We start from the raw sequence: 72,089 nt of genomic DNA on the forward strand, positions 1-72,089 counted from the left end.
CAAAAGCGGTCCTCCAGAGGGTCCAACATGAGGTCCGTGGGCCAAAAGCGGTCCTCCAGAGGGTCCAACATGAGGCCCGTTGGCTACAAGCGGTCCTCCAGAGGGTCCAACATGAGGCCCGTGGTCCACAAGCGGTCCTCCAGAGAGTCCAACATGAGGCCCGTGGACCAAAAGCGGTCCTCCAGAGGGTCCAACATGAGGCCCGTGGTCCACAAGTGGTCCTCCAGAGGGTCCACCATGAGACCCGAGGGGCCAAAAGCGGTCCTCCAGAGGGTCCAACATGAGGCCCGTGGACCAAAAGCGGTCCTCCAGAGGGTCCAACATGAGGCCCGTGGTCCAAAAGCGGTCCTCCAGAGGGTCCACCATGAGACCCGAGGGCCAAAAGCGGTCCTCCAGAGGGTCCACCATGAGACCCGAGGGCCAAAAGCGGTCCTCCAGAGGGTCCAACATGAGGCCCGTTGACCAAAAGCGGTCCTCCAGAGGGTCCAACATGAGGCCCGTGGTCCAAAAGCGGTCCTCCAGAGGGTCCAACATGAGGCCCGTGGTCCAAAAGCGGTCCTCCAGAGGGTCCAACATGAGGCCCGTGGACCAAAAGCGGTCCTCCAGAGGGTCCAACATGAGGCCCGTGGTCCAAAAGCGGTCCTCCAGAGGGTCCAACATGAGGCCCGTGGACCAAAAGCGGTCCTCCAGAGGGTCCAACATGAGGCCCGTGGACCAAAAGCGGTCCTCCAGAGGGTCCACCATGAGACCCGAGGGCCAAAAGCGGTCCTCCAGAGGGTCCAACATGAGGCCCGTGGACCAAAAGCGGTCCTCCAGAGGGTCCAACATGAGGCCCGTGGTCCAAAGGCGGTCCTCCAGAGGGTCCAACATGAGCCCCGTGGACCAAAAGCGGTCCTCCAGAGGGTCCAACATGAGGCCCGTGGACCATAAGCGGTCCTCCAGAGGGTCCAACATGAGGCCCGTGGGCCCAAAGCGGTCCCCCAGAGGGTCCACCATGAGACCCGTGGACCAAAAGCGGTCCTCCAGAGGGTCCAACATGAGGCCCGTGGGCCAAAAGCGGTCCTCCAGAGGGTCCACCATGAGACCCGTGGACCAAAAGCGGTCCTCCAGAGGGTCCAACATGAGGTCCGTGGGCCAAAAGCGGTCCTCCAGAGGGTCCAACATGAGGCCCGTTGGCTACAAGCGGTCCTCCAGAGGGTCCAACATGAGGCCCGTGGTCCACAAGCGGTCCTCCAGAGAGTCCAACATGAGGCCCGTGGACCAAAAGCGGTCCTCCAGAGGGTCCAACATGAGGCCCGTGGTCCACAAGTGGTCCTCCAGAGGGTCCACCATGAGACCCGAGGGGCCAAAAGCGGTCCTCCAGAGGGTCCAACATGAGGCCCGTGGACCAAAAGCGGTCCTCCAGAGGGTCCAACATGAGGCCCGTGGTCCAAAAGCGGTCCTCCAGAGCGTCCAACATGAGGCCCGTGGGCCAAAAGCGGTCCTCCAGAGGGTCCAACATGAGGCCCGTGGTCCACAAGCGGTCCTCCAGAGGGTCCAACATGAGGTCCGTGGGCCAAAAGCGGTCCTCCACAGGGTCCAACATGAGGCCCGTGGTCCAAAAGCGGTCCTCCAGAGGGTCCAACATGAGGCCCGTGGTCCAAAAGCGGTCCTCCAGAGGGTCCAACATGAGGCCCGTGGACCAAAAGCGGTCCTCCAGAGGGTCCAACATGAGGCCCGTGGACCAAAAGTGGTCCCCCAGAGGGTCCAACATGAGGCCCGTGGACCAAAAGTGGTCCCCCAGAGGGTCCAACATGAGGCCCGTGGGCCTTTTGTTGTTTGTTTACTTTTCTGTTGTTTTTTTATTGCTTTTGTTATTTTTGTCTCATTTCTGTAATTTCTTGACTTTTTTCATTTGTCAATTTTTTTGTCGCTGTGTAACTTTTCTGTCAAATTTTTTGTCTCTTTTTGTTTTGTTTCGTGTTGCTTGTCTCATTTTTTTGTCATTTTAATTCTTGCTTTTATCGTTTTGTGTCTCAGTTTTGTAATATTTGTCTTGTTTTTGTTGTTTTTTGTCTTCTTTTGTCTGACTTTTGTCATTTTGATCATAAACTAACACTGCAATGTTCAGTTCGAGATAGCTGTGACTAAATGTTGTGTTCCTTTGTAGACACTCTGTGATTTGGAAGTTGTAATGAGGAAATGATAAACTGAGGATGAATGTGGATGAAACTGAAATCATTTTTCTCAATACCATTCAGGCTGTTCATAATGTTTTGTAAAAAGATAATTCCTTCAATGTGTACATTTACTGAATGTACATTTTTGCACAAAAACAAAGGAAACATTAAGAATTGTGGTTATTTATAGGTCATTATGCTGTGGTTTTACTGGTCCGACCCATGCTGAATGTGGAACCTGAACTAAATGAGTTTGACATCCCTGGCCGAGAGAACCAGAGCCTAGAGGAAGTGCATGAGTCTAGATTCCTCTCAGATCAATGGATTGTCAGTATACTGGAAGGTTAGTGTGGGTATGTTTGAGCAGTGGTGTCATAAAAGCTGCTACCCCGGATTCGGTGCTCTTTTTGGGCAGTTAGGTTAGAACTTGTAGTTTAGATGCAGTCTTTCAGCTCCTCATAACTACTGAGAATGTAAAAGTTTGGACTTGATATTGATAGTTGAGACTTTAGACCGAAAACCGTCAGCCCTCGTGACCCTTTGTTGTCGTGAGAAAAGGTTTTCTTCAACGCTGGAGTTGTGATTCAGCCATCAAGAAGAAAAATGGAGTTTCGGGTGTTAATTGGATGGATTCTCTGTGTCTGCTTTTTCATCTGAATGATCTCTGATGTGACATTTAACTGGCCACAAAGGTAGGACATGTCAGAGTGGGGCTCAGAGCAGGATTCTGACTGCAGCAGAAGGTTCTCTGTGGACTCATAGAGCTGAGCATCTGCTTACTGAGACTCATATCAGTGCGGGGAACAACATTAATCTCCAAATAGATTTGTGGGAAAAATGATCCAGCTGTCTCAAAGCCGTGTGCTGTACGGCAGCTCTGTTTGTCTTCCTTAGCATCTTCTAAGTGTTCCTGCGCATGTCGGAGTTCTTGCCAAAGGGCAACAGAACTCCGGTCTGTGCACAGCACGCTTAATATCCTCATTGTCCTGATGTGCCGCCTTCACCTGACTGTGTGACAGCTGGGGGGCTTTGCAAGATGGAGCTGAGGTTCTGAACTGGCTCAGAGAGCGACTCAATCAAGATTAAGCTGAAAAGAAAGCCAGAGAATGCTTTGTAGAGCCTGCTTCCCTCCCAGCATCGGGTCATGTAGCGGCTGTAGTGCTGCTGTAGAGGAACGTCCTGCCCACCAGCTGTGTTCTGCTTGGTTCTCCCATCTCAGTGGAGGAAGCTTCTTTAATCCTAAGACATGAACTCCCGCTGAGCCTGAGTCACTGGATCCTCTCCTTACACTGGTGCTGTCATAAATCCACGTTCTTCCATTGTGCTCTCGGTGGCATCCACAGCAGCAGACACACCACACAGGCTGCACGTTAATGCTACATCTGAACCGTGTGTCATATTCATAAATGAGAATTGTTGGCTAAAACAGAATGAAAGCATCCTTCACACACTCATCCCTAAAACGTGCCAGTTTACTGTGGGGGTTTTTTAGGTGGAAAAACGATCCCATTTATCATAGAAAGAAACTGTAAAAACAAGAAGAATCAGAGGAGTTTCAAACTTTTTGAACTAATCACGTAACTTTCTGGTTTCATCAGAAAAACAACCAAGTCGTGAAATTGGGATGTTTCATCAGAATCACTTTATTCTCCGTCTCATTTGAAAAAAGCATTTGCAGGAACCAGTTTGTGTTAAAACCAAAAGAAAATGTGCATCCTTTGATGTAAACAGAAGCCATGAGTGACTGGGAAACAAATTCAACTGTAGTGTTAAAATACTTCTAGAAGCACATGCTGATTTTCAAGTTGTTGTTTTTTTTAATTTTGTGAGATTAATCAACAAGGAATTTCACTTTGGCTTCCTTTTGTTTAAATTTATGACATTAAGAGAGCTGGTTCAGTGGTCGGGAGAGGTCTGGACGATGTGGGGCAGTAGCTGAGGGACGCATGAGGAGCAAGGTGCAGAGCATCCTGACAAATCCCCCCATCCTCTGTACAGTACTGTCACAGGACAAAAGAGCAGCCGCAGCGACCGTTTGCTTTCAGTGCGCTGCAGGACGGAGCGCTTCAGGCGATCCTTCATCCCCTCAGCCATCAGACCATATAACTTCTCATAGCTCCCCCACTTTCAACTCGGTTGCCCCTTTTAGGTTTCTTATGTTTTTTACATGTTTTTATGTTTTTACATGTGATGATGTTTTTATGTGTTTTTTGTAGGTGTTTTATATGAGCTGCTGGATACAACAATTTCTCTGTGGGGATAAATAAAGTATCTATCTATCTATCTATCTATCTATTGTAATTGTGTTGTACTGAATAAAAGTCATTCTGGAGCATTTCTGACTTCCCTCTCCTTCTAGCCATGCTAATGCAGTTTCCACAGAGATGCAGGACTTAATATTGCATTTAAAAAATGAGCCTACAGCGAGGAGAAATTCGACAGGAATGAAAAAAACACCCAGAAACTGCTCAGGGTTCAAAGGCTTAACGGTTGGTCCAGCGCTCTGCCTATTCAAATATATTCCTCATCCAGGCAAAGTCCACGAGTATGCACAGAAACGGGAAGAAACATGCCCGAACATGATCCATTAGATGAGAAACTGAACATCTGTAGCACTTAAGGATGTTCTCTGGGGCAGGAATCATTGGTTATATCTGATCCATGATTTTCTATTTCAGTGTTTATTAACCACCAAAGGTTCCTGTGACACAGCTGTTTATCAGAATGCTTTTTGTTATTGCCTTGGCAACGACTGCTCTTCCTGGGATCTATAATCAAAGAAAATCCACATGACCTGTCAGAGCCCCCTCCTCTGCTCCAGCCTCAGCCCACCTGACCCCTCCCCTCATCCTCCCTGCTGAAGCTCGGCAGTATTGCTTGGCCCAGCTGTGGTTCATCACCAATCACTCCTCCACTGAAGTCTGGGCAGCTGTGGTGCGGCACACCTGTTTCTCATCCACTGCTTAAAAGCCGGTCCCACACTCCACACACCGCCGGATAGTAAACTCTGCTGATGCAGTCAGTTGGTCTTGCCCTTAAGCACTTTGCTATATTCCGTGTATTCGCCTGTCTAATAGATCCTGTTTCTCTCCTGTCTAGTTCTCTGCTGACCCAGCTGCCTGGTCCCACAGACTGGGCCCCCACCTGGATTCCTGCCCCCCTCTGTCCTGTCCCAGTGCCAACACCCCCCGCCCTCCCCTGTTAGTAAGTTAGTTTTAGTTACCCTGGATCCTTGGTTTCCTTCACCTGTCCCCTTCTAATTCTGCCTTTTATAACTAAATCCGCCTTTGTTCTTGCCTCAGTTCCTCCTCTGTGTGCTCTCTGCTCGGGTTCTCCCCCTCGCCTTGACATGATCAGCACAACCTTTTGCTACAGATATCTGTCAATGTCACTCCTTCATTTCATTTCCCATGGTTATCCACAATTCCTTTATCTTTCACTATTTGGACAGTCACCTTCTGTTCTGTGTTGTCTTGACCTCTGTTGCTGATTAGCAACTGTAATTCTATTATGATGATTCCATTCATCGTGAAACTGTCCTCGAACATCTAAAGTATCTGTCGGTGAACTAAAACCAGCACAGATTCAGCTGCTGCAGATTATTTCTCAAATCAAACGCTTTCAGAAATACTTTTCGCTGAAGTGTTTTTGAAATGAAAGAGAAAGTTTACAGCCGAGCCGTTGTGTTTATCAGACTCATCTGCCGGACCATCAAGCTGAACCTTCGGAAAGCCCGTTGTTGCTCCAGCGCTGTCATGTGACAATGTTGTGGTCCGCTAGTGACAGTCCACCGTCCGTGTGATTTTCAGATGTGGTGCGGGAAAATTACATGAAGTGGACATGCACCTTTAGAGTGACATTTCTTCGACACCATCCATACAGATAATGCAGATACATTGCCCTTCTTCTTCCTCTTCCTCTTCTTAGATGTCTTGCTTAATCGTGTTGATGACCATACCTTTCCATGTTTCTCTGTCATATGTTGCATGTAGTACAGTGTTGACCTTCCATGTATGTGTCTAGTCCTTGTCAATATGTCATTCTCTGGCGTCCTCTTGCTTTCTTTCCTTCTATTTTGCCTGTTATTGCAAGATTCTCTATGCTATTCCTCCTCATCATGTCCTAGGAATTTAATTTTTCTCTCTTTGATGGTTGCCAGCGTTGTTCTTTTTGTATTTGCTCTCATAAGCACCTCTTCATTGGTTCTTCTTTCTACCCATGATATCGTTAGTGTTCTTCGTAGGAACCACACTTCTGTTGTCTGGAGTCTCTTCTGCATATTGTTTGATATTGTTCATGTTTCGCATCCATATAGCAAGACTGACCAGATGTAGCATCTGAGGATTGTTTGTTTAGTCTGCATACTGATGTGTGTATTCATAAAGATGGTCATTTTCTTGTTTAAAGCATCTTTAGCTATACATTACGTCTCCTGATGTCCTGGTCTGATCTCCATCTGATGCTAGCTTGCTGCTGAGGTGCATTACCATTACAGTGAACAATAGTTACATCAAAACCACCACATACTAAATATCTAACTATTTTTAAATGGTTTGGGTGGCAGACAGGTGGCAATAGAATTAGAAAACCAGTGTTCTCTCACATCTACCACCAAACCACAGAGGCCTACTACTGATCCACAAAATGGACATTATTCTCATGTTCTGGAGTGTGTAAACAGACGTGCTCACCTGAAGAGGTGATCCGTAGCAGCTTGAAGTACAGAGGAATGGCCTCCTCCATATGGCGGCCAGCAGTCTCCTGCATACTAATGCAGCCTACTGATTGCACCACCTGCTGGGCAAATACTCCCGTGTCCTTCTATTATTATTGTCTCTGTACTCAGAGGGTTTCAGCAGATCCAGTAACCTGCTACATATGGAACCCAACGTGGTGCGACACACTTTTAGGTTTAATCAGCCAGTCCTGTGCTGACAGGCCTGCAGACGGCAGCAGCAGAGTATTATGGTCTGCCTAATCATGTGCTTCTTCCAGCTCTAGAAAATAGTGTACACCAGTGGTGTCAAACATGCGGTAGCCGGGCCAGAACCAGCCCTCCAGAGGGTCCAATCCGGCCCGCGGGATGACTTTGTAAAGAGTAAATATTACAGAGTAAAAACATTAACTGCAGTAAATTTAACAATAAATTTCAAATAACTTCTAGACCAAGACAAGTTGTTTGGATCACAAAATAAATGAGTGGATTGTTCATTTTGTGTCTCATTGTTGTAGTATTTCTTGTTTTTAGTCTTTTTTTGTCTGACTTCTGTTGTTTATCATTTTTTTTGTTTTTTTCGTTCTGTTTCCTTTTTGTCTCGCTTGTGTTTTTTGTCTTAGTTTTCTCATTTTGTTTCTTATTTGTTGTTTTGTGTGTCATTTCTGTCATTTTGTGTTTTTTTAATCTCACTTGTGTTTGTCTATTTTTCTTAATTTTGTTTCTCACTTTTGACATTTTTGAGTCATTTGTACCTTTGTCTAATTTTTTGTCTTTTTGTTTTTTTATGTCATTTGTGTCATTTTTTTGTCATTTTGTCTCATTTTTGTAATATTTTGTCTTGTTTTTGTAGTTTTTTTGTCTCTTTTTGCCTGACTTTTGTCGTTTAAAGTCATAAAGTATAATACTATATCATTCGGTTCCAGATGACTAAATATTTTATGACTTTGTAGATAAACTCTGACTTGTAAATTATAATATGTCAGTGATAAACTGAGGCATAATGTTGAAACTTAACACATTTTTCTGAAGAAATTTCAGCTTGTTCATGATGTTTTGTAAAAGGATAATTCCTTAAATGTGAACATTTTCAGTATGTACTTTTTGCACTAAAACAAAGGAAAAATGTGGAGTTGTGGTCATTTTTAGGTTATTAAGCTGTAATTTAAATGGTTTGTCCTACTGAAAGTGGAACCTGAACTGAAATGTCTTTGACCCTCCTGGTGTAGACAATTACAGTCTGAAAAGTAAAGGAACACACACTGCTTCACTAAACTGATAATGCAAGAAGGATTCCACTGGCTTATATAAAGTAAATATAACATGGGATGTCTGATATTATATTAGAATAAAAATGTTAATCGGTCAATATTGTTGTTGATTTTTTTGCCTTTCATGAAAACCAATAAAACAATGCCTGAATTTCGCTGACAGTTTTCAGAATTGTACAGTAGAGTTGCCACATTGTGATTGGCTCATAGAGGGAGGGAGAGAGGGAACTGCTGTTTGAGACAATAAAAAAGTACGGCATTTTTCTGTAAAGTAAACTGAAGTAGCTTTCTTATTTTGCACAGACAATGTTTACGTTTAAAAGCCCTGTTGGATCTGAGAATGCGTCCAATGGGGCATTAGAATAAAGTGAGGCATGCTGTGTTAATTCCACCACAGGAGATACATAATGTTACCTGAAATTAGCTACATATCCCACATATGTTAGTATCCGTTGATATCAGAATGGGAAATTGAGAGTTGGACAAAATCAGCATGTCAGTTTTTGGCAAAAAGGTCAATATCAGACATCTAATACAACCAAATACACAAACTGTCCACACTCACCTTTTAGAGCCTAAAGTTCAGGACAATGTGTTTCTCCTTCACCTCCCGGACACACCAGCGGTGCAGAGCTGACCTGCAGGCCTCCATCCTGTCACTGGCAGCACCCTGAGGTTCAGAGAATATTCAGCTCCTTTCAGACGTGCACCTCTTCCCATTAATGTGATGCCTTCTGAGCACAAAAGGACACAGATAGCGCAAAAGAACAGTCGACGTGCCAACATAACACACTCTTCTTGTTCATTTTGCTCTAAAGTTTCACAAAAAAATTAAAGATTACTGTGATGAAGACAGAGACTGTGGTGGGTCAGATTAATGAGATTCACTAGTGACCAGTGGAATCCAGGTTTTGACAAAAAAGTAGAGCTGAAGTTAAGCTTGAAGGAGTCTTTCCTCTGCATTTATTATAATCCTACAGCATCAGGATCCAGATGAATGTCTCCAAAGTGGAAGAGTTAGTGCAGGTATGCATCTGGAGCAACAACGTCATTAGTTATTCATGATTACATGTGATCATGAAAATGGCTCACACCGTTTACTTTTCTTTACCTCTGAGTTTTCACACAGAGTCACCGTCTATCAGCTGCAGGTAAATCCTCAGTTACCATGAGTGCTACTGTTTTTGTTTTCCAGGTTTACTGTTGCTAAAAGTCTAAACTGTTGGATAAATCCATCACATTTTCATCTACACCACCGCTCAAAAGTTTGGGGACACTCAGAAATGTCCCTATTTTTGAAAGAAAAGCTTTTTTTCCAGTGAAGATGACAAATGAGTGATAAATCCAGTGTAGACATTGTTAATGTGGTACATGACTATTGTAGCTGTAAACGTCTGATTTTTAATGGAATATCTCCATAGGGGTACAGAGGAACATTTCCAGCAACCATCACTCCTGTGTTCTAATGCTACATTGTGTTAGCTAATGGTGCTGAAAGGCTCATTGATGGTTAGAAAACCCTTGTGCAGTTATGTTAGCACATGGATAAAAGTGAAGATTTCATGGAAAACATGGGATTTTCTGGATTAACCCCAGACTTTTGAATGGTAGGGTATATTTTTTTTAGTTTCAGTTTCACAGGCAGATATTTGTAGTCCAGTTATTATGTCCATGAATGCCTCCCACAGCTGCATTTAGGACATTATCTAACTATTTATATAACTTAATCAATTTAGCAACAGGTAGCACTGTCATGATTGAACACAGCTGAAGTTTCTGGAGTTTAAATTAGAAAATCAGAATTTGTTAGGGCTGCACATTGACTCTGTGGTTAGCAGCGTCGCCTTGCAGCTAGAAGATCCCTGGTCTGTGTCCCGGCCTGGAGGATTCAGCGGTGTGTAGGTAATGGAAGGAAGGAAGAATAATTTGTTTGACTTTTTGACAGACACTGGCTGTTAGTTTAGACACACTCATTGTTTATTCACGCATTTATATGGTATTATACATCGCGTCACATAGATGACAAACATCACACACCTGCTGCAGCTCTCTCCATCACTGTGGTGGGTTCGTCTGAGCGAAGCTGTGAGGAACATTAACATGAAGCTGAATGACAGAACGTTGTTTTAGGCCTTAGTTAGTTAAATTCCTCTGGAGCTGCTGTCTCGTCACCATCATGGAGACGTCCTACCTCTTCACTCTGATGAGGTGACATCAGCACAGGGTTGCTGTGGAGCTTAATAATTCCAGATCTCATCACAGCTCCATGGTAACCACTTCAGCTTCTGTTTGTCTGAGCTTCTGCTGTGTCTCTTTTATCTTTTTCAGGTTCCTGTCATGTGGAGTCTGACCTTAATGTGTGCTTTTTATTCTGCTGCATCCCTGAAAATGATGCAAGAGTCTAAAAATTAAAATTCCCAAAACTGGTCTCGACTTAAACTGAAGATACGTTTTTCTTTCAACTATATGGTTATATATTTTAACCAGCTTCATGGAGGAGAGTCTGTGGTGGTCCAAGATGACATGGTCAGTCAACAGAACCTACAACTCCAGTCATGGATAACATGAATCAGAATGGTGGTCATCAGCTGTCTTTTTAATCCAGGCTTACAGCTTCAAACTCTGTTGTAAGGTTTCAGATGTTGGGAACCTCACAAGCCGGATGGAAATGCCAAGTGGTATGGAGGGGTGGAGTGTGATGGTAAAAAGAGCCACAGCAGACAGGAGTTTTTTTTTTTCCAGAGCTCTGATATTTTTTCTGGGTTTTTAATTAATCCAAAAACTTACAATAAAAGATTCTGAAGAGGCAACAAACGGTACATGAAGAACATGTGGCAGCATTCCTGTTCAGCAGAGCACACGGCCTGACCCCTCTCACACGCACACTCCTCACACCTGCCACCTAATCATTCCAGATCATACCATTATCACCATCTCCTCACACCAAACTCATCTCCCCCACCAGATTTACCTGGCTAATACACTCAAGACTACACACAACATACACAGAACTATACAGGAAAATGAAACCCATAATAAACCAAAGAATTAACTAAACAAAAATGGAAACAAAATCAAACACTAACAACTCCCCCCTCTCTATCTCGACTGCCTGGTATGATCTAATCACTGATCAAATCCAGGTGCGCCACCCCTGGGTGCATCTCCAAGTGTGCACTTCATGAACACGCCCCCTGGAAACAGAACTCAGAGGGAGAAGTTAGAGGGATATCAAATAAACATAACAAAACCAAAATAACTTCCTGTATCAGTCTGTCAGTTCATGCAGCTTTACAGTAGTGAGGAGGATGCTTCATCAGCTCCCTCACACTGTGTTAACTCAAAACAAAACGTTTGACATTTAGCTCCAAGGATATAAAATGTATGATGGCAAAAAACAGACTAATGCATTTGGGTGAAATTTTCTTAGGGAAACTCAGAAATGACACAGGGACCAAGTGATCAGATTCTGGCAGTGATGCAGCTTAAAGTCTGGATCCATAGATTTGTTAAAGATTTCTGTATCATTGCCAGACAATAGCATGGCATCACTGTTACCATGACAAGTGAACACTACATCAGCTGATCCTACTACAAATCCAAAAAATCCCAAACTGTGACTCATCGTAGGCTGAGATTCAGCTGCGTTTCATCGTTAATCTGCACAGAGCAAGCTTCACATTGTGCCCAAAGACTATTAGATTCATGCTGTACAGTATAGCAAGCTGGGAACTTAGAAGATTGCTAGAAGTTCACATATAAGTTCACTTATAACATTGCTCATGAAGGCAGGGGACACCTGGACAGGTCACCAGTCTGTCACAGGGCTACACATAGAGATAAACAATCACACTCACACCTACAGAGTAACCAATATAATTTAGAGTAACCAATTAACCTCAGCATGTTTCTGGACTGTGGGAGGAAGCTGGAGAACCTAGAGAAAAGCCACACATGCACAGGGAGAACATGCAAAGTCCATGTAAAGGAAAGGTGGGGACATAAACCGTGAATCTTCTAGCTGTGAGGTAAAAGTGCTAACCACCATCCACTGTGCAGCCCTAACATAACTGTAGTTTTTCTTAAAGTAGGCAGTTATACTGAATCAGGCTTCAGGGCCGATCTTGCTGTGGAAATTTTGACTAAAAATTAAAGTAAGGTGTAAAAAGTTTCCTGAGTTAAGATAGAGTGAATGATAAAGGTAGTGTCTACAGATACGGACCCGCACCCGTAGCCTGTGGCCTACGGGTACGGCACTTTCTGTCACGCGACGGAGCTGGTTGGACCCGAGCAGAGAGCCACGCTTCCTCGACCAGAGGATGATTTAGAATGCTTTATTGTATGGGGTGGATTATGGCCAGGATGGAGAAACCAGAGTGCATGAGCAGGGGGTTCCAGGCAGGGAAGAACCGGTGATAACTGACTGGGGGAGAGCCGGAGGGGAAGGATGACAGCAGGGATCCCGGACAGCTGGCTGTGTGGAGGCAGGAAAAAACAATGTCAAAAACAAGGCAGGAACTCAAAACAAAAAATGCAAAAGGCTAGAGAGCGAACTAACTGCGTGGTTTTGGTTCAACACTCTGGCAGGGAGTGGAAGGCTGAGCCGGTACTTATTGTAGAGGTGAGTCGTTAGTGAGATGATCGTCAGCTGTCCGGGAGTCGTGGAGGTGGTTGATTGCCTGAGTGGAGTCAGCTGAGAAGCTAGACTCCACTCAGGCACCGAGCTGTGGGAGGAGAGACAGGGCAGAGGAGCGGATGGGAGACAACCAGACAGGGTAGAGAAGCAGATGGGAGACAACTGGACAGACAGGGCAGAGGAACGGAACTGTGACAGTACCCCCCCCCCTCAACGGGCGCCTCCCGGCGCCCCATGGACCCAACCAAAGAGGGGCCCACTGGGGCAACCAGGGACTAGACAGAGCGGAAGGAACCAAAAGGACAGGAAGGGCAGAAAAAATGAGGGGAACAGACAGGAAGGGAGAACGGGAGGGACCGAAACGACAGGAGGGATGGGAGGGAGGGAAGGACGGGAGGGACCGAAACGACGGGAGGAACAGGAAGGAAAGAAACGGGAGAGGGAATGAACTAAGACTGGGCTGACCTGAACGGAACTGAGCTGAACTGAACGGAACTGAGGACAGGACAGGAGTGAAGGGAAGGACAGGACAGGACAGGAGTGAAGGGAAGGGAAGGACAGGACAGGACAGGAGTGAAGGGAAGGGAAGGACAGGCCAGGACTGGAGTGAAGGGAAGGACAGGCCAGGACTGGAGTGAAGGGAAGGACAGGCCAGGACTGGAGTGAAGGGAAGGACAGGCCAGGACTGGAGTGAAGGGAAGGACAGGCCAGGACTGGAGTGAAGGGAAGGACAGGCCAGGACAGGACAGGAGGAAAGGAAGGGACTGAAGGAAAGGACAGGACAGGACTGAAGGAAAGGACAGGACAGGACTGAAGGAAAGGACAGGACAGGACTGAAGGAAAGGACAGGACAGGACTGAAGGAAAGGACAGGACAGGACTGAAGGAAAGGACAGGACAGGACTGAAGGAAAGGACAGGACAGGACTGAAGGAAAGGACAGGACAGGACTGAAGGAAAGGACAGGACTGGACTGAAGGAAAGGACAGGACTGGACTGAAGGAAAGGACAGGACTGGACAGGAGGAAAGGACAGGACTGGACAGGAGGAAAGGACAGGACAGGACAGGACAGGACAGGACAGGACAGGACAGGACTGAAAGGAAAGGACAGGACAGGACAGAAAGGAAAGGAAAGGACAGGACAGGACAGGACAGGACAGGACAGGACAGGACAGGACTGAAAGGAAAGGACAGGACAGGACAGGACTGAAAGGAAAGGACAGGACTGAAGGAAAGGACAGGACAGGACAGGACTGAAAGGAAAGGACAGGACAGGACAGGACTGAAGGAAAGGACAGGACAGGACAGGACTGAAGGAAAGGACAGGACTGGACAGGACTGAAGGAAAGGACAGGACTGGACAGGACTGAAGGAAAGGACAGGACGGGGCCGGGCTGGACTGAGCCGAGCTAGGGACAGGACGGGGCCGGGCTGGACTGAGCCGAGCTAGGGACAGGACGGGGCCGGGCTGGACTGAGCCGAGCTAGGGACAGGACGGGGCCGGGCTGGACTGAGCCGAGCTAGGGACAGGACGGGGCCGGGCTGGACTGAGCCGAGCTAGGGACAGGACGGGGCCGGGCTGGACTGGACAGGACTGAACTGGACTGAACTGAGAGCAGGGCTGGACTGGACTGAACTGAGAGCAGGGCTGGACTGGACAGGACTGAACTGAACTGAACTGAGAGCAGGGCTGGACTGGACAGGACTGAACTGAACTGAACTGAGAGCAGGGCTGGACTGGACAGGACTGAACTGAACTGAGAGCAGGGCTGGACTGGACAGGACTGAACTGAACTGAGAGCAGGGCTGGACTGGACAGGACTGAACTGAACTGAGAGCAGGGCAGGACTGGACAGGACTGAACTGAACTGAGAGCAGGGCAGGACGGGGACTGGAGTGGCCAGGCAGTAGCTCCGGGGGTCGGCCCGAAGGCAGAACTGGCTGGGGATGAGTGGGCCGGAGGATCTGTTCCGGTGGGCGGAGGTTCCGTTCCGGCGGGCGGACCGTAGGTCGGACTGGCTGGGGATGAGTGGGCCTGAGGGTCCGTTCCGGTGGGCGGAGGTTCCGTTCCGGCGGGTGGACCGTAGGTCGGACTGGCTGGGGATGAGTGGGCCTGAGGGTCCGTTCCGGTGGGCGGAGGATCCGTTCCGGCGGGCGGACCGTAGGTCGGACTGGCTGGGGATGAGTGGGCCTGAGGGTCCGTTCCGGTGGGCGGAGGGTTCGTTCCGGCGGGCGGCCCGTAGGTCGGACTGGCTGGGGATGAGTGGGCCTGAGGGTCCGTTCCGGTGGGCGGCCCGGTCGGGGCCGGGCGAGCCGTAGGGTCTGATCAAGGGAACGGCCCGAAGGCGGGACAGGTCGGGGCCGAACTGGCCTGAGAGTCCGCTTCAGAGGGTGACCTGGAGGCGGGACCGGCCGAAGCTGGACTCGCCAGAGGGTCCACCTCCGAGGACAGCCTGGGGGCCGGACAGACAGAGGCAGGTAGGACAGGGACCGGATGGACCGGGTCTTGACAGACTGGGACCGGACAGACAGACAGGGCCGCTCCGGCGGACGGCCCGGGGGCCGGACAGGACAGAGGGGCCGCTCCGGCGGACGGCCCGGGGGCCGGACAGACAACTGGGTTGGGAGCCGGGTCCGGTGGGTCCTCCGGGGGCGGAGCCGGGTCCGGTGGGTCCTCCGGGGGCGGATCTGGAGGGAAGGCACAGAGCCTCTCGAAGGCCGAGGTCCTGGGGGCAGGAGGCGGTGCATCGACCTCCGCGGGGACTGGAGGCGGTGCGTCGACCTCCGCGGGGACTGGAGGCGGAGCCGGGAACTTCTTCGGGGCCAGAACGGGAGCCGGGGGGCCATGGCGCCTCCTGGCCTTGCGTCTTTGACGGCCAAGCCGCTTGACAGGCGGCTCCATAGGCGGCGGAGAGCCAGCAGGCGGGTCAGACAGAGGAGTGTTCAAGAATGTAATCGGGAAGAAGGTCGGCTAACCCGGGTCGCTGTCCTGCTAGCTTGCGACCCAGGGTTATGCTCGAGTCCTTTGGGTCTTCCCTCCATTCCTCCCACAAATCGTACAGCGCGTTAAAATAAACACTGTACTCATCGCAGGAGGAGAAGACCCAGGGTGTGTCTTGGACGTGGGTCGGGGTGTGGACTGAGTCCGGGGCTGGTGGCACTGATGGGAGGGAAGAGGGTGCTGGCTGGGCTGGCGGCGAGGAAACTTGGGTGAGCAGGGCGATGAAGTGGTCCAATTGTGCCTTTGTGGCGGCAACATCCTGTAATGCTTGGTTGTATTGAGCTGTCAGGGACGGGACGGAAACTTCCTGTGATTTCAGGCTGGTTAAAACGGTGAGTTGACTGTGCATCCTTTGGTAATTGGCTGAAAGCTGACAGAAGGTTTGATGGACTTGCCTGATGTTGGGTGGAATGGGCAGATCCGGCCTTGGCGGCGAGTTCTCCGGGTCCATGCTTGGCCAGAGTGTTCTGTCACGCAACGGAGCTGGTTGGACCGGAGCAGAGAGCCACGCTTCCTCGACCAGAGGATGATTTAGAATGCTTTATTGTATGGGGTGGATTATGGCCAGGATGGAGAAACCAGAGTGCATGAGCAGGGGGTTCCAGGCAGGAGTGGGGGTTCCAGGCAGGAGTGGGGGTCCAGGCAAGGAAGAACCGGTGATAACTGACTGGGGGAGAGCCGGAGGGGAAGGATGACAGCGGGGATCCCGGACAGCTGGCTGTGTGGAGGCAGGAAAAAACAATGTCAAAAACAAGGCAGGAACTCAAAACAGAAAATGCAAAAGGCTAGAGAGCGAACTAACTTCGTGGTTTTGGTTCAACACTCTGGCAGGGAGTGGAAGGCTGAGCCGGTACTTATTGTAGAGGTGAGTCGTTAGTGAGATGATCGTCAGCTGTCCGGGAGCCGTGGAGGTAGTTGATTGCCTGAGTGGAGTCAGCTGAGAAGCTAGACTCCACTCAGGCACCGAGCTGTGGGAGGAGAGACAGGGCAGAGGAGCGGATGGGAGACAACCAGACAGGGTAGAGAAGCAGATGGGAGACAACTGGACAGACAGACAGGGCAGAGGAACGGAACTGTGACACTTTCCATTTGCCAGACAGATACGGACCCGTACGCGAGTCTCGTGAGTCAAGAAGCTGCTAACCACTGCAAACTGTTGAAAGGTAAGCAAAGGTTAAGGTTAGTGTTAGGGTCAGGTTTAGGGTCCGTACCTGTAGTACCGATGCCACGGGTCCATACTGCTAGCGTCTACCGGGAGTCACGTGACCAGATCTCGCATATCTGATTGGCAAATGGCAAGTGCTGTATCCGTAGTCCACAGGCTATGGGTATGGGTCCGTACCTCTAGCAACTACCAATGATAAAACAGTGAGCCTATAAAGTTTCACAGGTCGGTACCCTAAAGCCTGTCAACATGGCCTTAAATCTCAACCAGCTATGTGAAGGCTGCACAGACTTACCTTACCGTCAGCCTCTTTCTTTTCTGAGCTGCAACATCGGTTTTCAGTTTCACAGGTCCTTAAATGAGAGGATGTTCTTCAGTGCTGTTATTGGACAACAGATAACCACCTGCAGCAGGTGGTAGATAGCTGTGATTTTTAAATAAACTAATAGTAATAATAATAGACAGAAACATGGCTTCACAGTAAAACTGCCTGTATTACAGCAGGCAGGACAATGCTAACCAAAATGTGTAAGTTCATAAGTGAATGATTAACATGTTAACCCGTTGCGCTTCAGTGTCCCGCCCACGGGACGCTTTGAGATCTGTATATATATATATATATATATATATATGTATGTGTATATATATATATATATATATATATATATATATATATATAGATCTGTATATAGTATAGCATTCAGGTACAAAATCATTAAGATCATCTGTCTGTGTTTCATTTTAGGTCAGGTTAATGGTAAAGTGAAGGTTTTCTTGCTGATGTGCAGCTGAAACATTAAACAAACAGGACTGCTTTAATAATTTCTGCTGTTGGATTACTCGTTGCTCACAATTATTTTTACATATTTATCAAGCCTATAGTTGTGTAGTTGTCAGGGCTCCCTCCTCACCCCCTTTCCTCCCCCACCTGACATCCCAAAACCCTTTTTCCCCATCTGTCTCTCCCCTTTCTTCTCCTCTCTCTCTCTCTCCCTCCAGTGCTGCTCTGAGTGGAGTGTAGTCTCACGGCTGCTTCCACTCGGACAATCGGCCGTTTCCCTGGAGTCTGGACAGCTGGAGCTCATCCTCGTAATTACACCTGTGACAATAAAAGACCGGTTCACCCCTCCACTCTTTGCCGGATTGTTGAATACAACTTCATCGTCAGTTTGCTCTCCAGCCGTAGTTTGTGCCCTGTATCTTAATCGTTTGACTAACTTGCTTTTCTACTCTCCTCTGTGCAGAGGATCCAGCTGTCCAGACCTCTGCCTGTCCTGTTTGATTCCCCACCTGAGCGCTGCCGACTCTTCGCCCCCTCGGTCCCCTTCGTGATCCCCCTTCCTGGTTCCCCCCTTCTGCTTCACCGGAGGTGTCGGCCGCTTCCCCGTTCCCACCTGGTTCCCCCCGCCTTTCTCCCAGATTGTTCTGCATACGGCGCCCTTGGTTCGCCCCCCCACGACCTTCTGAGAAATAAACCTTGTTGCACTAAAGAGATTGTTGTGCTCTCTGCTCAGATTCTCCCAGTAAACTGTGACAGTAGTCAGTGTTGTTTGTGCGTTTGTAGTGTTTTTCTGTTCATACAAGTCTGGGAAACATAGTTTAACTGGGAGGGAAACGGGCTTCACATCTACAGCTGATTATGACGTTTTGCAAACAATCATCCATTCTATCAGTTTGACAGAAACCGTTCTGTTACTGCTGAGAAAATCTGCAACAAGTTTCACTAAACTCCAGGCTGCAGAATAAAAGCTGAACAGCCTCATGGTTGACTGTAACTCTGGAAAATGACTGAATCCAGAACACAGCAGCCCTGCAGTGGATGTTTCAGGACTGTCATCTGCAGGTCAGCGTGTACTGAGAGTGTAAAGGGCAGTGAGTTCATACGAGCCGTCAGGAAGAGAAGCATCATGTTTACAGGTTTGTATGCAGTTGTACCATTGAAATGTGGATTCAGCATCAAGAACATACAGCCACAGTCATCCCAGAGGGGAAACATGTCCTAAAGTCAAATGGACGGGAAAGGCAAGAGCTTCAGTCATGTCTCACTTAGAATAAGGCTGAATGTGCATTCCTGTTGGAAACCATGTCTGTCAATATATAGAGATATACGTATTTCTGTGAGTGTTGTTTAGCTAATGACTGAGTGGTTAGCACAATGTTACTATGGAAAGTAAACCATAATCTGGGAACGGATGAGGCGATGACTGCCTCTCATGTCTGTATAGAAAGACAGCCAGGAGATGTTTAGTCTGGCTAGTTGGGCTTTTACATTGCAAACTACTCAGGAGTGGCCCAGAGAACTCAACAGAGCTAAGATGTTGCACTCCCCAGATCCACATCTTACTGAGCCTCTGTGGGATGGTCCAGGATCAGCCTGATCTAGGTAGGTCTCACTCTGAAACCCACAGGACCCACAGAATCCACTGCTACCATCCTGGTACCACAGGACATCCATAGAGGTCCTGAGTCCATGAACCACTGGGTCAGAGGAGTTTCAGCAGCATAAAGGAGACCAACACAGTATTAGACAGGTGGTCATTATGTTGTCCCTGATCGGTGTACATGCATAAATATTTTCTCTGGAAATTATGTTAATTTATGGACTTTTGAAATGATTTATCACAGCAGAAGTAGTCATAAACCAGTGAGAATTGTCAGATTTTCAGCTTCTTCACAGAATGCACATAGACTGTGTGTGATTCCATCAAGAGAAACAATTTAATTTAAAATTGTGATATTTAATCAAACTTTATCTATTTAACATCTCAGTTTTCCAATTTTCAGCAGTTACCAACAGCTATGTGACAAAAATTCAAAGATTTTCATGTGAACTGCATTCTGTTTGTACTGGAGAGGAGATGACAAAAGATACTGAGCAAGTTGATGGGAGATGAGTTTAACATTGTAAAATATCCTGCTATAGTCAAAATAATTTAAGATAAGATAATCGTTTATTGCTCCCCACGTTAGGGGAAATTTTACAGCAGCAACATCTTTCTAAGCAGCACTAACCATGTGTACAGTAAACATAATAATTATTATAAAAACAATAACTATAATATGCACTATTTTTAAGAATGAAGAATGAATAAATACGGTACTACTACACTATAAATCGCATCAGCATAAAGTGGCTTGTGGAATAAATGTAACTGTAAAAGTACAGAAAATGTCAGCAGTGCAAGGAATTGTGCAGATTTGACCATGATTTAAGATGATATGATATGAGTCCAGTTTATGTTAACATCAGCCAGTGATGCTGATGTTGTACAGTCTTGTACAATGTTATCACCATCAACAGATGGAATGAAGGACCTGCGATAGCTCCTTCTTCAGGGTGGGTGTCTCAGTCTGCTCCTGAAGGAGCTGCTTAAAGACTCCACAGTGTCATGCAGTGGGTGAGAGGGGTTGTCCCTGATGGATGTGAGCTTTGCCAACATCCTCCTCTCACCCACCTCCTCTATGGAGTCCAGGGAACAGTCCAGCACAGAACCGGCCCTCCTCACCAGTCTGTTCAGTCTCTTTCTCTGTGTTTATACAGTTTGTTAAAAAAAATGTACATACTTAAATATCTAGAGCATGACAAACCTGTATTTTTTTCATGTAGTGAGCAAAGATGTGGCAAAGCAGAACCATTTAAAGGAAGCCCCAAACCTGAGAGAGTTCAAAGTTGGAACCTCAAATGCAGCTCATAAATGTAAAGCTTCATTTATTATATGTCCGCCATGTGATGTTAAAACAATTTCAAACAAGAAAAGCTCTCAGAGAGCACAGTACTCCACCAAGACCTTGCTCTGAGCACAAGCGTGTGTTCTGCATGTGTACATTATGTACGGATACCGGACCACGTGACCTAAATATGTAGCGGGCATCGGGAAGTGATGGGACTCAGAAACACCCCCACAATGTAATCAGTTGTTCCTTGGATCATTTCTTTCATCTATCATAAGTCCTGATAAGTCCTCAGAGGTGGATCTGTAGTAGAATCACAATCAGCTGATGTAGGGTTCACTTGTTGTCATGGTTACAGTGACGCTGTGCCGCTATCTGGCAATGATACAGAAATCTTTTTTTTGTTAATTTTTTGGGTCATTTGTTGGCCAAAAAAAGTCATTTAGACAGGTTAGTAGAGAGACACAGGAAAGAAGGGAGAAGAATAGGACCAAGAACTGGAATCAAACCCAGGCTGCTGCATTGGGGGATATTGCTCCTGTTCATAGGTCATAGGTACAGTTGCTGTTCATGGGTCTACAGCTCCTGTTCATGGATCTACAGCTCCTGTTCATGGGTCTACAGCTCCTGTTCATGGGTCTACAGCTCCTGTTCATCGGTTTACAGTCCTGTTCATGGATCTACAGCTCCTGTTCATAGGTCTACAGCTCCTGTTTATGGGTCTTCAGCTCCTGTTCATAGGTCTTCAGCTCCTGTTCATGGGTCTGCAGCTCCTGTTTATGGGTCTACAGCTCCTGTTCATGGGTCTATAGTCCTGTTCATGGGTCTACAGCTCCTGTTCATGGGTCTACAGCTCCTGTTCATGGGTCTACAGCTCCTGTTCATCGGTTTACAGTCCTGTTCATGGATCTACAGCTCCTGTTCATAGGTCTACAGCTCCTGTTTATGGGTCTTCAGCTCCTGTTCATAGGTCTTCAGCTCCTGTTCATGGGTCTGCAGCTCCTGTTCATGGGTCTACAGCTCCTGTTCATGGGTCTACAGCTCCTGTTCATAGGTCTGCAGCTCCTGTTCATGGGTCTGCAGCTCCTGTTCATGGGTCTGCAGCTCCTGTTCATAGGTCTACAGCTCCTGTTCATGGGTCTACAGCTCCTGTTCATGGGTCTGCAGCTCCTGTTCATGGATCTACAGCTCCTGTTCATGGGTCTGCAGCTCCTGTTCATGGGTCTACAGCTCCTGTTCATGGGTCTACAGCTCCTGTTCATGGGTCTACAGCTCCTGTTTATGGGTCTTCAGCTCCTGTTCATGGGTCTGCAGCTCCTGTTCATGGGTCTGCAGCTCCTGTTCATGGGTCTGCAGCTCCTGTTCATGGGTCTTCAGCGCCTGTTCATGGGTCTACAGCTCCTGTTCATGGATCTACAGCTCCTGTTCATGGGTCTACAGCTCCTGTTCATGGGTGTATAGCTCCTGTTCATGGGTCTACAGCTCCTGTTCATGGGTCTACAGTCCTGTTCATGGGTCTACAGCTCCTGTTCATGGGTCTATAGTCCTGTTCATGGGTCTATAGTCCTGTTCATAGGTCTACAGCTCCTGTTCATAGGTCTACCGCTCCTATTCATAGGTCTACAGCTCCTGTTCATGGGTCTACAGCTCCTGTTCATGGGTCTACAGCTCCTGTTCATGGGTCTACAGTCCTGTTCATGGGTTTACAGCTCCTGTTCATGGGTCTATAGTCCTGTTCATGGATCTACAGCTCCTGTTCATGGGTCTACAGCTCCTGTTCATGGGTCTACAGCTCCTGTTCATGGGTCTACAGCTCCTGTTCATGGGTCTATAGTCCTGTTCATGGGTCTACAGTCCTGTTCATGGGTCTACAGTCCTGTTCATGGGTCTACAGCTCCTGTTCATGGGTCTATAGTCCTGTTCATGGGTCTATAGTCCTGTTCATAGGTCTACAGCTCCTGTTCATAGATCTACAGTCCTGTTCATGGATCTACAGCTCCTGTTCATAGGTCTACAGTCCTGTTCATAGGTCTACAGTCCTGTTCATGGGTCTACAGTCCTGTTCATAGGTCTACAGTCCTGTTCATGGGTCTACAGCTCCTGTTCATGGGTCTGCAGCTCCTGTTCATGGGTCTGCAGCTCCTGTTCATGGGTCTGCAGCTCCTGTTCATGGGTCTACAGCTCCTGTTTATGGGTCTTCAGCTCCTGTTCATGGGTCTGCAGCTCCTGTTCATGGGTCTGCAGCTCCTGTTCATGGGTCTTCAGCGCCTGTTCATGGGTCTACAGCTCCTGTTCATGGGTCTTCAGCGCCTGTTCATGGGTCTACAGCTCCTGTTCATGGGTCTACAGCTCCTGTTCATGGGTCTACAGTCCTGTTCATGGGTCTACAGCTCCTGTTCATGGGTCTATAGTCCTGTTCATGGGTCTATAGTCCTGTTCATAGGTCTACAGCTCCTGTTCATAGGTCTACAGCTCCTGTTCATAGGTCTACAGCTCCTGTTCATGGGTCTACAGCTCCTGTTCATGGGTCTACAGCTCCTGTTCATGGGTCTACAGTCCTGTTCATGGGTTTACAGCTCCTGTTCATGGGTCTATAGTCCTGTTCATGGATCTACAGCTCCTGTTCATGGGTCTACAGCTCCTGTTCATGGGTCTACAGTCCTGTTCATGGGTCTACAGCTCCTGTTCATGGGTCTACAGCTCCTGTTCATGGGTCTATAGTCCTGTTCATGGGTCTACAGCTCCTGTTCATGGGTCTACAGCTCCTGTTCATGGGTCTACAGTCCTGTTCATGGGTCTACAGTCCTGTTCATGGGTCTACAGCTCCTGTTCATGGGTCTACAGTCCTGTTCATGGGTTTACAGCTCCTGTTCATGGGTCTACAGCTCCTGTTCATGGGTCTTCAGCTCCTGTTCATGGGTTTACAGCTCCTGTTCATGGGTCTACAGTCCTGTTCATGGATCTACAGCTCCTGTTCATGGGTCTACAGCTCCTGTTCATGGGTCTACAGTCCTGTTCATGGGTCTACAGCTCCTGTTCATGGGTCTGCAGTCCTGTTCATGGGTCTACAGCTCCTGTTCATGGGTCTACAGCTCCTGTTCATGGGTCTACAGCTCCTGTTCATGGGTCTATAGTCCTGTTCATGGGTCTACAGCTCCTGTTCATGGGTCTATAGTCCTGTTCATGGGTCTACAGCTCCTGTTCATGGGTCTACAGTCCTGTTCATGGGTCTACAGTCCTGTTCATGGGTCTACAGCTCCTGTTCATGGGTCTACAGCTCCTGTTCATGGGTCTACAGCTCCTGTTCATGGGTCTATAGTCCTGTTCATGGGTCTACAGCTCCTGTTCATGGGTCTATAGTCCTGTTCATGGGTCTACAGCTCCTGTTCATGGGTCTACAGTCCTGTTCATGGGTCTACAGTCCTGTTCATGGGTCTACAGTCCTGTTCATGGGTCTACAGCTCCTGTTCATAGGTCTGCAGCTCCTGTTCATGGGTCTGCAGCTCCTGTTCATGGGTCTGCAGCTCCTGTTCATAGGTCTACAGCTCCTGTTCATGGGTCTACAGCTCCTGTTCATGGGTCTGCAGCTCCTGTTCATGGATCTACAGCTCCTGTTCATGGGTCTGCAGCTCCTGTTCATGGGTCTACAGCTCCTGTTCATGGGTCTACAGCTCCTGTTTATGGGTCTACAGCTCCTGTTTATGGGTCTTCAGCTCCTGTTCATGGGTCTGCAGCTCCTGTTCATGGGTCTGCAGCTCCTGTTCATGGGTCTGCAGCTCCTGTTCATGGGTCTTCAGCGCCTGTTCATGGGTCTACAGCTCCTGTTCATGGATCTACAGCTCCTGTTCATGGGTCTACAGCTCCTGTTCATGGGTCTATAGCTCCTGTTCATGGGTCTACAGCTCCTGTTCATGGGTCTACAGTCCTGTTCATGGGTCTACAGCTCCTGTTCATGGGTCTATAGTCCTGTTCATGGGTCTATAGTCCTGTTCATAGGTCTACAGCTCCTGTTCATAGGTCTACCGCTCCTATTCATAGGTCTACAGCTCCTGTTCATGGGTCTACAGCTCCTGTTCATGGGTCTACAGCTCCTGTTCATGGGTCTACAGTCCTGTTCATGGGTTTACAGCTCCTGTTCATGGGTCTATAGTCCTGTTCATGGATCTACAGCTCCTGTTCATGGGTCTACAGCTCCTGTTCATGGGTCTACAGCTCCTGTTCATGGGTCTACAGCTCCTGTTCATGGGTCTATAGTCCTGTTCATGGGTCTACAGTCCTGTTCATGGGTCTACAGCTCCTGTTCATGGGTCTATAGTCCTGTTCATGGGTCTATAGTCCTGTTCATAGGTCTACAGCTCCTGTTCATAGGTCTACAGTCCTGTTCATGGATCTACAGCTCCTGTTCATAGGTCTACAGTCCTGTTCATAGGTCTACAGTCCTGTTCATAGGTCTACAGTCCTGTTCATAGGTCTACAGTCCTGTTCATGGGTCTACAGTCCTGTTCATAGGTCTACAGTCCTGTTCATGGGTCTACAGCTCCTGTTCATGGGTCTACAGCTCCTGTTCATGGGTCTGCAGCTCCTGTTCATGGGTCTGCAGCTCCTGTTCATGGGTCTACAGCTCCTGTTTATGGGTCTTCAGCTCCTGTTCATGGGTCTGCAGCTCCTGTTCATGGGTCTGCAGCTCCTGTTCATGGGTCTTCAGCGCCTGTTCATGGGTCTACAGCTCCTGTTCATGGGTCTTCAGCGCCTGTTCATGGGTCTACAGCTCCTGTTCATGGGTCTACAGCTCCTGTTCATGGGTCTACAGTCCTGTTCATGGGTCTACAGCTCCTGTTCATGGGTCTATAGTCCTGTTCATGGGTCTATAGTCCTGTTCATAGGTCTACAGCTCCTGTTCATAGGTCTACAGCTCCTGTTCATAGGTCTACAGCTCCTGTTCATGGGTCTACAGCTCCTGTTCATGGGTCTACAGCTCCTGTTCATGGGTCTACAGTCCTGTTCATGGGTTTACAGCTCCTGTTCATGGGTCTATAGTCCTGTTCATGGATCTACAGCTCCTGTTCATGGGTCTACAGCTCCTGTTCATGGGTCTACAGCTCCTGTTTATGGGTCTTCAGCTCCTGTTCATGGGTCTGCAGCTCCTGTTCATGGGTCTGCAGCTCCTGTTCATGGGTCTGCAGCTCCTGTTCATGGGTCTTCAGCGCCTGTTCATGGGTCTACAGCTCCTGTTCATGGATCTACAGCTCCTGTTCATGGGTCTACAGCTCCTGTTCATGGGTCTATCGCTCCTGTTCATGGGTCTACAGCTCCTGTTCATGGGTCTACAGTCCTGTTCATGGGTCTACAGCTCCTGTTCATGGGTCTATAGTCCTGTTCATGGGTCTATAGTCCTGTTCATAGGTCTACAGCTCCTGTTCATAGGTCTACCGCTCCTATTCATAGGTCTACAGCTCCTGTTCATGGGTCTACAGCTCCTGTTCATGGGTCTACAGCTCCTGTTCATGGGTCTACAGTCCTGTTCATGGGTTTACAGCTCCTGTTCATGGGTCTATAGTCCTGTTCATGGATCTACAGCTCCTGTTCATGGGTCTACAGCTCCTGTTCATGGGTCTACAGCTCCTGTTCATGGGTCTACAGCTCCTGTTCATGGGTCTATAGTCCTGTTCATGGGTCTACAGTCCTGTTCATGGGTCTACAGTCCTGTTCATGGGTCTACAGCTCCTGTTCATGGGTCTATAGTCCTGTTCATGGGTCTATAGTCCTGTTCATAGGTCTACAGCTCCTGTTCATAGATCTACAGTCCTGTTCATGGATCTACAGCTCCTGTTCATAGGTCTACAGTCCTGTTCATAGGTCTACAGTCCTGTTCATGGGTCTACAGTCCTGTTCATAGGTCTACAGTCCTGTTCATGGGTCTACAGCTCCTGTTCATGGGTCTGCAGCTCCTGTTCATGGGTCTGCAGCTCCTGTTCATGGGTCTGCAGCTCCTGTTCATGGGTCTACAGCTCCTGTTTATGGGTCTTCAGCTCCTGTTCATGGGTCTGCAGCTCCTGTTCATGGGTCTGCAGCTCCTGTTCATGGGTCTTCAGCGCCTGTTCATGGGTCTACAGCTCCTGTTCATGGGTCTTCAGCGCCTGTTCATGGGTCTACAGCTCCTGTTCATGGGTCTACAGCTCCTGTTCATGGGTCTACAGTCCTGTTCATGGGTCTACAGCTCCTGTTCATGGGTCTATAGTCCTGTTCATGGGTCTATAGTCCTGTTCATAGGTCTACAGCTCCTGTTCATAGGTCTACAGCTCCTGTTCATAGGTCTACAGCTCCTGTTCATGGGTCTACAGCTCCTGTTCATGGGTCTACAGCTCCTGTTCATGGGTCTACAGTCCTGTTCATGGGTTTACAGCTCCTGTTCATGGGTCTATAGTCCTGTTCATGGATCTACAGCTCCTGTTCATGGGTCTACAGCTCCTGTTCATGGGTCTACAGTCCTGTTCATGGGTCTACAGCTCCTGTTCATGGGTCTACAGCTCCTGTTCATGGGTCTATAGTCCTGTTCATGGGTCTACAGCTCCTGTTCATGGGTCTACAGCTCCTGTTCATGGGTCTACAGCTCCTGTTCATGGGTCTACAGTCCTGTTCATGGGTTTACAGCTCCTGTTCATGGGTCTACAGCTCCTGTTCATGGGTCTTCAGCTCCTGTTCATGGGTTTACAGCTCCTGTTCATGGGTCTACAGTCCTGTTCATGGATCTACAGCTCCTGTTCATGGGTCTACAGCTCCTGTTCATGGGTCTACAGTCCTGTTCATGGGTCTACAGCTCCTGTTCATGGGTCTGCAGTCCTGTTCATGGGTCTACAGCTCCTGTTCATGGGTCTACAGCTCCTGTTCATGGGTCTACATCTCCTGTTCATGGGTCTACAGCTCCTGTTCATGGGTCTATAGTCCTGTTCATGGGTCTACAGCTCCTGTTCATGGGTCTATAGTCCTGTTCATGGGTCTACAGCTCCTGTTCATGGGTCTACAGTCCTGTTCATGGGTCTACAGTCCTGTTCATGGGTCTACAGCTCCTGTTCATGGGTCTACAGCTCCTGTTCATGGGTCTACAGCTCCTGTTCATGGGTCTATAGTCCTGTTCATGGGTCTACAGCTCCTGTTCATGGGTCTATAGTCCTGTTCATGGGTCTACAGCTCCTGTTCATGGGTCTACAGTCCTGTTCATGGGTCTACAGTCCTGTTCATGGGTCTACAGTCCTGTTCATGGGTCTACAGCTCCTGTTCATAGGTCTGCAGCTCCTGTTCATGGGTCTGCAGCTCCTGTTCATGGGTCTGCAGCTCCTGTTCATAGGTCTACAGCTCCTGTTCATGGGTCTGCAGCTCCTGTTCATGGGTCTGCAGCTCCTGTTCATGGATCTACAGCTCCTGTTCATGGGTCTGCAGCTCCTGTTCATGGGTCTACAGCTCCTGTTCATGGGTCTACAGCTCCTGTTTATGGGTCTACAGCTCCTGTTTATGGGTCTTCAGCTCCTGTTCATGGGTCTGCAGCTCCTGTTCATGGGTCTGCAGCTCCTGTTCATGGGTCTGCAGCTCCTGTTCATGGGTCTTCAGCGCCTGTTCATGGGTCTACAGCTCCTGTTCATGGGTCTACAGCTCCTGTTCATGGGTCTATAGCTCCTGTTCATGGGTCTACAGCTCCTGTTCATGGGTCTACAGTCCTGTTCATGGGTCTACAGCTCCTGTTCATGGGTCTATAGTCCTGTTCATGGGTCTATAGTCCTGTTCATAGGTCTACAGCTCCTGTTCATAGGTCTACCGCTCCTATTCATAGGTCTACAGCTCCTGTTCATGGGTCTACAGCTCCTGTTCATGGGTCTACAGCTCCTGTTCATGGGTCTACAGTCCTGTTCATGGGTTTACAGCTCCTGTTCATGGGTCTATAGTCCTGTTCATGGATCTACAGCTCCTGTTCATGGGTCTACAGCTCCTGTTCATGGGTCTACAGCTCCTGTTCATGGGTCTACAGCTCCTGTTCATGGGTCTATAGTCCTGTTCATGGGTCTACAGTCCTGTTCATGGGTCTACAGTCCTGTTCATGGGTCTACAGCTCCTGTTCATGGGTCTATAGTCCTGTTCATGGGTCTATAGTCCTGTTCATAGGTCTACAGCTCCTGTTCATAGGTCTACAGTCCTGTTCATGGATCTACAGCTCCTGTTCATAGGTCTACAGTCCTGTTCATAGGTCTACAGTCCTGTTCATGGGTCTACAGTCCTGTTCATAGGTCTACAGTCCTGTTCATGGGTCTACAGCTCCTGTTCATGGGTCTACAGCTCCTGTTCATGGGTCTGCAGCTCCTGTTCATGGGTCTGCAGCTCCTGTTCATGGGTCTACAGCTCCTGTTTATGGGTCTTCAGCTCCTGTTCATGGGTCTGCAGCTCCTGTTCATGGGTCTGCAGCTCCTGTTCATGGGTCTTCAGCGCCTGTTCATGGGTCTACAGCTCCTGTTCATGGGTCTTCAGCGCCTGTTCATGGGTCTACAGCTCCTGTTCATGGGTCTACAGCTCCTGTTCATGGGTCTACAGTCCTGTTCATGGGTCTACAGCTCCTGTTCATGGGTCTATAGTCCTGTTCATGGGTCTATAGTCCTGTTCATAGGTCTACAGCTCCTGTTCATAGGTCTACAGCTCCTGTTCATAGGTCTACAGCTCCTGTTCATGGGTCTACAGCTCCTGTTCATGGGTCTACAGCTCCTGTTCATGGGTCTACAGTCCTGTTCATGGGTTTACAGCTCCTGTTCATGGGTCTATAGTCCTGTTCATGGATCTACAGCTCCTGTTCATGGGTCTACAGCTCCTGTTCATGGGTCTACAGTCCTGTTCATGGGTCTACAGCTCCTGTTCATGGGTCTACAGCTCCTGTTCATGGGTCTATAGTCCTGTTCATGGGTCTACAGCTCCTGTTCATGGGTCTACAGCTCCTGTTCATGGGTCTACAGTCCTGTTCATGGGTCTACAGTCCTGTTCATGGGTCTACAGCTCCTGTTCATGGGTCTACAGTCCTGTTCATGGGTTTACAGCTCCTGTTCATGGGTCTACAGCTCCTGTTCATGGGTCTTCAGCTCCTGTTCATGGGTTTACAGCTCCTGTTCATGGGTCTACAGTCCTGTTCATGGATCTACAGCTCCTGTTCATGGGTCTACAGCTCCTGTTCATGGGTCTACAGTCCTGTTCATGGGTCTACAGCTCCTGTTCATGGGTCTGCAGTCCTGTTCATGGGTCTACAGCTCCTGTTCATGGGTCTACAGTCCTGTTCATGGGTCTACAGCTCCTGTTCATGGGTCTGCAGTCCTGTTCATGGGTCTACAGCTCCTGTTCATGGGTCTACAGCTCCTGTTCATGGGTCTACATCTCCTGTTCATGGGTCTACAGCTCCTGTTCATGGGTCTATAGTCCTGTTCATGGGTCTACAGCTCCTGTTCATGGGTCTATAGTCCTGTTCATGGGTCTACAGCTCCTGTTCATGGGTCTACAGTCCTGTTCATGGGTCTACAGTCCTGTTCATGGGTCTACAGCTCCTGTTCATGGGTCTACAGCTCCTGTTCATGGGTCTACAGCTCCTGTTCATGGGTCTATAGTCCTGTTCATGGGTCTACAGCTCCTGTTCATGGGTCTATAGTCCTGTTCATGGGTCTACAGTCCTGTTCATGGGTCTACAGTCCTGTTCATGGGTCTACAGTCCTGTTCATGGGTCTACAGCTCCTGTTCATAGGTCTGCAGCTCCTGTTCATGGGTCTGCAGCTCCTGTTCATGGGTCTGCAGCTCCTGTTCATAGGTCTACAGCTCCTGTTCATGGGTCTACAGCTCCTGTTCATGGGTCTGCAGCTCCTGTTCATGGATCTACAGCTCCTGTTCATGGGTCTGCAGCTCCTGTTCATGGGTCTACAGCTCCTGTTCATGGGTCTACAGCTCCTGTTTATGGGTCTACAGCTCCTGTTTATGGGTCTTCAGCTCCTGTTCATGGGTCTGCAGCTCCTGTTCATGGGTCTGCAGCTCCTGTTCATGGGTCTGCAGCTCCTGTTCATGGGTCTTCAGCGCCTGTTCATGGGTCTACAGCTCCTGTTCATGGGTCTACAGCTCCTGTTCATGGGTCTATAGCTCCTGTTCATGGGTCTACAGCTCCTGTTCATGGGTCTACAGTCCTGTTCATGGGTCTACAGCTCCTGTTCATGGGTCTATAGTCCTGTTCATGGGTCTATAGTCCTGTTCATAGGTCTACAGCTCCTGTTCATAGGTCTACCGCTCCTATTCATAGGTCTACAGCTCCTGTTCATGGGTCTACAGCTCCTGTTCATGGGTCTACAGCTCCTGTTCATGGGTCTACAGTCCTGTTCATGGGTTTACAGCTCCTGTTCATGGGTCTATAGTCCTGTTCATGGATCTACAGCTCCTGTTCATGGGTCTACAGCTCCTGTTCATGGGTCTACAGCTCCTGTTCATGGGTCTACAGCTCCTGTTCATGGGTCTATAGTCCTGTTCATGGGTCTACAGTCCTGTTCATGGGTCTACAGTCCTGTTCATGGGTCTACAGCTCCTGTTCATGGGTCTATAGTCCTGTTCATGGGTCTATAGTCCTGTTCATAGGTCTACAGCTCCTGTTCATAGGTCTACAGTCCTGTTCATGGATCTACAGCTCCTGTTCATAGGTCTACAGTCCTGTTCATAGGTCTACAGTCCTGTTCATGGGTCTACAGTCCTGTTCATAGGTCTACAGTCCTGTTCATGGGTCTACAGCTCCTGTTCATGGGTCTACAGCTCCTGTTCATGGGTCTGCAGCTCCTGTTCATGGGTCTGCAGCTCCTGTTCATGGGTCTACAGCTCCTGTTTATGGGTCTTCAGCTCCTGTTCATGGGTCTGCAGCTCCTGTTCATGGGTCTGCAGCTCCTGTTCATGGGTCTTCAGCGCCTGTTCATGGGTCTACAGCTCCTGTTCATGGGTCTTCAGCGCCTGTTCATGGGTCTACAGCTCCTGTTCATGGGTCTACAGCTCCTGTTCATGGGTCTACAGTCCTGTTCATGGGTCTACAGCTCCTGTTCATGGGTCTATAGTCCTGTTCATGGGTCTATAGTCCTGTTCATAGGTCTACAGCTCCTGTTCATAGGTCTACAGCTCCTGTTCATAGGTCTACAGCTCCTGTTCATGGGTCTACAGCTCCTGTTCATGGGTCTACAGCTCCTGTTCATGGGTCTACAGTCCTGTTCATGGGTTTACAGCTCCTGTTCATGGGTCTATAGTCCTGTTCATGGATCTACAGCTCCTGTTCATGGGTCTACAGCTCCTGTTCATGGGTCTACAGTCCTGTTCATGGGTCTACAGCTCCTGTTCATGGGTCTACAGCTCCTGTTCATGGGTCTATAGTCCTGTTCATGGGTCTACAGCTCCTGTTCATGGGTCTACAGCTCCTGTTCATGGGTCTACAGTCCTGTTCATGGGTCTACAGTCCTGTTCATGGGTCTACAGCTCCTGTTCATGGGTCTACAGTCCTGTTCATGGGTTTACAGCTCCTGTTCATGGGTCTACAGCTCCTGTTCATGGGTCTTCAGCTCCTGTTCATGGGTTTACAGCTCCTGTTCATGGGTCTACAGTCCTGTTCATGGATCTACAGCTCCTGTTCATGGGTCTACAGCTCCTGTTCATGGGTCTACAGTCCTGTTCATGGGTCTACAGCTCCTGTTCATGGGTCTGCAGTCCTGTTCATGGGTCTACAGCTCCTGTTCATGGGTCTACAGCTCCTGTTCATGGGTCTACAGCTCCTGTTCATGGGTCTATAGTCCTGTTCATGGGTCTACAGCTCCTGTTCATGGGTCTATAGTCCTTTTCATGGGTCTACAGCTCCTGTTCATGGGTCTACAGTCCTGTTCATGGGTCTACAGTCCTGTTCATGGGTCTACAGCTCCTGTTCATGGGTCTACAGCTCCTGTTCATGGGTCTACATCTCCTGTTCATGGGTCTACAGCTCCTGTTCATGGGTCTATAGTCCTGTTCATGGGTCTACAGCTCCTGTTCATGGGTCTATAGTCCTGTTCATGGGTCTACAGCTCCTGTTCATGGGTCTACAGTCCTGTTCATGGGTCTACAGTCCTGTTCATGGGTCTACAGCTCCTGTTCATGGGTCTACAGCTCCTGTTCATGGGTCTATAGTCCTGTTCATGGGTCTACAGCTCCTGTTCATGGGTCTATAGTCCTGTTCATGGGTCTACAGCTCCTGTTCATGGGTCTACAGTCCTGTTCATGGGTCTACAGTCCTGTTCATGGGTCTACAGTCCTGTTCATGGGTCTACAGCTCCTGTTCATGGGACTCCCTCTTAACCTGTTGAGCTATATGTAACAAATCTGTGGATTCCACACTATAAGCCACATCACTGCCAAAATCTAATCACTTTTTTCATTTCTGATCTTTCCTGGAAATTTCATCCAAATCTGTTTGTACATTTCTGAGTAATGCTGTGCACTGACAGCAGGAAGAAAGGATTCATGTACGCCGATTTTCACATATGTCCCCCACAGTCCTTGGTGGAGTAAAATCAACAGCAGTGTCCTCAGTAACTGTTGTGTGTCTGTTTATGAATTTATTTTTACAGTTTGGGCCCATGTATTCAACTAGTGGATGGTTTCTGGTGTTCTATGCACGTCGCCAAATGAATGTCTCACAGCTCCATGGCTAATTGGCCATGTGTACAGACAAGGGCAATTAATTATGGAATTATGAGCAAATGTAAATTTCAGCATCCGTGTCTAATTAATAACTATGTTTGAGAAGATAATGAACATTTTAATTAGTGGACAGGTTTTTGCATTTGCAAAAAAAATACAAATGAACATGTATCTGTTCTAATGCTATAAGCCTCTTTCAGCAGAGCTGTAATGTAGCATGTTGAGCTATAATGTGATTACACACAGCTCGTCTATTTTTAGCTGTCCTATGGTAAACAGTAACGCTGCAATTAGCCCACAAGACAATTCAATCATCTGAAGCAGCTGTATAATATTTATTATTGGCTTTTATTTTTAATGAGCCAGTACTTCAAATGGACAATGCATTAATACAATTAAGGCATTGGAAAAATAAAAGCATGAGTGGATTTTACTGAGCTGCTCTTTCTCAGATGCCATATAAACCATCCATAATGCTGACATATTGAAAACACACGCTTGTTTCGTTTTTTGCCAAACAATATGTCCAAAGAAGTTTCGGTTTTGATTTATTGGATTTCCTACGGCCTCTACCAACTGTCACTTGTGTCAAAGTTTCATGAAATATTCAACACAGAGGTGACGCACCGCTAGAATTCATATAGTGTCATTTTTAGGATCCAGGTGGAGTGGGGATACAGTGAAGTTTGGCATCATGGTGAAGAACACGTGAAAAAAGATAAATATTCAGGCTTTGCTATACTAGATCCTTGCTTGTGTTCTGTCTACTCTCAGATGTAAACAGAACACTGTTCTACAGTAGTAGAATTGTAGCATTAATCACGTGGATCTTAGCTTCTCACCAGTACATGAACATGATCTAATGCACTTTTTACTCTTTAAAATGTGGTCTTTCTGTGACATGCACTAACAGCACGTTTTTTTTCTCCTCATAGGAAAGACTGCATGTAGATTTAAAAAAACAAAAACATTTGGTTTGGTCTGACATCAAAACGCCCTGGTTTACTGTTCTTAAGCTCAGTTTTGGTCACACACCTGTCCACACCACAGCCTGTAATGTGGGCCCTTTAAGGAACATCGGTAAATGTGGTCTCTATTAAAAGGAAATATTCAACCAGTGAGTGAGCCAGAAAGTTGGTCACAGCAGTTCATCTGGGGCTCTGCTATCTCATCAAAAAGGAGAATCTGTCTGTGATGAAAATCCAGGGGATCAACCATTCCAGAATGACTCAAACCAACAACCACAGCTCTCCTCATTCTGATGTTTAATGAGAAGATTGGCTGAAGTGTGGCACTATGTGTTTCAGTTGTGCTTTGAAATAGTTGCCCCTCATTTTATTTTATCTAAGGTTGAAAACAACAAGACTAACTACCTTTTTGGTATATATTTGCCACTATTATATGAGTTGCAATGTGTTTTAAGGTAAGATGCAGAGGAACAGCTGAGCAGCAGAGAGAGTTTTGGTGGAAACGGAGGGCTGGAGTTTTTTTTTTGGCTGGTAGGAGCGAATTGGTTGGCGGGTCGCATAAACTGTACTTTGACTGTATCATCATGTCAGCTGAGTCAGATGGTGTTAACGAGAATGAAATGGAGTGGATGATATCCAGATCTGCAAGACAGAAAAGGGCTGCTAGAGAGAGGAACAGGAAAGAACGGGAGTTAAGCTGGTCTGATGGTAGTGAAGTAGAACCGAATCAGAGGAAAAAGTCAAGGCATAGTCCTCAAAAGCAGTCTGGATATGAACAAACAAGTGAATGGAAGGTAGTGATTGAGTTTAATCAAGATGGAGGTCATTATCACCCGATAAAGATTACTAAAGCAATCGAGGAGGAGATTGGTAAAATCAAGTTCGCGAGGTTCATGAAAAACAAACAAGTTATGATTTATGCAGACAGTAAGCAACAGCAAGAGAAAATCCTCGGCATGAACACCTTGCTTGGGGAGAGAATGAAAACTCACGTTCCTGGGGTTATGGCGAGTGCTCGAGGTGTCATTACGGGAGTACCGTTAAGTATGAAGACAGAAGACATTAAAAAAGAAATTAGAGGAGGCAAGGTGGTTCAGGTAACAAGAATAAAAACTAAAAGGGATGGAGTATTGAAAGATACTACAGCTGTAATTCTTCAGTTTGAGAAAGAGTTACCTGGATCAGTACAAATGGGGTACATAAATTTCAGTGTAAGGGAATTTATTCCAAAACCTCTCAGGTGTTTTGCTTGTCAAAGAATGGGGCATATAGCCAAACACTGTAATGGTAAACTTAGATGTGCTAGGTGTGGAGGACAGCATGAGTATGGGAAATGTGAAAAAGAAGCTAAAGTTAAATGTTGCAATTGTGGTGGGGATCACAGCGCAGCTTATGAAGGCTGTATAGTGCAAAAAGAAGCCAGAGAAGTTCAGAGGGTTAAAATAACAGAAAGGCTGTCATACTCAGAAGCACTCAAGAAAGTCAGAGTGAAGGGAACTAATCAAAACATTGTAAGTGAGCTGGTCCAAAGGAAAACATGGCAAGACAAGACCCATACAAGAATGAGCCAAATTCAGAATCCAGTACAGAGTGACTGTAGTCATAAATGCAATATTGGAGAAAATAACATAGTTGTCAATAAAATCCAGTTTGTGGCCTTTATCTGCCATACCATTAATGTTGCCACACAAATGACGAGGAAAAGTGATAAAATCAAAACTATTGTGGAAGCAGCAGGAAAGTTCTTGGAAATGAAAGATCTAAGAGCTGATCAAATACATGCGTTATTATCAGCAGAGGAAGCAATTGGAAATGGACAAACAGTTGAGTAAAACATCAATTATGGTTCTCTTTATTCTCCAGTGGAATGCGAGGAGTCTTATAGCTAATGGACAAGAACTCAAAAGTTATATTTATTCACTAGAGACTGTCCCAGATATTGTATGTATTCAGGAAACTTGGTTGAGACCCCATTTAGATTTTATAATTCCTGGATTTAGTTCAATTAGACAAGATAGGACTAGAAATCAGAGTGGTGGAGGGTGTGCTACTTTTGTTAAAGAGGGATTAGCTTACAGGAGGATACCAACAGCTAGTGATATTGAGGGTGTGAGCCTTGAAGTATGCAGTGGAAGAACTGAAGGAAATATTAAGATAATAAATTTCTACAACCCGTGTAAAAATCTGGAGGTAGAAGTGTTAGAACAATTAGCTGGTAATCCACACAGAGGAGAAATATGGTGTGGTGATTTTAATGCTCATAATACCTTATGGGGTAGTAATCATACGGATAGAAATGGTTCAATAATAGAAGAAATTTTAGATGAAAGGTCACTGGTTTGTCTTAATGATGGACAAGGGACTAGAATTGATGTAAATAGAGGTGCCATTTCATGTATAGATCTCACAATAGTGTCTGAATCGTTAGCTAATTGTTGTGAATGGAGAGTTAGGAATGAGTCTCTGGTAGGTAGTGATCATTTTCCAATACTAATTAAAATTAATAAAGAGGTATCCAAACAGATGGGCTGCACCTTTACGAGATGGTGCTTTGATAAAGCTGACTGGAAGAAATTTAAACATAGGTGTGAAGTCACAGTAGGCCTCATTAGTCTAGAAGGTGATATAGAGGATAATGCTAAACAGGTTGCAGAACATATTATAGATGCTGCAAACTTGAATGTTGGTAAGAAAACAACAGGGAGTAGGAGAAGGGTAGTTCCATGGTGGAATGAGGAATGCACTAAAGCAATTAAAGAAAGAAACAGGGCTTTTAGAAAGCTAATGAAAAATATGATACAAGAAAATCTAATAGAGTTCAAAAGAAAAAGGGCGTGTGTTCGGAAAATAATTAAAGAGGCAAAGAAGAGATCATGGAGAAATTTCTGTTCCACCATTGGGAGAGAAACCAAGCTAGATCAGGTGTGGGCCATGTTTAGGAAAATGAATGGTAACAGGAACTCAGGTAAATCCTCAGTACTGATTCATGAAGATGAGGTGATTACTTCAGATAAAGGAAAAGCAGAATTACTTGGGAAAACCTTTGCTGCCATTCATAGTGGTGATCATCTAGATGATTTACACAGGGAAAGGAGAGAATTGGTTCTTAGGGAACATGGAAACATCTGGGAAATAAAAGAAAATTGTAGCTCACCATTAGATATGGAGTTCACAATGAAAGAGCTAAAAGCAGCCTTGCAAGGCACAGGTAACACGGCTCCAGGACAAGATCAACTATGTTATGCAATGTTCCGACAGCTTCCTGAAGTAACAATGCAAATAATATTGAATCTTTTCAATAAAATATGGAGAGAGGGACAGATACCTAGGAGTTGGAAGGAGGCAGTTATTCTGCCTTTTAGCAAGCCAGGAAAAGATCCTGGAAATCCAATCAATTACAGACCTATTGCATTAACATCACATATTTGCAAATGGATGGAGAGAATCATAGTAAATAGATTAGCTTTTTATTTAGAGCAGAAAGGATTGTTGAATGTTAGGCAGTATGGGTTCAGGAAAGGGCGATCAACAGTGGATGCCTTAGTTAGAGTGAGTAATGAGATTGAAAAGACTTTAAAAATGAAAGAAGTTATGATTATTGTTTTTTTTGATATTGAGAAAGCATATGATTCAGTGTGGAGAGATGGTCTGCTCATTAAACTTAACCAAATGGGTATTGGTGGAAGAGTTTATAACTGGATAATAAATTTCTTAACGGATAGAAAAATTAAGGTAAAAGTAGGAACAACGTTGTCTCAGGATTTTGAGGTAGAAAATGGTATTCCGCAGGGAAGTGCCATTAGTCCAATATTGTTTAATGTCATGATTAATGATATTTTTTCAAATTTAAACTGGAATGTTAAATCAGCCCTCTATGCAGATGATGGTGCTATATGGATGAGAAGCAGAAATGTGGCTCATGTAACCAAAAATGTGATGAATGCGATTCAGGAGGTAGAGAGGTGGTCATATGAGTGGGGGTTCAAACTTTCAGTCAGTAAATCTGGTTACATGATAATAACAAATAAAAGGGAGATTAATAATATAAATCTAACGTTGTATGGGCAATCTTTGCAGAAAGTGAATGAGTTTAAGTACCTAGGTCTATGGCTGGACAATAAATATACATGGAAAACTCATATTCAACATTTAGAAACAAAATGTAAAAAATCAATAAACCTTTTACGAGCTGTTGCTGGGTGTAATTGGGGAGCAGATAAACAAGCATTACTGGACATATATAAAGCATTGATGAGGTCAGCCATAGATTATGGTTGTATAATATATGGAGCGGCAGCAGTAACTACTCTCAAAAAAATAGACAGGTTACAATATAGGGCTTTGAGAATCTGTACAGGACTCATTAAAACAACACCAACTAATGCAGTCATAATAGAGGCAGGAGAAGTGCCTCTGGAGATAAGAAGAGATATATTTGCATTAAGTTACTGGGTAAAATTAAAAGGGTATGGAGGTGAGAATCCCGTGACTAATACATTAAAACAGTGCTGGGAGTATTCCACATTTAAAAGGAGAGGCTTTGGATGGGAGATAAATAATAAGGTGAAACAGCTTAACATGGAGAATTTGGATTTTGCAATAGCTAATCCAATAAGTAATGTGCCTCCATGGTTGTACCCAGAAATAAAAGTGGATATGTGTATTTTAGAAAAGAAAAGAGAATGGTGTAGGGCAGAAACTGGGATAAAAGTAAATACATATGTGAGGCAAAATTATTACAGCCACCTTAAAATATTTACAGATGGATCAAAAAATGAACATGAATATGTGGGTATTGGTATTTTTATCCCAGATTTCAATATATGTATATCTAAAAGAATTTCGAATCAGTTATCAGTTTACACAGCAGAGGTGGTGGCCATTATTGTATGCTTGCAGTGGGTGGAGGAAGTCAGACCAGATCGGGTGGTGGTGTGCACTGACTCTGCAGCAGCTTTACAAAGTATACAGACAACTAATTCAGACAGAGAAGATCTTCTAATGGAAATACAGCATAGCCTATTTAGACTACATCGGGGTGGTATTGATGTTCAGTTTTGTTGGGTACCAGCACATGAGGGGGTGAAAGGGAATGAGATGGCAGACAAATTAGCCAAAGCATCACTTAAGGGAGAAATAGCACTGCATATTCAATTAGGCAGAGGAGAAGGGAAAACAATAATTAAAAGGAAAGGACTGGAAAAATGGCAGGAAAAGTGGGATGAAGATAAGAAGGGTAGGGGATTTCATAAAATTCAAAAATCAGTGAAAGTTAATAATTACGAAGAAAGGAGCAGGAGGGAAGAAATTGTCATCTCACGTTTACGAGTAGGACACACTGGGCTTAACAATATCATGTATCTGTTAGGGAAACGAGGAGATGATCTATGTGAAACATGCAGAGTTAAAGAAACCGTGGAACATGTGGTGATGCAGTGTAGGAAATTTTCAGTGGAAAGGGAAATGTTGGAGAGGAAAGTTAAGGAGTCGGGTAGGAAGTGGAGTCTAGTTGGAATGTTGGGAACAGAAGGAGAGGGGGAAGAGATAAGGAAAGGGAGGAGGGCGCTACTTGTGTTCCTGAGGGACACAGGGTTATTAAATAAGATATAAATAGGTAAATAGAAATGACTGAATGATGATACACACTCTTGTGCAGTAGGTGGCGGTATGCACCTTAAGTTGTTTGCGACCCGCCATTTAAAAAGAGAGAAGAAGAAGAAGAAGGTAAGATGCAAAACTCGTTTACACCAGCAGAGGGCGCGTGGTGCTTTGAGGATCAGTAGCTGACGCCGTAGAAGAAGCCTAGTCAGTACAGTGATCTGAGTAATGTCACAACATCGAGCGCCTGTAGTAACGTTAATTTGCATCTTTTTGCAGGTAAGCTGGTTCCTAGCAACACACAAGTTGTATAAAACAGTAGTCGGGTTTCTTAAGCACCTTAGAGAGTAGAGTCTGACGAGTTAACATGTGTTTTGAAAAGTTTATGAGTTAAGAACGAGTTAGCCACCACGTTGTGTTTATGAAATGGCGGACGTCGGTTCGTAGCGACCGCCGTCATAAACCAAAGACTGTTGAAACTTGCACAAAGTAAAAGTTATGCCAAGTGTCCAGAGATGTACAAAAGCAATGCACAAGCGTGAGTGTATGTGAAAGAAATGTAAAACAAGCTGTTAAAAGGTTTTTGGTCATAAGCACATGAGCTGTGTGTTCAGCTAACCAGGTGTTTTCATGTGGAGCTATTTCAATGCTAACGTAGTTGAGCTGAGGCATGAGAGCCTGTATTGTCACACATGGTGCATTGGCTTACGCTTTAAGTAGCTTTAGTGTGTATAAGTTGCAGGTACAGTGGTTATTAATAAGTTACAGTAATGGGTAAAAATAAGATAAATACAGTTCATACAAATAATTCAGTTAATTTAGCTGTAGTTAAAAACATGGTAAAAGCAGTGGTTAAAAGACAGGTTTTTCTGTGTTCATAAAGGTATCTTTGTAAAAGTGGGGAATTGTACAACTTGAATCAGGCAGATGTGCTTTTGGAATATTGTGTTTACAGTACTAATATTGCTTCAGTAGTACGTGTAGATGTAATGTAGAAGAAGCCTAGTCAGTACAGTGATCTGAGTAATGTCACAACATCCAGCGCCTGTAGTAACGTTAATTTGCATCTTTTTGCAGTTCCTGCAAAATAAATGTGTTGCACCAGGAAGAGTTGGCCCATCTTTCTCAGCCGTGTAACAGAAGCTCTGGACCTGTATCTGCAGGACTTCACGTTGCACTGCTGCCACATGTCTGATTGAATCATTAAATGGACGAGCAAACCTTCAACAAAAGTGCTCAGTCAGTTTGTTTCTTCAGCTTTTCATCTTCATGCCAAATGTATTTATTTAGCTTCTCTTTGAGCCTTTTGCTCCTCTGAGCTCATTCTAGTTGAAATGTACACAGTGACTCTGAGCCAAGCAAGTTGTGTGCACATCAATTGATTTTTATTCTTTCCTTGGCACATTCAGGGAAGTGCATTCTCGATATGCAGCCCTTAGAATAACCTGTATGTCTTTATGAGCCTATATCGGCTTATAAGTCATGTCGGGTCAAAGAGAGAATCAAAGGACAGAGCTGTCTTTTTAACTTTGCTGCCTCACAGACAGACACTCTGCAAACACTCCAGATGCTCCAGCTCATGCTAGTTGTTCTCATTCACAGATTATTTTTTATGGTCAAGCAGCTGAACAAGTCTGAAATAGTGATTTAATTGCATTTCATAAACACGACATAGTTACCAGCGTCTGCACTGTGGTGATAACAGACTTACTATAATCAGAACATTGTTCAACCAAATTAAATGTAGTGTACATGAACACATATCTGCAGCTTAGCGTGGACATACTCTCCATCAGCTGGTGTTTATGGACTTCATCCGTCACTTGAGTGCCGTTACAGAGTCCTACCACCCCAACAAATGTTCTACCCACAACCTGCTTGGTTTTTTGTTCTCCAGTGACCACTGTTGAGATGTTTGCAGGTTTGTTTAAAAGCCATGTTGATAATTAAACACTGTAAAAATGTTATTCCAGTAAACACACCTGTACTCTCCAGTCCTTCTTTCTGCTTGTCATTAACCCCTTCACGCCTGTTGTCATGAATTCTCATCATACCGCTTTCATTCAGACTGCTGCATAGATGGTGTATCCATTCCCCCAATGCCGGTTTGTTCATATTCAAGACGTACTTTGGAACCTTTTGCAAGCACTGGTTTCTGATAGGACTGGTTGGAGTGGGACCTAATTATTATATGTCTGTTATTATTGTGATATATCTGTTCTATGTGTAATAGACAAATGAACAATCTTCATTTTATTTATTTATATTTAGATGCTAGTTATTCATTTTATTTATATTTATTTTAGCAGCAGCTGGAAAGTAAAAACACATAAAAATGTTTTTTATGTAATTGTAAATAAATTCAGGCGTTCAGGGGTTAAACAGACCACTGTATGTGGTTTATTTAGTGTCTCCTCCGTCCTGCAGTTTGTTCTCTGCTGTGTCTGCAGATATCTGACCACAGAGCCAAATGACTAATATCTCGAATTGGCCCGATGTAAATAACACTGAATTGAATTGCACATCTTCATTGTTTTCTCAGAAACAAATAATGCTACTGGCAAAAGTCATTGGATTGTTTGGAGTCTTGATTTTCATTGTGCTACAGAAAGGAAGTGTTCTGTCTTTACAGTTCGCTGTAAGTTCCAGTCAGGTGGTAAACATGGAGCCTCCAATGCTCTATGAAATCACTCATTAGAAAGTACAGAATCTCAAGGTAACATCCATTAAACTGAGAAGCAAGAAAATGGGACTGTTCACTTCACCGAGTCAACAGAATAACTGGCAAGGTCTGAAATAAGTGTGGAGTGAACAAAAAGTGTTTTCCATTTCAGTTTCAAGGAACACAAATGGCAATGCCTGGAGTTGATGCACCGCGAGTAGCAGAGGAGTAAAGAAGTAAGTCAACAGAAACTCATTTCAAGACAGGACATATTTTTCCTTCTGCAGGGATGAAATACCAGAGAATGAAGACCAAACATGCAAACACAGAAATGCTGCTGTCATTACACAGCCTGGACTGGACAGGAAGTGTTATTACCTACTCTGAATTTCCTGTCATGAAACTGTTTTACTGTGTTTTTAGTCATGATGCACTCATGAGTATTGACTCTAAACTCTGAGAACCCACTAGAACACTACATATATGGATGGACTACTGATGGAGCTGACCAGGCCTGGGGGCCAGGAGTTTATTGGGCTCCTGAACCAGAGTCTCTATGAAGTGAGTGTTAGCATTTCTTATTGGAAAATCACTCAAATGAAGTGACACAGACCCTCTGCAAACACCCTCAAAATGAATAGAAAGACACAAACACAGACAGCGACTAGTATGAAGACAGAGACAAAAAGACACAAAATGATTTAAAAGAGACACAAACTGCAATCAGAAGAAACAGCTACAATACTAAAAACAAATAGAAAGAGGCAAAAATGACTACTAACATGACGACAAAGACACAAAATGTGTTTGTAGCCAAAAGAGATGCCAGACAGCCACTACAGGGACGAATCATGACCCGCAGCAGTCACAAAACAACCACAGAGGGACACCAAAAAAAGCAAAGACTAACTAAAATATTCCAGCAAGCCATCTAATCAACTGGATGTCTCACATGGCCATCCAGAGACTTTACACAGTCTCTCTTTTGACTTTCAATTTATGCATGAGACACTGCAAAACCACGTCGTGTAAAGCAGCCTTAACTAAGACGGAGTTACAGAAGACATGGACTGCAGCTGAACTGGAAACTCTAAGCTGCCTGTTAGTGTGTTCATTTGTCTGTGTGGCTGAACCGTTCTAACTGCTCATCCAATGACTGCTTTGTTGGGAATTCACCATTTCAAGGTTTCTCCCAGCATGCAACAGTGTACAGCTGCAGGAGCGTGGGAAGAAATATGAATGAAAAATGATCAAAAGCATCAAGAACAGCACCACAAAGCAAAGGAAAATCAATGCTGAAATGTATTGTGACATAACTATGAACAAATGTTTATATTTGCTTTTAAATACCTCATGGATCATGACTGTCTGAAGTTTTTAGTGACTCCTACAACTCTATTTTATCAACTGTGTGTTCGTCATAGAAAACAATCATTTATTCTTCCATAAAATTTAACACGTCTTCTGGGAATTTGACAAAATCTGCTCCATATACAGCCATGCTCATATTTGGTTAAATGTCCTTTAACCATTTTTACCTCATATTGGTGCTTTTGGTAGCCAACCACAATCTTCTAGCAAAAGTTCTGGTTGTATCTTTGATGTCTCAGCTTCAACTTGTTTTTACACCTGTCCACAGGTTCTTAATGGGGTATAAGTCAGGATATTGGGGGAACAGTCTAAAACCTTACTTCTAGCCTGATTTTGCCATTTTTCACCACTTCTGATGTGTCTATGGGGTCATTGTCTTGTTTGAACATCCAACTGTGTCCAAGATCAACCTTCTGGCTGATGATTTTAGGTTTTCCAGAAGAATGTGGAGGTTACCCATCCTCTTTATTATTCCATTGAGTTTGTGTAAAGCACCAGTTTCACCAGCAGCAGAACAGCCCCACAGCATCATACTACCACCACAATGCTTGTCAGTAGGTTTGGTGTTCTTGGAATTAAAGACTTTATCGTCTGTCCTCCAAATGTGTTTCTAGTCATTGTGTCCAAATAGCTCAATGTTTGTTTCATCTGACCACAGAGCTTTCCTCCTGAAGACCTTTTCTTTGTCCATGTGTTCAGCAGCAGACTTCAGTCAAATCAAATCAAATCAAATCAAATTTATTTAAAAATAATAAAAACTAAGATAAAAACATTAACTAGGATAAAAACAATAAGAAGTAAAAGCAGACTGCACAATAAAAACAAATACAATAAATTGACTAAACAAACTGGACTGCCCCTCCCAGATATATATATATATATATATATATATATATATATATATATATATATATAACATAGTTAAAAAGTTCAGGTTAAATGCAGCTAAATGGGACAACTACGCCGCCTGCTGTCAGAAAGAATTCCCTGCATGTGTAATAGTAGCAAAGGATTATGGGTAATCCTCAGAGCAACGGAGGATTTATGAAGAGGTAACATGTCTAAAAATGTCTGTTTGCAAAACAATGCTAACTACGTTCATAACTATGTAGAAGTTTAGCTGGCTTTAATTGGTTACTTTTGCGTGTCCTAGAATCATTTCACCATGTGTTTTTGAAGCTGACTGTGCGTTTGGATGTGTTTTATCGTTGTAAAAAAAATTCTACTGCGTAGCTAGCTACCGCTAACACAATGCCGTCTTTCTGGACAGAGCACATACTGTCGCCCACGAGATGATGACTTATTAAACTCCATGTCCTTTGTTATGAATGCAGGTATGTTAGTGTGTCCCTCTATAATGTGATGTTAGTTATTATTGTTATTGTTGGATGTTAGAAATATGCCAATGAGTTATATTCGCCGGTTTTTATTAATTGTATTTTGTACTGTGTTAGCTGTTGTGAATCTATGAAATATAAAAAAAGGGGTAACAGTCCAGGAAAATATGTATTATTATAATAATTTCTTGTAATTTTCCCTCAAATAATCAAGAGGACACTTTCTGTTTTCATGAGTTTATTTTATTGTCTTACCTAAATTTAATCCACTATACGATCACTTGAATTATGTATTGTACTGAGTGTAAAGAGATATGAATGGGTAATCCTCAGAGCAACGGAGGATTTATGAAGAGAGCACATACTGTCGCCCATGAGATGATGACTTACTAAACTCCATGTCCTTTGTTATGAATGCAGAAAAGGGAATAAACCTGCTGTTGCCACCAGCCTGACCAGCTCCTGATCGTCATTTTAGAAAGGAAGACATCTCACATGGGTTACATATATATATATATATATATATATATATATATATATATATATATATCATTGGTTGAGACTGTGATTTGGTAGAATTGGAGTTTCTACCAGTAGAGATTTGGTAGAATTGGAGTTTCTACCAGTAGAGATTGCGATTGGGGTCTCTACCAGTAGAAACTCCAATCCTACCAGTAGACATTTGTCAGGGCTAAGGTTAGACTTTTAAGGTTAGGGTCAGGGGTCAGGGCAGGGGTCAGATTTAAAGTTCCATCTCTACTGGTAGAGACTCCAATTCTACCAAATCGCAGTCTCTACTCTGACATATACATGCACATGAAAACAACAAACCTACATGGTGTGAAATGCCAACGAGAAAAGGTGGGTTTTAAGAAGGGTTTTAAAATTAGGCAATGAGGAGGCCTGTCTAATGTGCAGTGGCAGCTCATTCCAAAGCTTTGGAGCTGCCACGGAAAACGCTCGATCCCCTCTGACCTTCAGCCTTGCTTTGGGGATCCTCAGGAGCAGCTGGTCAGCTGACCTGAGGGATCAGCTCGGAGTACATGGATGAAGAAGCTCAGAGAGGTATTGGGGGGGGGGGGGGGGGTGAAACCATGTAATTATTTAAAAGCAAATAAAAGCATTTTAAAATGAATTCTAAAAAGGACAGGCAGTCAGTGTAGTAAAGCTAAAATCGATGAAATGTGCTCAAACTTTGTTGTACCAGTTAAAAGACGTGCAGCGGCATTCTGAACTAACTGTAGACGAGCAATGGAGGACCCACTAACCCCCATATAAAGAACATTGCAGTAATCCAGCCGAGTGGTCACAAAGGCGTGGCTCACCGTTTCAAATTGCTGTCTCTGCAGAATAGGTTTGATTTTAGCCAGCTGCCTTAACTGGAAGAAGCTATTTTTCACCACAGCTTTAATCTGGTTGTCAAACTTCAGATCTGCGTCCACTTTTACCCCTAAATTACTATTAATAGGTTTGGCGTACTGTGCCATGGAACCCAGGTCAATTGGAGGTGTCACAGAAGTGCCACCAAAGCCATCACTTCAGTCTTTTTTTCATAAAAACTGAGAAAATTTAGGGACATCCAGGCCTTCAGGTCATCCAGGCAATTTAACAAAGGTTTGAGGGAAGATGACTTGGCCTTTTTGAGAAGGACATAAATCTGGCAGTCATCAGCATAACAGTGGATTGAACCAAGGGGGAGAAGGTATAGAGAAAATAAAAGAGGGCCCAGCACTGAACCCTGAGGAACCCCACATGAGAGAGGAGCAGTGGAGGACACAGAGTCACCAAGGCTGACACAGAAAGTCCGATGAGAGAGGTAGGACCTGAACCATTTCAGAGCCGTGCCACTGATGCCCACCCACTGCTCCAGACGAGCAACCAGGATGTCATGGTCCACTGTATCAAATGCTGCGGTTAAATCTAAAAGCAGAAGGATCACACAGTGACCAGAGTCAGTAGCTAAGAAGATGTCGTTAAAAACTCTTAAAAGAGCCGATTCTGTGCTATGCAGTCCTTTAAAACCAGATTGAAAAATCTCCAGAACATTTTGTTCATTTAAAAAGTCCGTGAGCTGGGAGTACACAATTTTCTCCAAGATTTTGGAGAATAAAGACAGTTTAGAAATGGGCCTAAAATTTGCCATAATAGCAGGATCCAGTCCAGGTTTTTTAATCAGGGGTTGCACAACCCCATGTTTAAAAGTTTCAGGGACCACTCCAGAGGACAGACTGCTGTTAATGATGCTGTGCAGATGTGGCCCAACTGTAGGGAAAGCCTCCTTAAAAAGTCAAGGAGGAACAGAATCATTGGGTGAACCTGATGGCTTTAAATGATCCATAGTCTCCCGCACAAAAGACATGGTCACAGGCTGAAAGGAGTCAAACACAGCAGAACAAGGAACAAACACAGAGGGGTCATAAGTAGGAGGTGAAATAAGTGCTCTGGTAGAGGAGACTTTAGCAACGAAGAAGTGCAAAAGGTTTTCACAGACACTAGGGGAGGGCTCAATTCCCACAGTCTGTGGTGGATTCAGAGCAGAGATAATCACTTTAAACAAAACACGAGGTTTGTGACAGTTTGAGAAAACAATATCAGAAAAATATTTCCTTTTTGCCTCTTTCACAATGGACTGGTAACGACGAAAACAATCGCCCTCAACCATTGAAAAGACACTTCCAGTTTATCTTTTTTCCACTTGCACGCAGCTCTGCGACACTCCCGTCTGGCAGTGTGGGTTGTTTCATTCCAACCCGGTCTCACGGGGATTCGTGAAACTGTCACGTAAGTTTTAGTTTCGGTTTCGTGCGCACCAACACGATTTCGTCATGTTTTTCGTGCCGCTCACCACGAAATGTTTTTCGCTGTGGTAATCACATCTGAAAGTGGTTTATACCGGCGGATTCATGACGATCTAAGCTGTCCATCGGCGTATACTGCTTGTGTGATTGCGTTTGCGGCCGCCGGCCGCCGGACATTCTTGAAATTCCTATGCAAATTGGTAAGTGTACCACCGGGTTATGGTTAGGTTATGGTTAGGTTATGGTTAGGGTTATGGTTAGGGTTATGGTTAGGGACGATGTCATGCAAAATATAGCGTTGGATTCACCACGGTTTTACATTAAAAATATAATATACACATTCTTTTGAAATACGTTCTGAGTGGCACGAAAAGTCCGCCGTTTAAAATACATTGGTGCGCATTTCGTGGTGAGCGGCACGAAAAACATGACGAAATCGTGTTGGTGCACACGAAACCGAAACTAAAACTTACGTGACAGTTTCACGAATCCTCGTGAGATCGGGCTGTTCATTCAACCAAGGCTCTGGAAGAACTTTATGCCTCCTGCTCCTTAATGGGGCCGCAGCATCAATGGCAGATTGACAGGCGTCAAGAAACTGAGAGCACAGAGCCTCTGTATCATCACTCACAGGACTGGGAGTGACGCAGTTCTGACTGAAAGCGGCTGAGAAGTGAGCAGCAGTGGAAGAGTTACCAGGCGATCGCTCTTTGTTGTGGTCTGTATCCAAATCTCAGGACACTGGAAAGCAAATCTCGTTCCGAAATCGCGTGAGAGCTCGCAAAATCGCGGTGTTTTGGCGTGAGCTATTGCGCGATTTCGGAACGAGATTTGCTTTCTAGCGTCCTGAGATTTGGATACAGACCACAACAAAGAGCGATCGCCAGGTAATGTGGAGGTTTTCGTTCACTTCTCATCTCTAGTATGTTGTGCGACACTCATTGAGACTATCCGAGCCGGTCAGTGTGGGGAAAAAGCACATTAGGGCGGACTTTGATGCGGGGGGGCCAGCTGCCCCATACTTTTCGCTAGCCGAGCTGCTAGCTGAGCTGCTAAGCTGCCTGCCTGGCTAAATACTGGAGCTATGTCGAAAATTCATTTCTCCATCACTCACATGTATGAAATGACATGAAAACAGACCCCAGGTTGAAAAAAACCGAAGTTCCCCTTTAAAATAGCAGCACTTCTCAGGTAAAAATTCTGTGAAGGCACTGGACTCACCAACACTCAGCCAAGTCTCGGTGACAAAGAGGAAATCCAGATCCCAAGATGTAAAGAAATCCTTCAGGATGAATGTTTTATTCGCAAGCGATCTTGCATTAACCAAGCCAAACCTGGCAGGAGCTGGTGGGTCTGGAAGAACAGCTGACAGCGAGTCCCTACAGAAAGGCCGCAGGTTACCTGGATCCATCCCACACCGGCGGAGATGAGGAGAGCAGGGACCCCGGGGCAGAAACATGTCATCCGAGCCAGTCACCGGTACCAGACAGGCAGCGACAGGGTCCAGCCAACGTCGGGAGACATCAAGGGGAGGTACCAAATCAAAATCAAATCAAATTTATTTATAAAGCACCTTTAAAACAACCATAGTTGACCAAGGTGCTGTACATAGGCATAAGCAACAAGATTAACATAAAAATAATAAAAACTAAGATAAAAACATTAGGATAAAAACAATAAGAAGTAAAAGCAGACTGCACAATAAAAACAAAAGCAATAAATGGACTAAACAAACTGGACTGCCCCTCCCAGATATATATACATGCACATGAAAAACAACAAACCTACGTGGTGTGAAATGCCAATGAAAAATGTGTGTACCACTCTACATCCACCACGGACAGTGCATGCCAGCCCGGCCCTCAGCCTCACCAGACAACCGCCCCGCTTACCCCGGCACCGGCGGCGTTTTCACCAAGGGAGTGGCACTGGCGTACGGCAGAGGTATGTCGGGATGTCTGATAGGAAAGAAGGCAGAGATCTCTGTCCATAAGGCTCTAAATTGACTAGATCATTTGAGAAGACTCTCAAATTTAGCAAAGTTTGACGATCATACACCAGCAGAGTGTTGACTTCATGTGCAACAAGGGATACAAACAGCACAAATACACATAGCATTCGGAACAGCTGGAGCAGCTGTTCCGAATGCCTCACACACTGGCGCCATCTTGCTGCTAAAGAATTGTTGTCAACCAACAGTCGAGCCTTAAGATGGTGTTTCTGGATAAATGACTTCCTTCTCAGCCTATGCTGATGTAGAACACACTTGACTGTGGACACTGACACGTGTTCTAGCAGCTTTTCATTCATTACAGACATTCTTTTTCACTTTTTGGTGATTCTTGGTTGACTCCTGACCATTCTGACCAGCTGTCTCTCAGCAGTTGCTCTCTCTTGTGATTTCTTTCTGATGGTGGCAGTAACACAGCTGTACCACACACTTCATACTCACAGCTGTTTCCACAGAGGATTTGAGATGCGTAGTTTGTTTAAAATGGCTCCAGGTAACTCTTCTGACTTGTTCAGGTCAATGAGTTGCTCTTTGTGATCTGCACTGTTACATTGTTCCATTGAGTCTAATGAGTGTAGTTAAAGTGGCTCATAGAAGTCAGGAGCGTTACGCGATAAAAACAATAATAATAATAATAACTTTATTTATATAGCACTTTCAAATCAACGTGCTTCACAGAGCAAGCAACAAATAAAATACCATAAAATGATAATGGATAAAAACAATGGCTAAGAACTAAAAACAATGGCTAAGAAATAAGAACAATGGCTAAGGAAATAAAAACAATGGCTAAGAAATAAGAACAATGGCTAAGGAAATAAAAACAATGGCTAAGAAATAAGAACAATGGCTAAGAAATAAGAACAATGGCTAAGAAAATAAAAACAATGGCTAAGAAGATAAAAAACAATAGCTGAGAAAGTAATAACAATGGCTAAGAACCGATAAGAACAATATCTAAGAACCCCACAGTTAGGATTCATATACAGCAGAGAACAAGTGGGTGTTTAGCTTAGCTTTGAATATTTCTACTGAGCAAGCTTGTCGAATGTCAGAGGGAAGAGCGTTCCATAAAGACGGTGCACGGAAATAGAAAGCCCACGTGCCAACTGTCTTCTTTTGGACTCTAGGGACAGTCAGCAGACCTGTCCCCTGGGAGCGCAAAGACCTCGCTGGTTCATATGGAACAACCAGCTCCTTTAAATATGATGGTCCCATGCCATTTAAAGCCTTATATGTTAAAAGAAGAATCTTAAAATCAGCTCTAACATGAACTGGGAGCCAATGCAGTGAGACTAACACTGGTGAAATGTGGTCATATTTTTTGTTCCCATCAGAATGCGGGCTGCTGTATTTTGCACCATCTGAAGACTATGAAAGCTCCTCTTAGGCAAGCTAGACAGGAGAGCATTACTATAATCCAATCTAGAAATCACAAATGAATGGATAAGAACCTCAGCACCCTGAAAGGTCAACAAAGAATGAATCTTAGCAATCCTCCTAAGGTGGAAGAAAACTATTTTTGTCACCTGTCGTATATGGGAGACAAATGTAAAAGACTGATGAAAGATCATGCCAAGGTTTTTAACAATGTCCTTGCACTAAGTGATGCCCTCATCTAGGGTCCAGACATCCTTATTGTTCAAATGATTTAGTCTTTCTGAGCCAATCACCATCAGCTCAGTCTTGTATGAATTTAAACATAAGAAGTTTGCTGCCAGCCAGCCCTTCACAGCAGCTAGACAGGCTTCGAGCTTCAGTATATCTGAGCAACTGTCTACAGAAATCGGGGCATACATTTACAGGTCATCGGCATAACTATGGAAGGCAATCCCAAAGGAACGTATAATATCGCCCAATGGCACCAAATATACTGAAAACAGCAAAGGACCAAGAACAGACCCCTGGGGAACCCCATATCTGACTGCCTGCTTCCCAGAGAATTCTTTATTGTGTTGGACACACTGAGATCTATCAGACAAATATGATTGTAACCACTCCAACACTTTGCCATAAATTCCATACATGTTTCTGAGCATGTCCAACAATATATCATGGTCCACTGTCTCAAAGGCAGCACTCAGGTCCAGTAGTAGAAGAATCGATGTTGAGCCCGAGTCAGTGGCCAATAACAAATCATTCAGTACCTTACAAAGGTAAGTGCTGTTTCTGTAGAGGGATTGGACCAAAATGCAGACTGTAGTGGCTCAAAGTAATTATTGTGTGACAAGAATTTTAAAAGTTGTTCTGAGACAATTTTCTCAAGGACCTTAGACAGAAATGCCAGGTTTGAGAACGGCCTATAGTTTACCAAGAAATCTAAGTCAAGACCTGGTTTCTTTAGCAAGGGTTTAACCACTGCAGGTTTGACACAAGCAGGGAAGATTCCAATAGAAAGTGATAAGTTGAGGATGGATAGAACATAGGGTCCCAGAGCTGAACATAGCTCCTTAGTGATCCAGGCTGGTAAAGGATCTAACGGACATGTGGTAGATCTAGAGGACAAAACAACTGTAGTCAGATCCACTAGTGAGGTAGATTCAAACTTAGAGAATGCCTGCCCAGAATAAGAAGGAGGGTTGACATCAGGACTCAATCTACCTTGAGATTCCTGGGGAATTCTGGCTGTAATAGTAGTTACCCGGTCATCAAAATAATAAGAAACATCAGATGTGGCTAATTCAGTTCCACCATTTTGCTGATGGCCTTGTGTCAACTGAGCAACAGTGGCAAAGAGGAATCTAGGATTGTGTTTATTTTCGGATATCAGTACCGAATAATAGTTTGCCTTGGCCGAAGTCATTCTAGTCTGATATGTGGACAGATAATAATGATAATAATAATACATTTAATTTATAATGCACTTTACATTTGACAACCAAATCTCAAGATGCTACAGATAAAAACAGATTTTCATGTCACCACTGAAAATGCACCTCTAATCTAGAGCTGCGCCACTGGCGCTCAGCTTTCCTACAGATCTTTCTAAGAGCTAGTAAATCCTCATTTAGCCAGGGGGCATAATTTTTATGATGGCAATTTCGAATTTTTGCTGGTGCTACCAGATCAAGCAAATCCTGGAGAGTGGTATTCAAATTATCCACCAGACTGTCTAGAGAAGGGGTCTGGTTAAAGATCTGATTAACACCATCAGGCAGTTGTAAACGCAGATCAGAAAAATGCATTGGGGCTAATATAGCGAGACAGATGTGTTCCCTGCAATTTAGTCTCTGAACCCTTGGGTTTAGGAAGTAGAACATTAAACACAATCCCAAAATGATCAAACTTTGGCAGCTGACAGATTTCATCTATTGACACAGATAATCCATAACCTAAAATTAAATCCAAATTGTGTCAAAGCTGATGAGTTGGTCCAGACACAAACTGTGTGAGATTGAAAGATTCAATAATATTTAAAAAGTCCTTAACTAGTGGTTTATCAGGACAACAGATGTGCATATTCATATCTCCCACTATCAAAATTCTGTCATAAAGTGGGACAAATCTAGATAAAAGATCTGCAAACTCAGGGATAAAATTCACATTATATTTAGGTGGACGATAGATTACAGCCACCAGAAAGGCACACGGTTTGTCCATCATTAAAAGCCACAGCTCAAAGCTGATAAAAGCAATGTCCTGAAACATCTGCTTGCATTTTAAAGCATCACTAAAAACAGAAGCCACGTCCCCAGCTCGTCCAATCAGCCTGGGAGTACTGAGGAAACTGGTGTTGGGAGGCAGAGTTCAGTCAGAGGAGCCACTTCACCGTCATGCATCCATGTCTCAGTCAGGAAAACTGCAGACTGTGGGACTTATAGAAGTCATGAAGGATAAAAGTCTTTTGAGACAATGATCGGACATTCAGAAGAGCCATATGCACTTTCACCTCTTCACAGATAGCCGCCGACACAACTGTCGGCATCAGCATATTATCCAGACACGCACCGGCCCTTCGTCGCCGCCACGCCCCTCTCAGCAGGAGCAAACCGGCTGAATCCACCGCAGCTGGTAGGTTAGATCCATGTCACCAATCCAGGCAGCAGCAGCAACCTGGAAAGCTTTCCTCTGCACCCTTTTTTCTTTGTAATCGCTACATGTATCTCTGCACACGTACCACAAACACGTTTGCGTCTCCTGCGAGTCCTATTTCGCGGTGGATAAATAGGCTCATAGCGCCGCAACTCCTCCGGTACCATGGCCAGGTGATTAGGTAAACTTAACGCCTGATCTCCACTAATAATGTGGGAGAGCTTTCCAAAAGAATCGAGGATGTTAAAGAGCACTTGACGCTCAAAAACCAGCAGCGATTTGGTATTCATAGCAAGCAATCACACCACTAAACATACAATAAGCATACACATACAGAGAGAGGAACGGCGTGCCCTGACAGTCGGCGCCATCTTTGCACAATGATAGCCACCCACAAAAATTCAGGAAATCATGCCAATGAATAAAATTATCACCAAAACTGATAATTCAAGTTGCTGTATGTGTATTTTTGAAGCAGAAGATTTTGTCATACTTGCAGAAGATCCATGACATCTCTATGAATTAAGTAAAATGTATAATCTTTTATGTTTGTTTGTTTTATGTGTCAAACACTTGTGGGTTTCAATCATTCTATCAAGTCAAATGTAGAGTTATGTTAGTCATTGGAAACTTCAGACTACCATGATTTACGTGGTCTTTACAAGTGAATGGAAACTTTTGTTTACGACTGTAAAGGAACAGTTAGAGCAGACAAAAATGTGTTTCCAATTTCAAATACAGCCTGTAGATGGTGCTAAAGGGAAGTTCATGATATATACAGCAAGAAGATCCCGGTTCAAATCCCGGCCTGGGCCTGGGATCTTTCTGCATGGAGTTTGCATGTTCTCCCTGTGCATGCGTGGGTTTTCTCCGGGTACTCCGGCTTCCTCCCACAGTCCAAAAACATGCTGAGGTTAATTGGTTACTCTAAATTGCCCGTAGGTGTGAATGTGAGTGTGATTGTGTGTCTGTATATGTAGCCCTGTGACAGACTGGTGACCTGTCCAGGGTGTCCCCTGCCTTCACCTGAGTCAGCTGGGAAAGACTCCAGCACCCCCCATGACCCTAGTGAGGATAAAGTGGTGTATAGATAATGGATGGATGGATGTTTTGCTATAATTGTGTTCATGGGAAAGTGTGCAATAGTGTTGCATCTTGCATGTGTTGTGTAATATTTCACAGTAACACAACAGAGCAAAAGCCCTGTGTCGTCTGAGATGTTCTGTCTCCAGTTGGTGGGTAAATATTTTGTGGTTGTGCAAAACATGTACTCTGTTTGGAAAAGCTTATTATTCAGTTTTAACAATAATTTTGTAGTGATTAAAAAAATAAAGTGTGAGTTCCTGTATTAAAAGTCAGCTGTTTAAGTTTAAAATGAGACATCAAATAACTGAATTATTCCTATTCATGTTTTATGTTTGTTTTCTTCCATACGCTTACACTTTCTTTTGAGGCCATGTGCATTTAACCAACAAATCCTAAAATCCCAGTCATGCATAATAAGTATTACAACAGTTTAAATAAACTTTATTTTCTCACCAACCAGATTTCTGTTATGCATTCACACAGAACAGGGCATTGGACACATTGTGTGACTCTTCTTTTGCACAAAATGAATCAATGATGTGCCGCCTACTTCAGCAGAGAGGTTCAGGATGTTACAATGAAGACTTGTGAGGAATATAAACATTTACTATGGGGAGAAATGCTAATGTAGCCACAAGGGGACACAAGCCAGTGTCTTATTGTGCCGGTCCCAAACCCGGATAAATACGGGCTTGGGACGTATTTATCCGGAGTTTTACGTCGGGCATCCGACGTAAAACTTTGGCCAAATCAAACATGCGAATCAAATGTACGACTTCCATACCGGATCGGTCGAGGCCCAGGTTAACAACGACCGCCATCGGTGCTGTCGACCTACAGGGTGCCGGTGGAAAATGGACGACTGTTGGTCGAAGAAGGAGGGGAGGAAGGTGTGTTCATAGGAAGAGAGAGAGGAGGAACACCAAGAGTCTAGGACTGAGAGTAGGGACTTTGAATGTTGGAACTATGACAGGAAAAGGTAGAGAGCTGTTTGACATGATGCAGAGGAGGAAGGTGGACATACTGTGTGTCCAGGAGATCAGGTGGAAAGGTAGTAAAGCTAGAAGTTTAGGAGCAGGATTCAAGTTGTTCTACCATGGTGTAGATAGGAAGAGAAATGGAGTAGGAGTTATCTTGAAGGAGGAGTTTGTTAGGAATGTCCTGGAGGTAAAAGAGTGTCAGATCGAGTGATGAGCCTGAAGCTAGAAATCGAAGGTGTGATGTTCAATGTTGTTAGTGGGTATGCTCCACAGGTAGGATGTGAGCTGGAGGAGAAGGAGAAATTCTGGTTGGACCTTGATGAAGTGATGCAGAGCATCCCTAGAAGTGAGAGAGTTGTCATTGGTGCAGACTTCCATGGACATGTTGGTGCAGGAAACAGAGATGATGAGGAGGTCATGGGCAGGTTTGGTATCCAGGAGAGGAACGCAGAAGGACAGATGGTGGTTGACTTTGCAGAAAGGATGGAAATGGCTGTAGTGAATACTTTCTTCCAGAAGAGGCAGGGACATAGGGTGACCTATAAGAGTGGAAGTAGGAGCACACAGGTAGACTACATCTTGTGTAGACGGTGTAATCTGAAGGAGATCAGTGACTGCAAAGTAGTGGTAGGTGAGAGTGTAGCCAGACAGCATAGGATGGTGGTGTGTAGGATGACCCTGGTGGTGAAGAAGATGAAGAGGGCAAAGGCAGAGCAGAGGACCAAATGGTGGAAGCTGAAAAAGGAAGAGTGTTGTATGACTTTCAGGAAAGAGTTGAGGCAGACTTTGGATGGTCAGGAGGTGCTTCCAGATGACTGGACAACTACAGCAAATGTGATCAGGGAGACAGGTCGGAGAGTACTTGGTGTGTCATCTGGAAGGAAAGGAGATAAGGAGACTTGGTGGTGGAATGAGGAGGTGCAGGAGTGGATCCAGAGAAAGAGGTTAGCTAAGAAGAAATGGGACACTGAGAGGACTGAAGAGAGTAGACAGGAGTACAGGGAGATGCAGCTTAAGGTGAAAGTAGAGGTGGCAAAGGCCAAACAAGGGGCTTACGATGACTTGTATTCTAGGTTGGACAGTAAGGAGGGAGAGACTGATCTGTACAGGTTGGCAAGGCAGAGAGACAGAGATGGGAAGGACGTGCAGCAGGTTAGGGTGATAAAGGATAAGGATGGAAGTGTGTTGACAGGTGCCAATAGTGTGATGGGAAGATGGAAAGAGTACTTTGAAGAGTTGATGAACGAGGAACATGAGAGAGAACGAAGAGTAGAAGAGGTGACTGTTGTGGACCAGAAAGTAGCAAAGATTAGTAAGGATGAAGTGAGGAGGGCATTGAAGAGGATGAAGAGTGGAAAGGCACTTGGTCCTGATGATATACCTGTGGAGGTATGGAAGTGTCTCGGAGAGGTAGCAGTGGAGTTTCTGACTGGGTTGTTCAACAGGATCTTAGATAGTGAGAACATGCCCGAGGAATGGAGGAGAAGTGTGCTGGTGCCCATCTTTAAGAACAAGGGAGATGTGCAGAGTTGTGGCAACTACAGAGGAATAAAGCTGATGAGCCACACGATGAAGCTATGGGAAAGAGTAGTTGAAGCTAGACTAAGGGCAGAGGTGAACATCTGTGAGCAGCAGTATGGTTTCATGCCAAGAAAGAGTACAACAGATGCAATATTTGCTTTGAGGATGTTGATAGAGAAGTACAGAGAAGGTCAGAAGGAGCTGCATTGTGTCTTTGTAGACCTGGAGAAAGCTTCTGACAGGGTGCCCAGAGAGAAACTGTGGTTTTGTATGAGGAAGTCTGGAGTGGCAGAGAAGTATGTTAGAGTGGTGCAGGACATGTATGAGGACTGTAAGACAGTGGTGAGGTGTGCTGTAGGTGTGACAGAGGAGTTCAAGGTGGAGGTGGGACTACATCAGGGATCAGCTCTGAGCCCCTTCTTGTTTGCTATGGTGATGGACAGGATGACAGACGAGGTTAGACTGAGTGAGGTTACAGGGAGAAGAGATCAAGAAGGTGGAGGATTTTAAGTACTTAGGGTCAACAGTCCAGAGCAATGGAGAGTGTGGAAAAGAGGTGAAGAAGCGTGTACAGGCAGGCTGGAATGGCTGGAGAAAAGTATCAGGTGTGATGTGTGATAGAAGAGTTTCAGCTAAAATGAAAGGAAAGGTTTACAAAACTGTGGTGAGACCAGCCATGTTGTTTGGTCTGGAGACAGTGTCCCTGAGGAAAAGACAGGAGGCAGAGCTGGAGGTAGCAGAACTGAAGATGCTGAGGTTCTCTTTGGGAGTGACCAGGATGGATAGGATCAGGAATGAGTACATCAGAGGGACAGCACATGTTAGAGGCTTTGGAGATAAAGTCAGAGAGGCCAGACTGAGATGGTTCAGACATGTCCAGAGGAGAGAGAGGGAATATATTGGTAGAAGGATGCTGAGTTTCCCACTGCCAGGCAGGAGGCCTAGAGGAAGACCAAAGAGGAGGTTTATGGATGTGGTTAAAGAGGACATGAAGGTAGTTGGTGTGAGAGAAGAGGATGCAGCAGACAGGCAATTGATTCGCTGTGGCAACCCCTGAAGGGAAAAGCCGAAAGGAAAAGAAGAAGACGACTATGGGGAGAAATGCTGCCACTGCAATGATACAACATAGGAATACTGGTAAAAGGAAAAGAGATCTTAAATGTGAAACTTCATCCATTTAAACATAATACTCAACAAGTGTGTTTAAGTCAAGAACAAGACGACATGGTCATCAATATCCCCCGCCACATGTGATGTCTATGAGTCTATATCCAAAATAGCGATCAAGGGCCATAACTCTGTTAAATATTATCGCACAGGTCTCATTTTCGAACTTGATCAAGGTGTCCATGGTGTGAAGCTACACACTAAATTTGGTAATCCTAGCTGTAATAGTTTCCGAGAAAAGCTGTCCCCTTCATCTCGGACGCACGGACGCACGGACGGACGGACGGACGGACGGACGGAGGCCAAACCTATATCCCCCTTTTCCACTTTGTGGAGGCGGGGGATAATAATCAATGTTTTTATCTACTGTATGCTCCATTAGCTTCAGTACCAGTAGTGTAAAATTCAGTTTTATTTGCTGTATATAGGGTCATCTCACAGCGCTTCACATCGTGAGGTTAAGACCATCCAAATGTAAACAGAGAGCCCAAAGGTCCTTTAGATATAAACCCTTGGCTTTTCTTTCCATTCCCACTTTCTGTTCCACTTCACAGCCAGTGCCTCCATCAGCCTGCCTCTGCCATTTCATTTACAGACTTTCAGGAATCTCCCTCACTGATTCACCCAAACACAATCCACTCCCATTCACCTCCATTTAGGATCTCTTACCTTCCCTTTAAACCTCTGTCATCTGTGTTCTGCCATTTAGGACTCTAGCTTGTAACTATTTTATTAACTTTAATATTTCATATTATATCTATGCCACTAAATGTCACTTTTTAATCTTTTGCACTTTTGGAAAACCTAAACATTTCATTGCAAAAATTAAATCAGCTGCATCCAAAGTCAGATCAGGCAGATTGCAAGTGAGCACACCATTAGATCAACACATCCAGCTTTGTTCACTCAGAGAGAGAGAGAAGAATTTCATCGGAGAAATGAAAGTTTCTTAATAAAGAACACAAAACTCCAATCGCTAAAAGTGCTGTTGAAAGAAGCCAGCCAGTCTTACGCCTCAGAGGACGAGTAGAATCTCTAAATCACTTCTCAGGAGGGGAAACAAGGCCAAGTGCTTAGAGTGGTTCTAAGACTGAGCAGCTTTTCACAGTGGGTGAAGGAAAAAGGCCTATTTACTCTTAAATCCAAGTCTCAGATTTGTGGCAGTAGCAGTGGGGTGCAGAATGAGTCCAAACTCACTTCAAAGTTTTACAAGAGCTATGTGAAGACCAGAGAAGAAGTGCTGACTGATGGACTGTCCTCCACAGTCACCGGACCTCAAACTTCCATGAATGATTAGTGGTGTTCAGTGGGGCATAAACTGATATGCATTTTATATAGAGATGTGTTGATTAATGACTGCTATAACTGTTAGAGTTGCAGATCTGTACCAGGAGGTCACTGGTTCCTGTGGAATGTTCTCCTCTGCTATCCTCTCTACTGAGTAGAACCACAGATGTGTCCTGCTGAGAATTTTGCCCAGTAAGAAGCGATTTCCTTCAGTGAGATCCTCGATGGATAAAGACCCAGAAGTAAAAGAAGATGCAGCCGTCACATATACATCTACACACAAGTAAATTACAGAAATATTACGGTTATATCAATCATTAAATGATGCCACATCAAAAGGCTGTAATGCCCTCTTTCTTTCTTTCTTTCTTTCTTTCTTTCTTTCTTTCTTTCTTTCTTTCTCGCTGTGCCTCAAACACTCAGTCCGCAATCAGAAGCAGCAGCACTGCAGACCCTAAAGCCATGTTAGAAGTCAGGACAGGGTGCATGTAGCTCTAATCCTCCAATTAATTCTCATTCCCCACAAGTGGAGGACCCCTGAGAGCTTCTTGACACTTCTATTAAAAAGTAAAAATGAAACACAGCATGAAGGTGAAGCAAGAGAGATCTCTTTCTTTAGATGATCTCCATAGAGAGCAAAGTTTTACAACACTTTGGGCAAATAGTAAAATTTTCTTTCTTCCATTTCTTATACGGGAAAAGAGCTCTTACTGAGAACAACACTGGGAGAATAACACAAAAAAGTGAAGTTCATCTTTGTGCCTGTCGTCATTCGCTTGTGGCCAACTTCTACTGAGTAAATGTAGGAAGCGTGTGTTTGACCACAAGCTTCCTGGGAACTGACAGAGCTGTCACTGACCTGCTTGCATTGCTGGTTGTGTAACAGCATTGAACATTTGGTTTTCTTCTGTTGCCATGGTGTCCATTGGCTGATGTCCCAGAAACCGGCAGGGTGAGAAAAATAAAACTGTCATAAAAGTGCAACAGCTACAGTTCTTCCAACGGCCACTTGAGGCTGTGTGAGTGAGTTCTCACAGAGCCTGTATATGTCCAACGATACAGCGTTAAAAAGCACGTTTACAGCCTCATGTATGTTTTGGTCTCTTCAACTAGTTTCTTGTGACTCATCTGAATAAACTGCATTGAGGTTAAAAGTGATGCAGAATTAAGTGTGATATTTTTAGTGACAGATGAGTCCTGGTTTTAATGGTCCTCCATCTTTTTGCTCATATTTGGGTTAGCTTAGTGCCAGAAGTCCAAGAATTCCACTGTTGTGTTTATTTTTCTTGGCTTGTTGACATGAACTGTTAAAGTAGGAATGTGTGTGGTGCAGGATGTAGCAGCGTTTTTTTCAGCTCTTCCAGGCGATGGTTCACTCACTTCTTCATCTGAACTACACTGCCTGACAGCCTTGATGTCTTGTTCTGTATGACATGGAAATGTGGCTCCTGTATGTTTGTATCTCTCCTGGTCCCTAACCCTTATTATTACAGACCCATGGCTATTAGGTTAATGCGATGAAGTGTGAAATCTTTGAATATTTCCCCTCTGTTTTCCTCCACATGCTGTCATTACTGTATGAAGTTTTCACTGAAGGGTTCACAGCACTGAGCGTAAGACAAAGATGGAAATTCAGCACTACTGTAAGACTCTCTCACATTTAAAGACGATCTCACTGGAATTGTGGTTTATTTGCACAAATATGGTTTATTAGTTTGCAACATGTGCAGCCTGGATGGTTGCACCACAGACACAGCATGATGAAACGTTAATTACATGATGGCAGCCAAAGATGTGCAAAAGGGCTATAAACCTGACAACTCAGAGAAAACTCATTGATTACTGATTATGGGAATATTGGCTAAAGTTGCATAACCACTTGTAAAACTTTTGCACTCAGCATGTCTTTTCGATTATACCAGCGAGATATTCCACAGCAAATGAATACAATCTTCTAGAATGCCACTTCTGAAATTTCAAAGACAAGGAGGCAAGGAGGAAAACAATCTGCACTGAAGAGTTCCATTCACAGTGAAGAAGACGTTCAAATCCAAGGAAAAGCTCAGACAAAGCATCAGACCCTCCACATCATGTGCAGGACAAACACACACTGAGGTGGAGTAGAACAGGTGATGTCCGCATCATTGGTGATATAAAGTTAAAGAAATATTTAATCTGAACCGTGAGGAAGATTCATCCTTTTTCTTTGTTAATTACTCTGCTAATGTAGCTAGCTCATGCTAGTTAGCATCTTACCTTGGAGTGAACTAAGGAGTTTTTGTTGATCTTCGGTGGATGGTGCTGTGAGTGAGTTCTCATCTTTTCTCGTGTTTTGCCTCCAGAAAAGCAGAAATTGTAAAACTCCATCTCGATGCAGAGCATAACTGAGTGTGATTTTTCAGGGGATCTCACTTTTTCATTTTTTTGTGGTCAGAAATGGCAGATAAACCATAAAAAACATGTATTATCCCTATCAGTGCGACCATTTGCAGGAGAGAAATGAGTGAGTCAGCTCCTTTGTTCTACTGTTGGTCTATCAGTATGCTGACTACAGAAAGGAAAAAATCAGTGGAGACGACTCAGCACACACTGAGTGGGAAAATTTGTTCTTCTGTTTTGTTTAACAGCAGATTGCATTAAGGGAGTTCTTTCCTTTTTATTTTTTTGCTCATCTTTGCGTTAAAGTAAGTGAAGTTTCTGACATTGTGCCACTATACTGTGGAGGCCAGAACAGCATGCAGCCGTAGCTTTATTTAATAAAGAAGAATCGCCTTCAAGCAGGAATCACATGTCAACGATAGCCTCACTGGCAATATTTGAGAGTCCCTCCTAAAATGTACACAAATCATGTTTCACAAATCGTGTATCACTAAGACGTACCAAACTCCTGCTGGCTTACCTGAAGGTCGTACCTTGTTTTTGCTGTTTCACTGGAGGTCCATGTGCACCACTTTTCTCATTTAGTCTTTTCCTGAATGTCAGACGGGTCTCGTGTGCCGAGTCATGGTTGCTAATGTGGGACTGAACAGTGGGAATGGACAGCTGCAACAGGTACGACAAAATGAAAAGTAGATTTGGCATCCCCTAGTAAAAAGACCTTCACAGAACATCCTGGTTGGTTCTCACCTATTCTGTGTTCACACTAGGGTTGCAAACTTTCTCACAACTAAATAAGGGACAGGTGCACAGTGCCACTATGGTGTGAGCATGATGTGTGAGCACAGTGTATATTCATTTAGTGATTTAACAGGAAATTAAAAATGTGTATATTCCCTTTAATTTTTAACCTAAAATAATTTGGCCCTTTACATAAAAACAGGCAAAAAAATAAATAAATAAATGCAAAAAAACTCACCAAGTTTACTTTTTCCATGGATACTTTTTGCTGCCCTTGACTGACTCAAGCAGTTTTTTGTCCTTTTGCACAGCCAGAGAGAAGTCCTTACATGACATATCACAGTTCACAGATATTTGAAGTTCATTTTTGATCAGCTCTGTGCTGCACCCGTTTCTTGAAACAAAGTCCTATAACTAGCATACATCTGAATGACAGTGATCTAGAGAAGTTTATTTGTTTGTCACTGTGCAAAACATCCTCTCAACTCTCTATCGTAACTATCAGGTAGCGATACTCCTTCCTGTTCAGTGCCAAAGTTATTGATCTGCATCAGCAGCACATGCCTAATTGAATATTCATGAGATAAGCACGATCCAGCCGTTGCTGTTGATTATGCCCGGTAGTTGTTATTGACTGGATTCTGGAGTGTGGTCAGCTCCCAGAGTGTAGTGTGAGCTCTAGACCTATGTATTTGCAACCCGGTCTCACGGGGATTCGTGAAACTGTCACGTAAGTTTTAGTTTCGGTTTCGTGCGCACCAACACGATTTCGTCATGTTTTTTGTGCCGCTCACCACGAAATGTTTTTCGCTGTGGTAATCACATCTGAAAGTGGTTTATACCGGCGGATTCATGACGATCTAAGCTGTCCATCGGCGTATACTGCTTGTGTGATTGCGTTTGCGGCCGCCGGCCGCCGGACATTCTTGAAATTCCTATGCAAATTGGTAAGTGTACCACCAGCTTATGGTTAGGTTATGGTTATGGTTATGGTTAGGGTTATGGTTAGGGTTATGTTTAGGGACGATGTCATGCAAAATATAGCGTTGGATTCGCCACGGTTTTACATTAAAAATATAATATACACATTCTTTTGAAATACGTTCTGAGTGGCACGAAAAGTCCGCCGTTTAAAATACATTGGTGCGCATTTCGTGGTGAGCGGCACGAAAAACATGACGAAATCGTGTTGGTGCGCACGAAACCGAAACTAAAACTTACGTGACAGTTTCACGAATCCCCGTGAGATCGGGCTGGTATTTGACGGTACTCTTGTGGTTCTGTAACGTTTTGATTACAAGCATATCTGCCGCTGTCTCAGCAGGCAGCATTTGGGAGTAGACGCGCTGTTACACCACAGTAATGGCGGGGCCCAAAAATACGGGACATTTGAGATCCCGTATGAGACAAATCAATTTAGCCCAATTTACCGGATGTCCTGGCTAATACGGGACAGTTGGCAACCCTAGTTCACACTGACTTGGGTAAACTGTTTTCACTGATGAGACATCATGGCCTCATATGACCTGTGAAGATGTGATGTGGAATCTGACACCCAGACAAAGCAGCAGATCCTAGAAGTCCTGGAATTTGCAAGTTGGAGCTTCAGTGGGTCAGAGTTGTTCTCCAGTTCATGGTGTGTTTCTCCTTGGACCACCACCAGCAGAAACTTGTCACTGCTGACGAGGAGCAGACGAGCCGACAAGCTTTCAGTGTTACTCCAATGTGCTCATTTGGTCCTAACTGCCTGGTTCTCAACAAACTATCTCAAGTCTTGACACCTGCTCATTATACCCACAGCCAACACTTCACACGCACCAAGATAATCAGCTTCATCCAGTTCACGTGGTAGTGGTTTGAGTGACTGTTGACAGGATTTTGTTCATGGAGAGATCATCTATAATGAATAATAAAGATAAAAAATGAGACATTTCTGACCTTAACATGACAGGGGACAGTTATTGTGTAATCATTCAGTCTAGCACCCCACCCACCACCAAAAACAACACTCAGTGTGACAAACCTTTAGTCACATATGTGGGGAAATAAGCACTATCTTGTATATGTATATATAATGTATATATAATATGCTGCTATCATAACTAAGACATCAGTTCACAATCAGCTGATAGAATAAACGAACAAACTGCATCAGGTCACAAACTCATTTTCAAGGATCATGCCACAGGTAGCTATAAAAAAACAGACCAGTTAATCTCTGACTGTTCCAAAGTCTGGGGTCATCCAGACAATTCCATGTTCTCCATGAAAACTCCCACTTTTATCCATGTGCTAACATAACTGCACAAGGGTTTTCTAATCATCAATGAGCCTTTCAGCACCATTAGCTAACACAACGTAGCATTAGAACACAGGAGTGATGGTTGCTGGAAATGTTCCTCTGTACCCCTATGGAGATATTCCATTAAAAATCAGATGTTTACAGCTACAATAGTCATTTACCACATTAGCAATGTCTACACTGGAATTATCATTCATTTAATGTGATCTTCATGGAAAAAATGCTTTTCTTTGAAAAATAAGGACATTTCTAAGTCACTCCAAGCTTTTGAATGGTAGTGTAATAACACACAGTAAAAATGTAGAAAAAATACAATGTAAAATATCATAAAAATAGAACAAAATAAAGTAACATATCATAAAAATATACAGTAAAATACAATGAAAATATAGCAAAAATATAGTAAACTATAAAAATACAGTAAAAATATCATAAAAAATGCACAGTGTCTACTCTGGATTTATCATTCATTTAATGTTGTCTTCATGGAAAATGCATTTCTTTCAAAAATAAGGACATTTCTAAGTGATTCCAAACTTCTGAACGGCAGTGTATTTCAGAGGGAAATATTTTAAATTGTACTGAGATTGCAAGTAAGATGTTACATGCAAACATATGTCAGACTTTTGAAATATTATGAATTACAATTACAGCAAATCACATCGTATAAGCTGAGCTTGAAAAACAATTATTTTGATCATAAACTTATCATAAAATCTAGCATTTATATGTGTGTGTTTGACATCATTAATCGTATCAGTCGCTTCCCCAGCAGTGAGGAGATACTGCTGCTTTATTGTCGTTAACATACAGGTCGTACACAGCAGCTGACCTGCAGCTTGACTTACTTACAGTAACTATAAATAAGATTTAGATCAGAGTTGTTCTACTGTGTAGCTACATACAGGGTTGTACTGCAGCGAGCGTGAGGGTGGTTTCATGGTGCTCTTAATCATTCAGAAATATCACCTCCTCCAGCTTCTACTGAAACTCTGTTGCATAAGACACGACTTCCCCTTTACTCCCCTTTGCAGAACTTGTTTTTAATCTAATCATCTTCACTGCAGTGATAAAATCAGACTCTTCTAACACCTCCCTGAGTTCTCCCATGACAAAGCAGAGCAGAGTGAAGGGAAAGTCCTGTACCTGAAAGCATCACTTTTTGCTGAAGCCTCTATTCATTCTTGACAGCTTGTTTTTTTTCCCCTTCCCCCTTCTCTAAATGGCAGAAATTTAAGGCAGGGCTACAATTTATCAGCGAGCAGCATACAGGGTGAAGTTTAGCATTTGCCACTGAAGGAAAAATGAGACGCTGATGCAGGAGGGTAGTTTGGAAAGTGATCTGCAGAGCTTTAACACAGAACCCATGCTAGGACTAAATTTAGAGAACATAATGAACACTGAATAATGGTGTTTACAACCATGGGTGGTAAAATGACAAGCTGACTTATGATTGGTGTCATTATTGTAAAATGCAGGTCATACGTGCTTTTAGGTGTTAAAATAAAGAGCAGAATAAACAGAAGATTCGAGTGTTCGGCTAACAGCTGTTCCAAAGGCTCAGTACACATCAGACTAAGGCTGACATTCAGACAGTTCAGGGACTCATAAAGCACCACACATCATTTTCTGTTCATCCTTCTCTTATTTTTATTTGTTCTATGCAATCACAAGTAACAAGAGCGCATTTAATGGCAGTCTGATTCATTCTTGTACCAGTGGTGTTATAGTTGTAGATCCAAATAAGGTGCTGTAAGATTTAAAGCTTGTAAACTTCTAAAGTTTAGTGGTGTAAACCTGCAGAATAAATCATCTTTAGACAGTTATTTTCATGCACTTGTTTATTGTTTGTTTGTAGAAAATGCTGCACTCATAAAAAACATTTTACATGAAAATATTCGTCGTAGAAAACATTCACATATTGTAAAATAAAAAAAGGTACGTGCATAGAAAAGTTTTGAATTTGTAAATAAAAGAAATGCAGACACTATTTGCATTGGCAGAACATATTCAAGGGATGTAAAGAAAAGATCTGAAATGTAATTGCATGTGTAGAAGTGATTTAGATTCAGCCAGCCTCTTGGAGAAGAGGTGGAACATCTCTAAGAAATCCAGCTGCCTTCTTCTGAGGCACTGAGAGTTACCATGACTTGATGACTAAGAATCTGCACTAATATATTTTCAGGTAACATGCAGGTTCTGTAGCCTACGTGTTACTGTTTTTCATCCATGCGGTGAAAAACAGTAACACGTAGGCCACAGACACAGCAGCCAAATGAAACACCACCAGCAGTCATGAAGCTCTTCAACACCTTTCAACCTTCTTTGGAGCAGCCTCCTCACTGTTTTCTGTCCAAGTTCAAACTGGCATCATGTAAAGCTTGATAAGGACACGAAAAATACTTCAACACAATATAAGGTGAAGGGTTTACTTCAAGTAACTGGACTTATTCTTGTGATCTTGAAGACGTTTGGGGCTGGAAGACGAGGACGAAGGCGGGGCTAAGGCTTAGCCCCACCTTCCCCTCTAGAGGTTAAATACCTGGGACTCTCCAAACTAGTTTTTTGAACTGAAGAAGCCTCTCGGATGAGAGGCGAAGCGTTTTCAAGATCACAAGAATAAGTCCAGTTGGCTGAACTAAACCCTTCACCTTAAGATGACCTGGACGACTGAGAACCTTCACAGACATCAACACAATATACTATCATCACCTGGGATTATAGAAAAGCACTTTTACAAAAAAACATTGTGTTCAATCTGCCTAATAAATATGATCTCAAAAGCAACAACATAAGGTAAAAAATCAGTAGTCACAGGCAGCACTTTGCAGCTCAAACAGCTGAAATATGCTGGGAGAGAGAAGTCCAATTTTCATCGCCTTTGTCAAATTTAGAGCTTAATAAATCAACCCCTGATTAGTAAAGTCACCAAAACCAGTTTGTGAAAATCCACTGTAGTCCAGAACCCAAACTAAAGCAAACCAAATCACTGAGGCATCATGTTCAGTGCTTAATTACAAATAAAGTCTCTACATTGCATCTACACAGATTCTCCTTCCTCTGGTTACCTTCGTTATGGGTAAAAACATAGAAAACCAGAATATAGGGGTTATCAGATAGGTGCATATGGAGCTAACAATAACTCGGACAGAGCTGCCATTTTACACCTTCACACGTTAAATACATCAGCTGATTAATCTGATTGATTTTCTTGGGGCTTTGACCCTGCAGCAGAAATACGACTCACAAATCCTCCAGGGATCTGAGTTCTTGGGAAAGTAAAGCTCTGGGAGAGAAATCACTACAAAGCACATTTGCTTTATGATGCAGTTCATGCACATTTTTCTGCTTCATTCTGACTAGAAGAGAAGCTGTGGGCCAGACCAGATTCTGGAACCATCTCAGATGACCAAACCTAAGTGGTACTAAAATGTATGTTGGGTTAATGTAAGTACATTAAGATGTGATGGCTTTTCCACACTTATTAGTGAAACGCTCACATTCACCATTGCTGGGGTATCGGACAATTCATTTAAATCTGCAGTGAGTCAATAATCAAATAAAACTGTTTGAGAACGGGTAGTATATTCTAAAAATTAAACATCAGACCCAGATGAATGCACTTCTTGTTTGTACTTTCTTTTAATGCATATTTGTTTTTGTCATTGTGTGTGTCATTTTTGTCACTTTATATCTCATTTGTGTCATTTTATGTCGTGTTTTTGTCATTTTGTGTTTCATATTTGTTGTTTTGTGTCGTGTATTTGTCGTTTTTTGTCGTATTTTTGTCATTTTGTGTCTCATTTTTGTTGTTTTGTGTCGTGTTTTTGTCATTTTTTGTCTCATTTTTGTCATTTTGTGTCTCATTTTTGTTGTTTTGTGTCGTGTTTTTGTCATTTTTTGTCTCATCTTTGTCATTTTGTCTTGTTTTTGTAAGACAATCTTGTTACCATGGAAATGAACAGTGGTGGTTGGCCAATAGAGGGCGCTGAGTCTGCAATGTTATCATATCAAAATGCTAACTAGAGACACATAGCAAGTTAAAAATACCAAAAAGAATTGGTCACCTCGAGTGGTGCCGATACTGGAAATGTTGAGTCCGGGTCCATGGGTCCATACATAAACTCAGGTGGCATTGTGCTTGATTGTAAAATCGTGGTTTGTTAAACACATGGCATTCCTGATAAAGACCTAAAGCACATTCCGTGTACTTTTTGTCGACATGTTGATGTCACTGTGTTGACTGACAGCGACGTAGTGCCTTAAGCTCGGGAAGCGTTTAACCAGCAGCTGTCTGAAGTAGTTCTGGAATTTTTTCCCTACAAATGTGTAGAAGATGGGACTGATGCAAAAGTAAATGTAGGTCATCATACGAGTGAAGTGAAGCGCATAGCCCAGCCTCTTTCCTTCCTCACAGTCAGTAACTTTATCGTGCATCAGCTTTACAATGTTGTAGGGAGTCCAACAAATGAAAAACAACAGTACGATGACAAAAATCAGCCTGACTGTCTTGAACTTGGTAACTATCTTGGATGACATGACAGTGATTGCAATCCTAACATAGCAGTAGATAATCACAACCAGAGGGAAGATCAAGAACAAAAGCTGAAGGTAAGGCTCAGATGCTATCAGCAGATCAACATTAATATTAGGACGGTCACTTAGATCCTCATCACAGTAGTAGGTTTTGTTGTCAAGAGGATAAAAAGAAGCGGTGTGAAGAATCATGGGCCTGATGCACGCCAAGCCGCTGACCAGCCACACCACACCACAGGAGATCACAGCGTAGCTTCGGTTCCTCACATGTGACATCCTTAAGGAGTACACAACTGCAAGGTGTCGGTCGAAGGTCAGAAGAGCGAGGAAGAGGACGGAGCTGTAGAAACCCAGGTAGTAGACACTACCAACAATCTTGCACATAACTTTGCCAAAGATCCAGGTGGAAAGCTGCATGTAGACACCCAAGAAGGGAAGGCTGCTCATGAAGATCACGGAGGACAAGACCAGGTTCAGCAGCAAGATGTTGGTCACAGTGGTCAGCTTCTCAAACCTGCAGGGTGGTCAGTCAGAAAAGCATTGCATCATTATAGAGGAACAGAGACTGTTTATGACACTTCTATTTCACTTTGACTTCAGAAGACTTCAGTAAAATGAGCGAATCAATGGATTGGTTTAAGGCAGCCAAGTAAATCTGCATATTTTAGGCATCACTCACATTCGTAGAGGCAGTCATACTGGAATAGGAGAATTTTTTTATCTCATTCCACTCAACACAGTTCTTCCTGTGCCATCTTTTTGTGATTGTTGTCAACCTGCTAATTGTTGAAACTGACTCTGGAAATGTGACCATTTTATAACTTTGTACTCTGCGGCTCTGCTCCCTAGAAGCCTCCAGTCAACATCCATTTATATTCTGATGAAAAAGTTCTCAAGTAGCAGTAATAATTTGTCTTTAGGGTAGAGGATGTCAAGTGGAGTTCTTATAGAGCGGTAAACAGCACAACCTTAAGCACGGAAAGCCCCAGAATCATCATCCAACCCTACAAAAAAATAATTTTTCCCTGTTCCTAACCAAACCTTATGAAGAGTAGCGTCACATCACACTTTTTTTGTAGAGAAATAGTGTCATCCAATGAATGGGATGCCAAGACTGTCAAATGAGAAAACTCTTTTATACGTCACTCTTGGCTTGGACAAATAACACGTACATAGAGGATACTATCCTCTTTTTCTCCCTCTGTGAAATGCTGGAACTTTGAAATTGATTCGCAAGCAAACTAGAAAGTTTGGTTCCAGCCATAGTCAGACTGGTTAGCTGTTAGATCTGTACATTCCTGTATAGATCATCCATAATACAGAGAAAATCCACACAAGGACATAAATAATCAATACATGGTTACTCTGTAAATCCACACAGAACACATGCTAAGGAAAAATTCTAACTGAAACCATAAATTAGGAGAAAAATCCAGAGAGCAGGAGATCTGAGCAACATCTCCATTTCTTCCACATCTGGGCATATTAGCTGCTTCTATGCCAATAAATCAGAAGTGCCTGACATCATGTTTATGCTAATTAAAAACTGTAGATAGTATATTTATGCTCACAGGGCCTTGCTTTTAGGGCTTGTTTAGTTTAACAAGCACACATGTAGTTGCATTAACATGTAAAGATACAAACAACGTGTTTGGAATTACATGTAATATGGTTTCTGATTGGTAAATGTCTCCTGTGTTTATGAACAAAAATATCTGAAGTTCCTTTACAGCCCAGTCAGACTTAAGGAAGATTCATTTTAAGATTAAAAAAGAGTTTAGCGCAAAATATTGAGGGAACACTGTTGTTAAATTATTTTTTAAAAGGAATCCAAATGTAACTTTGGATTAGTTGGGTTAATAGCCGACCATATAAAGTGCTTTGAGATGACAGGTTATGAACTGGTGCGATATAAATAAAACAGAACTGAAAACACACGACCCAAATAAATGACTTGATCAACTGTGCCAGCAGTATCTGACACAGGAAGAGCA

At 44.2% G+C, this 72,089-nt stretch overlaps 1 protein-coding gene and 2 long non-coding RNA genes across 4 annotated transcripts in view; 2 read left to right on the plus strand and 1 right to left on the minus strand.

Annotated features, from left to right (window-relative positions):
* Nucleotides 1-14,775: 14,775 nt before the first annotated feature.
* On the plus strand, nt 14,776-15,455 carry LOC127531311 (uncharacterized). The gene is made up of 3 exons (XR_007938379.1): nt 14,776-14,840; nt 15,054-15,076; nt 15,134-15,455. It is a non-coding gene; the product is annotated as an uncharacterized LOC127531311 (long non-coding RNA).
* A 24,590-nt stretch (nt 15,456-40,045) lies between these two features.
* Nucleotides 40,046-44,465, plus strand: LOC127531308 (uncharacterized). Of its 2 annotated transcripts, XR_007938376.1 has the most exons (3): nt 40,046-40,167; nt 40,966-41,127; nt 42,723-44,465. It is a non-coding gene; the product is annotated as an uncharacterized LOC127531308 (long non-coding RNA). The 2 variants fall into 2 exon arrangements; XR_007938375.1 differs by lacking the exon at nt 42,723-44,465 and having other exon boundaries at nt 40,966-42,458.
* Nucleotides 44,466-67,201: 22,736 nt separating this feature from the next.
* LOC110964098 (C-C chemokine receptor type 3-like) overlaps nt 67,202-72,089 on the minus strand; it is a 10,045-nt gene continuing 5,157 nt past the window's right edge. Inside the window, exon 3 of the mRNA XM_022212713.2 lies at nt 67,202-70,609. Coding sequence (XP_022068405.1) covers nt 69,751-70,609 — 859 coding nt within the window. The 3' untranslated portion in view covers nt 67,202-69,750. The remainder of the gene's footprint in view (nt 70,610-72,089) is intronic.

The sequence above is a fragment of the Acanthochromis polyacanthus genome, chromosome 20, assembly GCF_021347895.1.
Source record: "Acanthochromis polyacanthus isolate Apoly-LR-REF ecotype Palm Island chromosome 20, KAUST_Apoly_ChrSc, whole genome shotgun sequence".
Lineage (NCBI taxonomy): Eukaryota > Metazoa > Chordata > Actinopteri > Pomacentridae > Acanthochromis > Acanthochromis polyacanthus.